Source organism: Dermacentor silvarum, chromosome 1 (genome assembly GCF_013339745.2).
Source record: "Dermacentor silvarum isolate Dsil-2018 chromosome 1, BIME_Dsil_1.4, whole genome shotgun sequence".
Taxonomy (NCBI): Eukaryota; Metazoa; Arthropoda; class Arachnida; order Ixodida; family Ixodidae; genus Dermacentor; species Dermacentor silvarum.
In genome coordinates, this window is record NC_051154.1 from 451231800 (window position 1) to 451303888 (window position 72089).

The following is a 72089-nucleotide window of genomic DNA, read 5'->3' on the forward strand; positions in this document are numbered from 1 at the left end:
AGCCTGCAACGCAAGTGCCAAATCGCTCGCGTTCCAACACAGTCGTGCTTAGTGGTCTGATTAGCTGCGCGAACAGAGTGCGACAGTGTTGGCCTTTCCAGACGTGCGCGCAACACAGGGTCTATAGCGGTACGCTTCGCATAACACGGGCTGGCACAGTAGCAACAGCGGGTAGCCGAGAAGCGCTCAGTGCACGTTACCGGCACGGTAACTCATCGCACGCCATTTGCCATTCGCGGGCCGCCGTTCGACAGCGGTTCTTGCTCGCGAAAGGCGAGATTTCCTTGCCGTACATAGAGAGGATGAGACCGGGACTCATTTGTGCGGCAGATTCACCGCCGCTGATCGCTCGACGGCGCCGATATCATCGCTAGGCCTTTTCTGATTCCCTTCAAAGCTAAAATGGACGGCGCTTTGAAATGAAATACCGACGCTCACAAGCCGCAATATTTTCTTATCGTTGTTATCGCTCTTCGCAATACTTGTACACAAAGAAGAAAAATACGCTGATTTTAGCGGCGCCGTCGGCTGCGATGCGAGCACAGCCGAGGCCGTCGTCTCCCGGCTGCAGCTGATGTTTTCGTTGCTGGTGGCGGAGGAGCGCAGGTTCGCGGTCGTCGTTTGGGCCATTGATGGTGCAGCGGGCGGGGCGCCGGCCGAACTGCCGTCTACTTTGGACACCTCTCGCGCGGCAGACGTTCTACGGCACTGGCGGTCGGTTAGCAGTCGGTATATGTGCCGCTAGCGTGGACGTGACCGGAAGTATGCAGTGTTTTGAGAAGCGCGTGGGCGATGACGTATGTCACGTGACCTTTCGAGAAGCACTCGGTAATCGAGACCACCCGATGAGGAGAGTAGCGAAGGAAAGAGCGAAACGAGCGAGGGCCGTTTTTCGATCATCAAACGCGTGTAACTCCGCTATTACGGCACCATTTCGAAACATTCTCGCGGCTACGTGTTCGTTAGTTAGTGGTAGATTTTTTATGGCGCAAGGGCAACTCTGGCCAAAGAAGAGCGCCAAACACAAGGTTGATGGTCGACTCAGGTTAGTAAGCAGTAAAAGAGAAGTATAAGAAACAGTGGTGTATAGGGCCCAATATAATTGTGTAATGATTACATTTAATGATTATGGGCAAAGCGTATGACACTTACAAGGTCACGCAGCCTCAGCAAGTCGTTGTCAGGACAAGGAGTGCAGAGCGCCTGACATGTGAGATGAAAAAAACTCAGCCATTTCCTCGGGAATGAGACAAGGCTGAGTTCAATGGTAATATGAAATTGCACGTAGGCAGCCCACACTCGCGAAAAACATAAAAACACTTTTTAGTGAAAACATTTGGTAGTCGCCGAGAAAGAAGGACGGGTGCGGAGGTATCTGATTTCTGTGTAGTTCTGGGAAGTGACGTCTCCTTTCGGGTTCTAGTCTCTTGCACATGATTAGAACATGAATGACGGACAGTCGATCACCACATTTTGGACAGTGCGGAGCTGGAGAACTGTTCAACAGATGTGAATGTGTTGCATGTGTGTGTCCTATTCTAAGCCTGCATAGTGCAACCTCTTTGTATCTGTCGCGTTTCTCGGTAGCATATCTTCCTATTATGGGCTTTATTGTGTGCAGTTTGTTTTCAATTGCTGCATCCCATTCTTCTTGCCATTGCCTACGGATTCTGTTTCTAATGAGTGGCCTAAGGTCCTCATAGGGTACATTATCTACGTCAATAGAATTACGGAGAGCAGCTGACTGCGCAAGTCTGTCAGCTACCTCATTGCCATTTATGTTGCAGTGCCCCGGTGCCCAGCATAGTGTGATTTTAAGTTTGGATTTGTGAGCCGACATGAGACATTTTAGAAGGAATTTAGTCACTGGATTTTTATGCTTTTTACCGGATGACAACGCAGTCACCGCACTGAGGGAGTCTGTATATATGATGGAGGCTGATTGTTTCTTCTGTAGGATGTGCTGTACGGCCAGGAGGATGCCACAGCATTCTGCAGTAAATATGCTTGTATTTTCGTTCATTGTTTTCGATTCGGAGAATTGAGGGCCATGTGCGGCACATGCGACAGCTGACAATTTAGAGGCATCAGTGTAATACTCGGCACACCTGTATTTTTCCTGCAAGTACATAAAGTGATAATTTATTGCGAGCGGATGCCCATGTTTGCCCACCTCAAGAAATGACATATCACAGTTAACGGCGTGTATTTCCCATGGTGCAATGGCGTCTTTATGGGACACCACCTGAAGGTTGGAGATTGGTATATGCAGGCTTTCAATGTGTGACGCGACTCTAAGGTGATATGGTGGCGTTGCTGATGGTCGCCTCAAGAACAACTGGGTGTTGGTTGTGTCCCGCAAGACTTCACCTTATGGATGCTCTTCATGAGAGAGCACCTTAGTGGCATACACTAAGCTTGTGCACTGCCTTCGCCGTTCCAGTGACCATATGTTAGCCTCAACATACAGGCTGGCTATTGGGCTAGTTCTGAAAGCACCAGTGACCAGACGGAGCCCAAGGTGGTTCACTGGGTCAAGCATCTTTAGCGCAGACTTTGACGCTGATTCGTACACTACCGAGTCATAGTCAATACGTGACAGGACAACGCTATTCAGAAGGTTCAGTAGACAGTCATGGTCTGTACCCCATGACTGATGGGAAAGGATCTTTAGTAAGTTCATTGCTTTCAAGCATTTCAATCGCAACTGCTTGATATGTGCAACAAAGGTGAGCTTTCTATCGACCACAACACCTAGGAATTTGTGATCTTGTTTAACGGCTATGGTCTGCCCATTCAATGTGATGTGGGGGTCCGGCCTAATGCCACGCTGTTGGGAAAAAGGTAAGCAGACGGTTTTTCCACAGTTGAATTGAAACCCATTTTCATCTGCCCAGCTTGAGAGTTTATTTACACCCAACTGAATTTGCCGTTCACAGATGGCCAAGTTGCAGGATTTGAAACTGATCTGGACATCGTCTACGTAAACTGAGTAATAGATGGTTTTGGGCAATACACTGCTTAGGGAGTTCATTTTAACTATGAAGAGCGTGCAGCTGAGAACACCACCTTGGGGAACGCCATTCTCCTGTATGAACCGCTTCGATAAAGCATTTCCAAGACGAACCACGAAGGTGCGTTCGGAAAGGTAGCTTTCTATATTATTAAGCATGTTTCCCGAGACTCTAAGAGAATGCAGATCACGGAGAATGCCATAACGCCAGGTCGTGTCATAAGCTTTTTCCAGGTCGAAGAATACAGAAAGGCAATGTTGTTTGTGGAGAAAGGCATCCCTTACATAAGATTCAAATGCTACAAGCTGGTCAGTTGTTGACCGACCAGACCTGAATCCAGCTTGACGTTGGTCAAGAAGGCCGTTATATTCAAGGAAATAAACGAGACGGCGATTTATAATTTTTTCAAACACCTTGCACGAGCAACTAGTCAAGGCAATGGGCCTGTAGCTATCTGTAAGTGTGGCTTCCTTTCCTTGTTTAAGAATGGGTATGATAACAGCCTCTTTCCAGGCTTTGGGTATGCGCCCAAAGGACCATATCTTGTTAAACAGAAAGAGGATGGTTATAAGGGTGTGTTCATGTATGTGCTTGAGCATGCCATATGTAATCCTGTCTGGGCCTGCTGCTCAGTTGCCACATGTTCCCAGAACCGCCTTCAGTTCCTCCATAGTGAAAGGGCTATTGTACCCTCCAGTGGATGGTCTTTTATCACGGATTGGTTTCCGTTCCACCGCTAGCTTGTGTCGCATGAAGGAGTCTGTATAATGTGCTGAGCTGAAAATATATTCAAAATGTGCACCTATTGCGTCTGCTTGCTGTTCCAGTGTATCACCAGCAGTGCTGACCAGAGGCACTGGGTGAGCACTGCGCCCTTGAAGTGCTCTAAGTCTGTTGCACACATTATGTGTATCTGTGTAGGAGTTTACAGATGAGAGGAATGACTGCCAGCTTTCCCGTTTGGAAGCACGTCGGATACGCCTGCCATTTGCTTTACCACGCTTGAAGTCTATTAAATTGTTAACTGTAGAATACCTGCGGAATTTCGACCATGCTTTGTTTTGGTTCTCACGGGCGTTCTTGCATTCCGCATTCCACCATGGCCTACGTTTGTTTTGTGTCTTATTCAATGTCTGTGGGATTGATTTCTGTGCCGCTTCTATAATATGCAGAGTGATCATGGATTGTAATTCATCTATACCTAGGTCTACGATTGGAAAACTGGGCAGTTTGGAGAGCTCTCGGAACTTCTCAATCAGCAGCCTGTTCTTTAAATTTCCTGTGATTATTTAAACCCACATTTATGTTTCCTGTGTGTTTTAAGCAAACAGGAAAGTGGTCGCTTCCATACAGATTATCGATAACAACCCACTCAGTGGTTGCCAAGAGCACCTGAGAGCCAATAGCAAGGTCTATTGCTGTGTATGAGTTGTGTGCTATATTAAAGTATGTTGGGTCTTTTTTATTAAATATACAGGAACCGGAGGACAATAGAAATTTTTCGATTAGCGCACCTCGGGAATCAACTCTTGAACATCCCCATAGTGGGTGGTGCGCATTGAGATCTCCAACCAACATGAATGGATCCGGAAGCTGGTCAATAAGTTTTTCAAATTCTTAGACGGAGAGGTGATGATCCGGAGGAATATATAGTGAACATACAGTTATTATTATCCCAACAGTTAGAGCCCGTATTGCCACTGCCTCTAAATCGGTAACTAGAGTGATACTCTGACAGGGAATAGTGTTCTGCACGACAATAGCGACGCCACCCGATGAGTGGGCAGTGCCTTGCCGGTCTTTTTGGTATACTGCATATTCTTTTAGAAAGTTTGTGCGTGTTGGGTTTAGGTGTGTTTCCTGTAGGCAAAGTATGTTTGGTTGGTATTGTGCAAGTATTTCATATATGTCATCCAGATTCCTGAGTAGCCCTCGGCAGTTCCGGTGTATAATGCTCTCAGCAGCCATTTTGATAGTATAAGGCGACGCGTTATTCAAATCTCACCGCCTTTATTAGGCGGCTTGACTGGCGCATGTTTTTTCTGTTTGAGGCGGTCTAGGAAACTCCGCCTCTCTTTGGGGGACTCTCTCGGCGTCAGAGACATCGAGGATCCCGGGGTCACTTCCATTGCTTCCTGCGGAGACTCGGAAGCAGATGAGGGTTTGTCAAGTGGAGTAGACGCCCTCTCAGTTGTCTGTGTTGTTCCAGAGGTGTGTGAGAAGTTGACCTCTGGAACTTGGAAGCTTGGTGCAGCCGATGGCTGCTTAGTGGGGGGACCGAGAAAGGCGCGCATCAGCAAAGCTGTACTGCGTGCCCACCGTAACTAGACGCCGCCCGGCCCCCCGGCGTGCAGCGTCAACGTAGGATCTTGCCGAGAGAAGCGAGAGCTTCTTCCGGGCTTCAGGGAATGTGATGTTTTCGGTTACCTTGATTTGAATGATTTTTTTTTTTCATTTTGAAACATTTCACAGGTTCGCGAGTACGCGGCGTGCGGCCCATGACAGTTGGGACATTCTGTTTGAGTGGCACTGCAGTTTTCGGTTGGGTGCTCGTGAGCACCACACTTTGCACAGGTGAGTTTTCTGCGACATGTGTTGGATCCGTGTCCGTACTTTTGACACTTAAAACATCTTCTCGGGTTTGGGACATATGGGCGGACTTTGCAGTGGATGAACTCTGCTTTCACAGCCTCTGGTAGACGGGAACGATTGAAAGTCAAGACGATATGGCGTGTCACTACATCTTCACCGTTTCGCCTTATGGTGATTTGGCGTAGGGCGATGACACCTTGATCTCTGAAGCCATTCAAGAGGTCAGAGTCTGTTTCGCGGATCAGATCACGTTCTGATATAACGCCTTGAACTATATATAGACTGCGGTGGGGGGTAACGGACACCTGTAAGTGGGCAAACTGCTTTTGCTTGAGGAGGATGTCGGAATGATCTTTCTGCGACACTTCAACAAGAAGATCACCGGATGACAGTTTCTTTGCTTCATCAGTTTCTAGAGGGTCCTAGGGATAACAAAAACGGACATTGCAGCAACTGTGTCGTTGTCTATAAGAGAGTGGATGACCAGGAAGCGTGGGAAGTGATCATATTCAGTTCGAGTTTTGTCTAAGATTTCTTCGTTGCGGCCCCTTTTCAGGGAACGATCGGGTTTTTGGAAGAAGTACTCATGCGATATGGGTATGCTGACGGTTCCCAGAATGTCACCTGTGTTTCACCGTCTCATTCACAGGAAGGTCCCGGGGCTCACCGCCTGGTAAACAGATGAAGAGCCCGTCGGCCGGAGCTTGACCATGGCCCCGACCGCCACCGTTCATGGTTTCTACCCTTCACCTCAAAACCTTTCGCCACGGTGCGGATGACAGCTTCGGTATGGGGGCTAAGTGTCCGTGGTGGCGCCAAGCACCATCACCTTGATACTCAAGGTGCCCTTGCGGGGCTACGTGTTCGTTGTAGACTCGTGCACAACTGCAACACCACAACTAAATTTCCACCTCTGGGTGGTTTAAGGGCCCTTTAACGACAAGAGGTGAACGTACAGTTTACGCCCTGGTCTTCATTTCTGCTAATTAGTGTAGACATGAAAATGTCGCCCATGACATCCACCTGCCGTGCATTTTCTGAGCGTGTATCGTTAGCACGTCAATAAAACGAGGCCAGTGATCTGTTGTGTTGTAATAGAACTTCATTTCTCTTTTTTTTTCATTTTTTGTCCTGGTGTATGATGCCATGATCGCCAGTATCGCGCGTGCACTCAAGAGAAAAAAAAAAACGAAAGGTACGCGCGGCAGTTTTGTGGATCTTTCGCATGATTTTTGTATTGTACTTCAAGAAATGATTTCTACATTCATTTTGCATGGTGTTACAGCTTACTCATAATTTAGTGAACGTACGTATGTGAATAAATGAATAAAGTTGACGCATAATGTACAATCATTTTGTGTTCTTAGTTTCACAAAAGGTGATTTTAAAGTACCACGAAAACGGACAAGCTTCTGTAATGACGATAAAGTTACATATATTTTTCTGAAAAAAGAACGTCGCATTCTGCCTGTCACAGTATCATAAGCATTTTCTCCCCAATATCAGAAAAGAAAGCTTCATTACAACTAAATATTCACGCTTTTAATATATGTAAAAATATTCTCTAAACATAGCAAAAATACCAATAACACGGTTATTAAATTATGCATATATCGTTTTTTTCAAAGCCACATAACTATAGAATATGCATAACACAGGTTACACGTTTAAGTGTACCGGTGAGCCGTTCAAATGAACCGGTTACTTTCAGTGAGCGGAGCCGTTCCGAGGCGCTCACTGAAGTGAGCCGTTTGGCCATCTCTACACGCAGCAATCGATGGTACAGATGAAGGGCAAGCCGGTAGCGCATGGGCTGGTAAATCCTCGTCGGCAAATATGTTGTATCGTGCATGATACTCAAAGGAGACATTGTTGTTGTTGTTGACCTGAGTGGTTGTGGCGCATACTGACAGTGGGGGATTGGCCATGAATCGGGTGGTTATATTCGGTGCATAAAAACAAGGGAATTGACGAATAGAATACTGGAGTTTAGAATAGAAGATTCCGTGAGAGTAGAAAAAAAACTTATTAATAATAAGTTAAAAAAAGAAATAAAGGAATAAAAAACTATGGTGGGAAAGGTGACAATAAGTTTAGCATGGTAATCGATTTGATTCAATGAGATAATTTTGGATTGCCAAGCAAGCATTTCTGTGGCTGAACCCAATAATAGAGGCTCCAAAAGATAGAATTACAGGTTCCGATAAATCTAGGCCAATATTGCGACGCGGGATTTCCAGTAGTCTTTTCTTTATTGCAGAAAAACGCCTACAAGACCACAAGAAATGGTCTATCGTCTCCGCTTCGCCACAGAATGAGCATAATGGTGAGGGGACCAGACCAGACCTGTGGAAGTAACGGTTTAACGTAGGGATACGGCAGCGCAGTCTCGTGATGGCCACTTCAATTTTCCGACTTTCGCAAAAGTCTCTGTGCCAAGGGTATAGAAGATGTCTGTATTCCTAAGAATTAGTTAAAGCAGAGCTTGACACTGCCTGCATAATGACACTCCTGCGAAATCTAGCAGCAGTGACATGAGCAGTCAAAGGACAATGCGAAAAAATTGGTCCGGTTATCGATGCCTTGGCTAGTGAATCTGCTATTTCATTTATAATAAGTCCTTTATGGCCAGGCACCGAAATTAAACGCAAACTTCTCAAATAACGAGGTATCAATGAATGAAACGTCCTCAATGTGCGAGAGTCACAAGAAGCAGTGAGGGATGATCACAATGATAATGAATCAGTGACTATTACGGCAGACGTAATTGATGGGTCTAATTTGCGTAGAGCCAGCACCACCGCCATGAGTACGGCTAAAAATATGGGTATAAAATCTAGCAGCCGAAGAGAAAATGTCCAATCGAGAATAGGGGAAAATATACCAACACCTGATTTTTTCTCACATTGTGAGGCATCTGTCGCAATAACAATGTTTGTTTGCAGGCTATGCAGATGATCTTGTAATAGATCATCTAGAATGCTATGTGGAAGTAATTTTGAATTATTAGGAAAGATGTAATCGAATTGAATATCAGTGGTCACAGATCTGTCGGGAATCGGGAGTACATCACAGATCATCATCATCATCATCATCATCATCAGCCTATATTTTATGTCCACTGCAGGACGAAGGCCTCTCCGTGTGATCTCCAATTACCCCTGTCTTGCGCTAGCTGAAACCAACTTGCGCCTGCAAATTACCTAACTTCATCCTACTTTTTTGCCGTCCTCGACTGCGCTTCCCTTCTCTTGGTATCCATTCTGTAACTATAATGATCCACCTATAATCCATCCTACCCATTACATGGCCTGCCCAGCTCCATTTTTTCCCGCTTAATATCAACTAGAATATCGGCTATCCCCGTTAGTTCTCTGATCCACACCGCTCTCTTCCTGTCTCTTAACGTTAGTCCTAAGATTTTTCATTCCATCGCTCTTTGTGCGGTCCTGAACTTGTTCTCGAGCTTCTTTGATAACCTCCAAGTTTGTGCCCCTTATGTTAGCACCGGTAGAATGCAATGATTGTACACTTTTCTTTTCAACGACAGTGGTAAGTTCCCAGTCAGGATTTGGTAATGCCTGCCGTATGCACTCCAACCCAATTTTATTCTACATCACAGATGTGCACGTCCAAAGGGTCAAGTAAATGTTGCGTGAATGTAATTTGGGGAGTATGTGAACGCGGCCAGTTTACACGAAAAAAATCAATCAGGTTGGGAAATGAATATTGTTTGAGGACATCGCACCGGTGATTCGTAAATTCTCAGAAACGTCTGTACTGTTAAAAGACAGAACCTACACGAAAGAGGAGGAACACGGGATTCGAGATAAAGAACCGAATTTGCGACAAATTTAGGAAGCCCTAGGCACAAACGTAATGCTTCTCTTTCTACGAGGATCAAAGGGCGGGAAGTGTAAGCTGGAGCTCCAGAGAAGAGTGCACAACCAAATTCTAATACAGGGCAAATGTACATGCGATATATCATTAGAAGTGTAGCTCTTCTCAATCCTATTCGACGATTGCTCAGCCTACGCAAATTGCCAATTGCACAGGTACCTTTTCCAGTCACATGGTCTATGTGTGGCCGCCAGTTGAGAGTGGAGTTATAAATTATTCCAAGGTACTTAACCGATTTTACCTGTGGTATGTCTTGTAGGTGGTAAGAGAGAGAGATATGCACTGGGTCATTTATCGGAAAAACGAGAATGACACGTTTGCTGGTATTGAGTAAAAACTGGTTAACATCTAACCAGCTCTCCAGGGCACAAAGGTAAGTTTGCAGTCGTTGATATAACGTATGAATGTCATTTGCAGATGCGAAAAACGCAATATCATCTGCATAAACATAAGTTGTGATTTCATGACGGGGAATTGCGCTCATGACAATATTAAAAAGCGCCGGGGAAAGGACTGAACTTTGCGGTATTCCTCTCGTTTGTTTGCACCTAGAAGACGAAAAGCCGCTTTAGTTGCAGTAGAATTCTCTTTCACTTAAAATTGAATGAATCCACGCTATTATAAAACCAGGAACATCACAAAATGTTAGCCGATTTATCAAAACTGTGTGTTCCACGGTATCATATGCTTTAGCGATATCAAGCGTCACTAAGGCAGCATATTGCTTATGACGTCGAGCAAGTTGTATCCGGCTTTCTAAGTCGACATGGGCATGTCAGATAGAACAGCCAGCCCTGAAAACCATCTGACTTGGACTAAGAATTGAATTATCTTTTACAAATTTCATGATACGAAGGTGAATAAGCCTCTCAATTAATTTTACTACATTTGACGTCAGTGCTGTAGGCCTGATGTTCTCCAATGTATACCCTCCCCCTTGTTTCTTAAGTATCATTATTACTTTGGCAAGCTTCCACTGCAAAGGAATGCAAGCATATTTAATCGAATAATTGACCACGTCTAAAAGAATGTTCGGCGATTCCTTTAACGATTCCTTTTTAGCATTGCATTTGTGTTTCCGTCAGGGCCAGGTGCTGTATTTGGCAAGCATGCCGCAGTCTTATTGAGCTCAGATAATGAAATTGAGGTGAAGCCATCCGAAAAGTCTAAAGCATAATGAATAGTTGGAAGCCGGGCTGCAAATCGATTTTCTAAACCTTTGGAAATTGCTTCTAAAGAGGAGCTCATTTCTTGCGCGGTCAAAGCGATGGAGTCTAATGTTAACGGCGTTGGTAGCCCCTTTCTAGCACGAAGAAATGCAAACAGAGCTCGCTTGTTTTTTGATTTTGATAGATATTCGTACTGCCTAATATCATATTCATCTTTTGCTCGGTTAACAGTCCGCTTAAATACACCAGCGTGAAACTTAAAATTTTTCCAATTTGTTGGGCATTGATTATGGAGAATTGTTTTCCAGGCCGCTTTTCTTTTCCTATAATCACGCCTACACTCATCATTCCACCAACGACAAGCGGTGCGTTTAGCCGAAGGGATGACAAATTCAGCTTGCTTCCGGGAACCCTCAAGAACCGAACAAATCGTTCAAGCGATTTCCTCGACATTGGAATTGGCAAGTTTCGAAAGGGATGCAAGCAAGACAGTCCTAAATTTATTGTGGCTGACAAATGTGCGCGCCTGGCATTCTAAAGGTGTTATTGGACACGTGATTTCAAATGACACAGGAAGAAGATCACTGTTGGTGGCTGAGTCAACCGTTAACCACGAAGAAACATTGAGGCCAGTACTACAAAATGTTAAGTCTAACACTGACTGAAAGTGGCCTCTAACAAATGTCACATGTTCTGTGTTCTGACATGAAAGGTTACAATGAATAACCCATTCCCATAGTCGCTTACCACACAAATCTGTTTTTAGACCCCACGACACATGATGCGAATTAAAATCTCCTGCGAACAAAATTTCTTTTCTACAAGCAGCTACAGCCCTATCAAGTTGACGCGTACTTTGCACACCGGTAGGGAAATAGGTATTAATAATTGAAAATGGTTGATACCCTGGGAGACATAAGTCTATCGCCAAAATTTCGCAGTCGGAGTCCATAAATTTAATAGAAAGGTTTGCCTTATGACAAATTTTATTTGAAACAAGTATCAATAGTCCTCCGCCTCACGAACGAACGAAAACCATTCAAAGGAAATTTTTTCTCTGGTGATAGCCAAGTTTCCTGAAGAAGTATAACATCTGGATTAAGCTGATGAGATAGGTAAAACAAATCTGTTAAAGCTGAGAAGATAGAGCGACAGTTCCACTGCAATAGTTTTAACTGTCCAATGGAGTTGATCGCACAGCAGCGGCAACTGCCGCCTTAAGAAAGCTTTCTTTATTCATAGGCGATGGTTGACTCTTTTTTGGTTTTGGTTTCATAATCTTAGAAATTGGAGATCCCATGCGTTTGGTAGCTCGAGAGTCAAGTTCCATATCTGTGACAGTAAGGGAGTCTGAGGAAGAAGACTCACCCTCGCCTGGTTGAATTGGCGGAGTAGTGTCCGTCGAGTGATCTTTAAATGTAGAAGGCGCTTCTACGTCGTTGTTAGGCATTCGAGGTGTGGCGTTAAGTACTGAGGACTGTAGCGGTGCCTTTGTGGCTTGCAACATTTGAATCATCTGACTGGAAATGATTTGGGCTAAGCATTCTGATAGGCTGGATACCAATTTATCCATAGCTTTAGTCATTGCCTTTTCCACAGCAGCGTCAATTGCTTCCGATAGATTAATATTCATACTTGGAGTGTTACGAGCTGTGACACCAGATTATCCGAAGGCCCTGCTTTTAACGACTGAAATTCCACCTCTTCGGGAGCAGCGACGGCGGTCGATTATTTCAAGAATTTGAGTTTCTTGGGCGCGAGCTGAGCAATTCGAATAGTCTGCTGGGTGTGTTCCCCCGCAGAGGTAGCAGTTTTCTGATTGCGCAGAGCATTCACTTGAGGAATGACCATCTCCACAGGTGCGGCAGCGTAGGCTCGACTTACAACCTCCTGCGCTGTCCCCGAATCTCCAACAATTCTGACATTGGATTGGACGTGACGCGAGTGGTTCTACACGGAACACAAGAGGCCACACTTTGATTGCAGATGAACATGATGTACCCACAAACGTGGCAATTACTGAGTCAGTCGGAATCCTTTCGTTATTTACAAGGCGATTGCAACGATAAATAACAATGACACCTGCAGCGGAGAGCTTGTATAGGGTTTCAGTAGGACTTAAGTGGGAGTCTAGGACCCGTACGAGTCCCTTGGTGCACGCAAGGTGAGGCGGGATAAAAGTTGTCACCGGGATGGAAGCGAATGAAGTGCATTTCAGTAGATCTTGAACACAGGTCTGGTCCGATGACCAACACAATATACCTCCGCGTCCAAACGCTCGCACGTCAGTGATGGTTTGGAAGTGATTGGACATTGTCTTAAGTTCCTTCTGGACAGCTTGTGGGTTGGTCAGCCTGATGGAACCTCTATTGGTAGGCACGAGCGCAACAAGAATGGTGCTTACGCCACTGCGAAAAAATAAATCTAAAGGTAAAAAGGTAAAGGTAAATCTGCAGTGGGAGACATTAGTCAGTCTCTGACCATTTATTCCATCTTGATTTTGCTTTTGCAGGCCGGCTCCAAGCACGCGCTTTCTAATGGCGCTGCAGTGGGCAGCGATGCCTTATGTAACAGTAACGGCAAGGTGAGGGAGGCGAATATGCTCTGTGGAACATAGCCGGATCGGAGCACTATCGGGGGACCAATAGCAACGGGTAGTGCTAGTTGCACAACACCAGGAGAACAGTCTATCAAGGCGGAATGGGCTGAGAGAAAGTCAAGTCCCAGGATTGGTCGTGAGGGCAGTGTTCTAGTACATAGAATAAAACAGAAGTATGATGACCGGCGACACTCACACGAGCTGGACACATGCCAATAACGACCGGCATCGAGGCAGGAGTGAGGACTTTCTTGAGACGATGGCGAAGCTGAGCATTCATCACAGATACGTGCGCGCCAGTGTCAATCGGAGCCGTAACAGGTACACCATCCACGTTCACTTTGATGAGGTTCCGATGTGTGGGCCGGATCAGAAGAGAATTTTTGAGTCGGGTCTGTATAGCAGCATCACCTCTAGGTGCTGCACCCGTTAGTTTTCCGAAAACGTGCACCGGAAGGACCTGGGGGACGGTGACCGACGCGATGGGGGCGATTGGGAGAAGCGGTGATGTGGCGAAGGAGAGCGGTTGGAACGAGGGAGACGAGGAGTGTGGCCAGGAGTTATGGGCTGCGTGTGCGGTGGGAAGCGAGAAGCAGCATGAGGAGGACGGTGGGATGGGAGATAGGAATAAGGGGTCGAATTCTACGAAGAGCCGCAGTGACGTGAAATATGGCCGATACGGCCACAAGTAAAGTATATTGGCCTGTCGTCTGGAGTGCGCCATTCAGGCGGGTTGCGATACCGCGGAGGGGTATTCACGTTGTGAGGGCGCATGGCAGAGGTGGACGAAGCGTAGTCAGGCCGATTAATGGAGCAGACGTTGGTCAAGCCCACGTTGGCCAATTCCTGGCGTACGACGGTCTGGATCAGCGAAATGGTGGCCTGTCAATTGTCGGTGCCAAGGGTTGAGGTTGGGATAGGAGATGCGGCTTCGATTTCACGCCGGATGATGTGGACGATGTCATCAGAGCGATTGGGCGTGGGCAGACTGGGGAGGTCTTCGCAGGTGGACGTAGCAACCACGTTGGGAGGCAGGAAAATGGGTGGACAATGCTGCGGCTCTTGGCTTCTTCAAACCGCCGGCATTCAGTAATGATGGCTTGTGCAGTAGAACAATTCTTAAACGCAAGGAGGTGAAAGGCATCACCTGCTATGCCCTTAATGACATGTGCGACTTTATCAGCTTCGGACATTCTCGGATCCAGTTTGCGGCACAGAGCGAGCACGTCTTCTATGTATGTGAGGTAGGACTCAGTGCACGTCTGGACATGCGAAGCGAGGTCTTTTAGAGCGGCGCGCTGACGTCCAACAGGCTTGCCAAACAAATCCTTGAGCTTCTGTTTACAAATGTCCTAGGTGCTAAGTGCCTCCTCGTGGGTCTGAAACCAGACGCGTGCCGTTCCCGCGAGATAGAATATCAAATTAGCCAGCATGATGGTCTGGTCCCAGTGGTTTCTCGCGCTCACCCGCTCATAAATTTGAAGCCAATCTTCAACATCAGTGCTGTCGGTGCCCGAAAAGGTGCCGGGGTCGCGCGGTTGTGCCAGAATGACGCTTGGCGTGGGGGTCGACGAGCCCGAAGCATCCTCGCCTTGAGCTGGCATGGTAGATGCCGCCAAGGAGCGCCCGCTGCTTAAAGCCGTGTTGCGCTTGAGCCTGTCAACTCCACCAAAAATGTTACGGGGAAAAGCAGGAAAAATATATTTGCACTGGATTTACAAAACTGGCAGCTCGCGAAGTTCAGAGCGTCGTCTTCTGCAGGTCATTTAAAAAGACTTCATCACTCTGTCACAATATATATATATATATATATATGTTAACACGCCAACATTTGTTTTGGACAGACAGTGAAGACTGTTTCTGCATAGTCGTATATGCTACTACAGGAGTGTTTATTAATACTGTATAGAGGAAGAAGACACAAATGTACTCGATCGTGCACATTAAAAAAATGTCGCAGTTTTGCCCGAAAGGCGAAGCATCAATTGCGATAGCAAATTAGAAGAGAGCTATATAGATGGCTTGCACTGACGTCATTGTAGCCGCCATGTTGGTGCACCAACACGATCATAAGCTGGGTCCGTAACGTCAGGTGAAAGCTTTCAATAAGATGGATTGAACTGAAGTGCTCATAGTCGCCATGTTGGTGCTCCGACACGGTAATAAGGGGAGTGCGTGACGTCACGTGGAAGCTATCAATACGGAGCAGAGATAGCAGTTTTATCGGTTGCATAAACTTGGTCACATTCGCTTACTAACTGAATTAACAAGCGTGCTGTCAGCGCGCACAAGCAAACATGTTTAGATCACACTCGATGACTGCAGACAACCACTGCCAATACGCTGGCGTGCACAAGCGCGGCCGCCGCTGCGAGCGAAGGTTGGTCTATCGCTTAAACGGAAACTGCGCGGCGAACGCACAGCGCATACAAAGGTCAGAGCCGTGTAGAGATCGCTTTCAAGATACGCTGCACACGACAGCCCACACCGACGCGAAGTAAAGTGCGCAGTTGTTGGCAGAGTAGAAGCTGCCCTACCCCTCCCTCCCGCGCTGCCTTCCTGCTTTCCTCCTTTCGCATGAGAGACTTAGTCGCCAGTTCCCCTTGCACCCGGTTGCAAGATACGCATTTAGTGCCGCAGCTAAACGTTGCCTCCCCCCTCCCTCCCTCCCTCCCATCCCCCCCCCCCGGCTTTCGCGCGACAGAAGAAGTGGCGTTTGCTCTCCGCCGTGGGTTCGCTTTCCGTGAAAACGCGCGTCCCCCACGCTCTTTCACTTGCACATACGGCGCGCAGCGACGATTTTATCGCCCTTGAACTTTATATGGAACCTCACGGCGGCGACGCCGACGGCAATAATCCGCTTGAAGTGTCCATAAAATTGTTATTGCAATAAAATATATTTGTTTCAAGTGTGATTGATTCGGCAATGACGCATTAGTCACTGTATAGTTCGCAGAACCAATCAGTATCCGGTAAAATAAAAAATAAAACAATCAAATAAACAAGCAATAAACGACGCATTTTGAGTCAAGATGCATGCATAAATACGCGCGAAAAATTCGTTTTAAGCGACGGTAACTATTAGGTGGTTTTGAAGACCTCCCTGGTGTATGGCTCTATGACGCGAAGCTCCTTCTCAAAAATGGGAGACGTAAAAATTCAGTATGAAAGTTCGCGACCTAAGCCGGCTACGTACTTTCAAGTACGGCGGAGCGGCGAAATTAGCCCACACTACCCCTGCTGCCACCTTACGCAATGCGGTGGCAACTCAAGAGCCGTTGCGTCATGCCCAGCGCATTGGCGGAGCGGCGCCGTTTGGCCACCTCTCCTATTCTACCACCGTGCCCTCGGCGCTTGCCAAGGCGTCAGCTAGACCTACTCCCCAATTCTAGCACAGTCTAGCCCAGCCATGGTGGCTAGATAGGTAGGTGTGCCAACCGAGTGTAGTTGCCGACCTCTCCACATCATGACGCAAAAGTGGCGCTGCGGACAGTATAACGGTTTATATAACGGTTCAGCTGCGCGCAACGTCGCCTGCGTTCTGTAGACGAGCGGCTTGTTTGACAGTATCACTACCTCTGGTTTTAGCTTTGATGTACGCGTTGTAAACCATTCTGAGCAGTGTAGGCAAAGCCAGAGTGAGGAATCTGTTATTGTCGTCTAGTCAGTAAACACGAAATTCTGAAGTCAATTTTCTAGCTTGGCGATTGGTCACATTTATTGGTATCAACGCGGCACTTGAGCCTATTGCACTGAAGACGTAGATACATATGTTTCATATATAAAACAATAGTGCAATGGTTTTATACGGTATATGGAAACGTGTTTACGCAATATTAGGCGAGTAATAATCTTTCAATTTCGAGAAATCTAGCTATCATGTTTATTGCTTGGCATGGTAGCATATATGCATGGCTTTACTGCCTTGGCGTGGCAGCATTTTCTCCACTTCCACAAGGAGGGAGCTGGCTTCATCTGCACGTATAATTAGCAGTCATTGCACCACCACAGAAACATTTGCTCGCAGATTTGATCATAAGCTTCAGGAGAATGACTTTAGTGAACATGATGTTGCCATTTTTCACGCAAACGAAACATGCGGGAGCCGTTGTACCTTCCACTGAATGCCGGGTCCAGCGGCCGTGACGCAGAACACGCGAGCTGACGATCTCAGCAAGCATAGGTGTAGAAAACTGAAAGTTTAGTATTGTCGTCGCAATTTGCGCCGGCTTCATTAACATCTTGTTCCTGGGATCTCTCCGCATTCTCAGAACAGCTTGCTGTCTTAATTACCTGTTGTGATCGCAGTCCCAAAGAATGCCTCCTTTTATTTTTATTTTGGCATCACCCTAGAGAGGTAGGCGGGAGTACCTGGCAGAATTGATGACACTGCATCATTGATAAGCCGTGGACGCTCCCTTGGAATCAGAACAACCTCTCCTTTCACCCCATGGGTCAAATCGCGCTGAATAAAATATTCTTGGAAGTGTGGATCGGACACAACTGAAGTCGGCTGCAGTTGCTTGTCGGCTCGATGAAGGGCCAGTTCCCATTTACTAAAAAAGTGAGGGTCTTTTGGGACCGAAAACAAGGCTATTTTAGGCCTCTTTCTCAGAGATTTAGAACCCGACTTGCAGTTCGGAGCGAAGCAGTAAGTGTCCTTGGCGATCATCTTTGGTGGAGCAATACCGCCGCTAATCTCGTCGGCCATTTTTCCAGCCAGGAGCATTCCACATCTATGAGGAACTTTCAAACAGTAAGAGACCCGGAGGGCTAATCACCTTTCAAGCTGACACGAACAGACGACATACAACTATTCCCATACGGTCTTTGTTTTTGGCGCGCAGTCTGTCACCTGTAGCAGACGACGTGCAGTGCGAAACCGTTATACCGTCCGCAGTGCCAATTTTCCATCATGACGAGGAGAAGCGGTGAACTAGGCTCCAGACGCGCGAGTCCCACCTTGAGTGTGCTAGACAACAGTCCCACCTGAAGCCCTTTCATCCACGCGCCACCACTACTGGTCGGCGGAAAGGTGTGTGGAGGGGCTTTAGTCCCACCTACCCATCTAGCCACCGTAACCCAGCTGTGGTGGTCAGACGGGTACGTGTGCCGACCATAGAGTTTCTCACTATAACACCTAGAGGGTAATCTGGCGCCACGGTCTATGGGAGTTTCCTAAAGGGCACTGTTCCGCCATGGGAATATGTGTCTGCGAGGCTTGTGTTGGCTGGTGTTGAACGAGGCTAAGTCTAAAACGTGGATATTGCTACGCAAATAATGCGTTCTTAAAATAAAATCTACATAAAAGGCATTCATTGACCCATATTACATCTCTCAATAATGTTTACTCGCCTACAATGCAGAATTAAGCGAAGAAAAGTAAGAAAAGACGACCAGCTGTTCCAAAGCGAGCGAGAAGCTTGTCGTCTGTTCTGCAACTTTAGCGGCCAGCTGATACTTTTTACGCTTCATTGTGAATCCAATAATCCAATAATGATTGTACATCCAATAATAGGTTTTTGTTTTTCATTTAAATGCGAGAAGCATACGGAACAAGTTTGATGAAATTAATATTTTGTTATCTCAATTCAAATATCTGTTTGATTTAGTTTGCTTTAGTGAAACATGGTTCTCATCAGATGATGGCAGTATCATGCTTGACGGTTACGACTCCGTCTCTGCATGCCGATTGGGAAAGCGTAGTGGTGGCGTCTGTATGTATATCCGCACAAACCTGCCATATAGAATAATTCCAGAATTTAGGATCGCAGATGGTAGCTATGAGTGTATAACGATAGAGTGTTTCGATATGTTATTTTCTGTTATTTATCGCCATCCCTCTGGATCAATAGAATGTTCTCTGAATTTCACTGAGAAACTGCTGGAAAGATCTCCTGAGTCTCGCTTGCAAACTGTCTTAGTTGGTGATTTCAATATGAATATGTCACTAGACAACCCCTGCAATGTACACCTAAATGAACTAATCGAAACATATGGCTGTACTAATGTAATTAACACACCAACAAGAATAACCGCTACATCTGAAACAACGTTAGATCTATGTATCACAAGATTCGATCCTGATGATGTGAAAGCAGGCGCCATTATGTCCGATACTAGTGACTATTTTCAATTATATTGCTTCTTACCAGGCAACTGTGTAATCCAAAATAATGATGAAGTATTATTTAAGAATTGCTCAGAGCATAATATAGACATTTTCAAGATCCTTGTCACTGGTGTTATTTGCAGCACTATTATACCCAGTAAAAAAATCCGTCAAAGTGTTCTTGTCGGAACGACAGCATTCTTGTCGGAAACGACAAGATTCTTGTTTGAAACGACAGAATTCCTGTTTGCTGCCTTCCGACACCGACAGCAATGGTGTTTGCAACGACAGCATGTCTGTTTGCAGCCTTCCGACACCGACAGCAACGCTGTCTGCAACGACAGGATTCCTGTTTGCTGACTTCCGACACCGACAGCAATGCTGTTTGCAACGACAGCATGCCTGTTTGCTGCCTTCCGACACCGACAGCAATGCTGTTTGCTACGACAGAAAATCTTTTTGCTGCCTTCCGACGCCGACAGCAATGCTTTTTGCAACGACAACATACGTGCTTGCCGCCTTACAACACCGACAGCAATGCTGTGTGCACGATTGACTAGCAGATCGACACTAACGACGGAGCGCCAATATGGCGCCCGCGATTAGATGGGCACTGCGACATGCGTCACCGTGGCGACGCATGTTAGCTAATGCACGCATTTACGAAGGCACGAGGTGACGCCAAACCACAGGTTTTCGATAAAGTGCATCTTCATGAAAGATCAATGCAAGTATATTGGTATGGTGAGCCATCAATGAAGAAGAGGTCGCGATGAGTTGCCAAGGAAGCCCTCTGTCTTCTGCCTGGCTCCGGCATTATTTGTAAATGCTGAAAACAGTCGTCCACGCGTGTCAACTACGTGGAGGCAAGAGCGAATCAACGGGTACATGCGCACATGACCAAAGTTGCCTTCTCAGTTGGCCTGCATGCCGGCGTATTTCAGAAGATTGAAGCTGCGCGCGCGGCAACTATATGCGAGCACCGGTAAGGAGCGCTGCTTACGCTCCGCGCCGCTAAGATTTCACGCTCTGAGATACTGCAGGGAACTGCGTAGATTTCGCATTTGATAAGCGCGTCTTGCCGAGACGCGACCGACGCGTTATCAATTCGGCTGCAAAACCACGAAGAGGCCAAGTAGACACGCTATCACGCACCGCTCAGTTGGCTTTGTAGCGGTGCGAGGGATGCGGTCTTCGTTCCGCTGCCGGTATGAGCGTCGTGCGCAAGCGCAATCATATCGTTCCTGCTAAGCGGTTGTGTGGCATTTGCTTGCATATGCCGGTCTGAGCGCGGCTGACAGCAAGCGCTCAGCTAAAACAGCTGATCGTACGCGCGCTCGATGTTATCGGAATCATATCAATGTTTCGTTCGGTGCAAGTCGATCACCGCAGGGAGATTGTATTATGCTTAACTTTGACTTCGTGCGTAGCTGTCGTGCTAAGTCTGCGTGTACGGTGGCAGCGCATTCAAGCTGTTTTACACATATCTTTTTGTGTATGGATATTCCCTCTCTTGAAAGAATGAATACAAATTTAATTTCATTTTTATCACATAATCAATCACTTTATTGTTGCATCATAGGTTAATTACACCAGGGTCTCAAAGTACAAGACAAACATGTAGAAGCAGCTGTAGAGAGCATCACAAAAGACTGCCTAAATGTTTGCTGCTGGAACAGCATAGATTTTGGTCATACATGTTCCTCGTTGATTAGAGACATGAAAAAGTTTGACCACATTGCAGTCCCCCTACCCCGCGGGGAACCATTGATGACGTATAATGAGATCACTAAGCATTATTATTATTATCTTTCAAGTCGGGTATTCCCCCTCCCGCACCCTGCCTTATGCAGGGCGCGGGCGGTGACCCTTCGACTTTTACAAGCTCGTGCGTATCCTAACCTTGCGGTTCTTCACGCTATATACCCTGAAAGGTATCCCAGTGCGGACTGCCCTACCTGTGGACTAACGGCAACATTTAACCATGTGTTGTGGGAGTGTCAAGCCATCGGCTCCGCCTTCAGCGAGGATAGGTGGGCTGCGCTTTTGGGCAGCCCCGAACCCAACGACCAAACCCTGGCCGTCCAGAGTGCCCGCGATCGGGCCGTCAAGCTCTGCTTGCCGGTCCCTACGTGGGACTAGCCGGGTGGCGCGTGGTGTCCCCTGTGTCTTCTCTGGACCTCAATAAAGTTATTTCACTCACTCACTCCCACTGCACAAAAGTGAATGCATAGGAAAAAAGCGCTTGTACAATGACAATGTCACTTCCTAGCACTGTGCACAATAGCCACCAAGGAAATCACAGTGCTAAGACTTGTATAACTTAGTGTTACAACCATACATACTTGCAGTAAAAGTTCCCTTTGTGCTAGTGTGCAAGACACAGTTGATGGCACCATGAAAAAACAAACCGAAAAAATGCGTGGTATACAGGAAGCGAACATTAAAATAATTGACTAACAGAAGTGAGTTTGGATCGCAGCTACAGTCCCCTTTCAAACACTACAAACGCTACTAACAGGAGTCAACCCTCTTGGTTTTCTGCCATGCATGCTCTAAGCAAGTCGAGGCTCACAAATGCATGTTACAAGAATGAAGCAGTACTATTTCCTTAATATTTATTTTTAATATTCTCCCTCACTGTAATTTACACAGCATCCAGTCATGGCCTATGGAACCTTCATACCACAACAGCAGCAAAACTGACAAAAGGCATCTTGAAGTTTGTTTCAAGCAACCGCTTTTGTCCACCAATGCAACAAAGCTATGCTGTCTTTGCCAAGGCTGAGAGCACAAGTGGCACGTGGTTAGCAACCAATGAGTAGAACAACCAGTAGACATAAAGCAAGAGCTAAGGCCACTTAACCCTTTCACACCGTTCCTTTCACGCCGCGCTCAAACGCCAGCTGCACATTCAGCCCAAAGTTTTGTGTTGCGTGGTTCATGCGAAGGAGCAGACAAGTTTCCAGGGGCGAAGCGACGTTTATTGCCACATGTTCATCGGTGCGTGGCTGGTCGAGATAAGCCCACGCGCAGGTTGCGGCGTTTGCCTTTTATACGTTTTGCGCGCCTGCGCATTAAGGACTGCGGCGATAGGCCGGACACTACAACCCTCCCCTTTTATATTGGCTAATTTACCAAGCTGAACTCCAGCTTGATATCTGTCCGGTGGTCGACGGTGTCTAGTCGGGTAGCGTCTTGCACCCGCCGTCAGGATGTCTTGCAAAGCGGCAGGACTACTGGTGGTAGGAGCGGAGGATGTCACTGGGTCGACGCTTGGTGGAAACGCCAGGAACTCGTATCCCTCCTGGTCAGACGCCTCGCGGTCCGGATCCGTGGTCCGCGCGAGCAGCTGGTCCTTGTGACGACGCCAGGTGAAACTGCCTCTGGATGTGGTAGCACGAACGATAAAAGACAAAGTGCCGGACTGCCCCACAACAACACCAGGGACCCAGTTTGGTCTGCCTCGATAATTGCGAGCCATCACTTGGTCACCGACTGCTATGTCACGATCACAACGTGGGCAAGCCACGGATTGCTTGAACTGGTTATATTCAACCCTTCCTCCCACCGCTGGCTTGACAACATCGAGTCGATTTCGCAGCCGTCGTCCTAGTAACAAGTTTGCTGGTGACTCATTTGTTGCCGCATGGGGCGAGTTGCGATAGTTAAGCAAAAACTTGTGAAGCCTCAGTTGTAATGTGTCCGCTCCGCTAGATTTACGAAGAGCGTTTTTAAGTGTCTGAATAAAACACTCTGGAAGCCCGTTTGAGCTGGGATGATACGGTGCTGTAAGCACGTGACGACAGCCCAATTCTTTTACAAAAAGCTTGAACTCTTCAGAAGTGAACTGCGAGCCGTTATCAGTGACAATGGTTTCTGGGAAACCAAACCGTGCAAACAGCTCTCTCAATCTTTCAACTGTAGCCTCCGACGTAGTCGAGCGCATAACAAACACTTCCGGCCACTTGGAGTGCGCGTCCACGACTACAAGAAACATTGCATGCAAAAAGGGGCCAGCAAAATCTATATGTACGCGCTGCCATGGTGCTGTCGGCAAGACCAAGGATGCAGGGGCGCTTTGCATGGCTCGCAACGTTGTTCTTGACAACTTACGCAGGCCTTGACACGATGCTCGAGGTCCGCCTCGATGGACGGCCACCACACGTAGCTGCGCGCCAGTTGCTTGCTGCGCACGATGCCTGGGTGCACTTCGTGGAGTTCGTCCAGCAGCAAGTCGCGCAACTTTGCCGGCACGATCACTCGCATCCCGAACATGATGCAGCCTTGTTGAACTGTGAGCTCGTTGCGTCTGTCAAAAAAAGGCTTCAAATCGTGTTCAGTCACATACGCCGCCCCCCCTCCCCACTTATGAAATCTATCACTTTACAAAGCAAGGGGTCCCGAGCTGTTGTTCGAGCAATGTCCGGGCTTGAAACAGGCATTGATTGCAACCGCAATGAATAAAAAGTTTCCCGTCTTTCTTGTGTTTCATTGTTCACAATTGATAGCGGCAGGCGCGAACAGAAATCGGCTTCAGCATTCTCGCTCGATTTTCTGAAGCGAATACCGGTAAGCGGACAATGTGACAGCCCATCGCTGCCAATGCGCTTCTGCGATTGTCGGAATGCCGGTTGTTGGGCCCAAGATGGTTTGAAGCGGTTTATGGTCGGTGACTAATGTGAACGACCGACCGTAAACGTAGAAATGAAACTTCTTAACACCAAATATTATTGCAAGGGCCTCTTTCTCAAGCTGGCTGTATTTCTTTTCGGCATCGGTCAAGGTACGCGATGCGAAAGCGATTGGCTTCGTGCTACCATCATCCAAAAAATGAGGAAGAACAGCGCCTAAACCATAGTGCGATGCGTCGCATGATAGCTGCAATGGTTTGCATGGGTCGTAGGGCGCCAAAGTCGGTGGAGAGGCTAGCAAGTTCTTTATCTTGGTGAACGCTTCCTGGCAACACTCATCCCAGCACCACGGGGCGTTTTTACGTAGCAACCTGAAAAATGGTTGCGCCACCGTTGCTAGGTTAGGAAGGAACTTGCCGTAGAAATTGACGACTCTCAGGAACGACTGCAGCTGCTTCCTGTCTTTAGGGGCTGGAGCCTTGAGGAGTGCGTCAACCTTCTCCGTCGTTGCCGAGATGCCTTGTGTGCTGATTCTGTGTCCGAGGTAGCGAAGGTCCTGTTGGAAAAACGAACAGTTCTCTTTCTTGACACGAACGCCTCTTTCAAGAAGTCGTTTTAACACAGCCTCCAGATTGATGAAATGCTCTTCATCATTTTTACCAGTCACCAGAATGTCTAGGTAGCAGCAAACCCCTTGTAAGCCCTTCAGCATGGTGTCAATTATTCTTTGGAAAATCCCGGGAGCGGACGAAATTCCAAACGCGAGTCGATTAACAGCAAACAATCCTTTCTGCGTATTCATCGTGAGGTATTGTTTTGACGACTCTGACATCACTTGCTGATAGGCCCGGTTGAGATCAATCTTCGAGAAGTGCTTACCGCCCGACAAGGCTGTGAACAGGTCGTCTACCTTCGGTAATGGGTAGCGGTCGACCTCAAGGCACGGGTTAACGGTCGTCTTGTAGTCGCCGCAAATCCGTATGCTACCATCTTGCTTGATTACGGGTACCGCAGGCGTAGCGTATTCTGACGTCGTAACCGGCGATATAATTCCCAGCTGTTCCATTTTAGCCAATTCAGCGTCAAAAGCTTTTTGCAACACGAACGGAACATTCCTGGCTTTTAGGAATCTCGGTTTCGTATCAGGTTTAAGAAAAAGTTCGGCGCGCTCTTCCGTTATCGTGCCTAACTCGTCTTTGAAAAGGGGTTGGTACTTCGCCAGCAATGCGTCTAGCCTCTTTTTTACGCTATCAGTAGGAGTGTCTGACCTTGTAATGTTGTTCAGGTTCCAGATTTTCGCCCACTCCAGCCGGACGGCGTGGAGCCACTCCCAGCCTAGTAGAGGTGGTCCCTTGTGGTCTACGACGTAGAGTGGGAGAATTGCAGAATGGTCGCCTTGCTGCATGTTGACCGAAGAGACTCCCTGGGGTCGTACCAGTGCTCCTGTGTAGGTACGAAGTTTAACTTTCGTAGGCTCCAGTACAGCCGAAGGAAAGAGCTGACGGAACTGCGTCTTTGACATGACGGAAACAGCCGCTCCCGTGTCTAGCTCCATGTTCACCAAGACGCCGTCGATGGTCATCTGCACGGTGACAGGGTCGCTCTGAGCTGCCGACACGCCGTTTAGACTGAGGGTGGAAGCTTTCCGCGACACAACCGTCAGCATCTTCACATTCTTTTTCGTCTGCTTTTTCTTAGAAAAAGTTTTACCACTGCTTCGGCAGGCTCTCTGGATATGCCCTTTTTTGTTGCAACTGAAACAAGTGGCGTCCAAGTGAGGGCATGCTTCACTCGTGTGTTTTGGCGAACCACAGCGAAAGCAGCTTTTGCATGTTTTCTGCGTCTCTGCTTGCACCTTGTGCACATCGCAGACTGCGGCGTCGGTGCCGCGTGCCTCAGCAGCACTCTTCTTAGCCGCTTCCATTGCCAGAGCCTGCTCCACCGCTTTCTGGAACGTAAGCTTGCTATCTTCCGTGAAAAGCACTCGCTGAACGTCTTCTCGTAGCAGGCCGCACACGAAGCGGTCCCGAAAGGACTCGTCAAGGGCGCTTCCAAACTCGCACGTTTGCGACAGTTCACGAAGCTCGGCAACATAACTAGATAAGGACTCGCCTTCTAGTTGACACCTCCGGTGAAACTTGGCCCGTTCTCCAATGACGGACGGCTTCGGGGACAGGTGGTCGCTTAAAACTTTCTTGAGGTCTTTGAAACTCTTCGTAGAAGGCAGTTCTGGAGCTGTTAATGACTTCAACAACCCGTAGGTCTTCGGACCGATAATGCTCAAAAAGGCGTGTACCTTGTCGCCGCCGGGTACTCGGTTGACAATCAGGAACGACGTAAGCCGCTCTTCGTACGGAGCCCAATCGCCGGCGGACTCGTCAAAGGGTTCCAGCTGGCCCAGTCGCCCAGAGAAGTGCGTCACTGCTGCCTCCGCCCCAGTCATGGCGACAGTCACAGGCTCCGTAAACTGCAAAAAGACAGTCTTCTTCACCGAGTGAATTTCGGAAACACTTGCCTTCCCAACTGAAGAACGACGCCTTCAAATCCCATCCTCGTCGCCAGTTGTTGTGTTGCGTGGTTCATGCGAAGGAGCAGACAAGTTTCCAGGGGCGAAGCGACGTTTATTGCCACATGTTCATCGGTGCGTGCCTGGTCGAGATAAGCCCACGCGCAGGTTGCGGCGTTTGCCTTTTATTCGTTTTGCGCCGGCGCATTAAGGACTGCGGCGATAGGCCCGACACCACACAAAGCAAGAACAAAAAATATACAAAGTGTCACAGGGACACCATGTATAGAGTACTCACAGTCGGACAAGCTGTTTTCTTTTGAAACTTCGGAGGGAACTCTATCTGGACGGAGGGAACAGTTTTGAGAAAGCTAGGGCACAGATTGCCGCTCATTAAAGGTCCTAACAGATTGGTATGACAACATTGCGATCTCATCAAGCTCAGCACTTTGAGACAGAACATAAAGATTCAGCGATATAGGATAACAGCTGTACGCTAACTATGAGTAGCGTGCCACTCCCATGTACATTTGGGATACGAGCAGATAACCCCACGTCATTGGAAGCCACTCAGGAACACTGGAGCCTCTCAGGAAGCTGGAACACTAGTGACCAAGCTAGACATCGGTACTGTCCCTTATCCTTCAATTGTGGATACAGAGCGGAACACGACTACAGCGTCATGACCAAAGCGGGAATGACGCCTTCGAAATCACTACGGCGACTCGATCCGAGAAGGGAGGGAAGTGCGTAGAAGCAACGCATCACTGCTCCTCAGCTGGAGGAAGCTTCACCAGTGCAGAAGAAACGGGAAGCGACCCCAGCCCGAGTCAAGTTCCAGGAATCCTGTGAGGATGTGTGAATTGAAGTGACAAATCCTTGAAAACCGCCAACTGATGCTTCAACTGTGGAACATATGTATCTCTCTTAAGGGATACTGAATACTATCATTCACAAAAACCTGATGTTCCGCAACGTCAGTGCACACTGGATTTCAAGACAACTGGCACTCTTTGATTGGCAAAGTAGACTGCAAACTAGCATAAAGCTTGAAGAATGTTGTGACAGGAAAGGTTTTCTGACAGGTTTATTTGCCAGGTCTTCCCCTATGACAAGATGTGGGTGAATGATTTATAAAAGTTGCACTTGGCTAAATAATGAACACATATGGAAGCTTCCCAACACAAGAAGTTTCGAGCAACTCAGTCGGCAGGTGAACTCATGGTCATGGGTTTTTGCGCGGATAGATGCAGCATCATTTTGATTTTCTCCCTATAGTTAGACTAGCTGAGCAAGTACACTAGTAGTCAGCAAGTACAGCTGTGAGGTTCTCTAACGTGTACACAGTGCACTTAGGAAGAAACGGCCCTGCTTAAATACCATGGGGGTTCTCTTCATCCAAGAAAATATGAGTGCACATACAGTGCACCACACAATAGGCACTTTACAAATAATCTTGGATGAGAGGTGCTGCCGCATCTGCTATAAAAGCCCAACTTCACTCCAAGACTCTTTTCTTTGGGGCACTAGGATAACGAAATACAGTAGGCTGTCCATGCATGGCTGCAACATAAAAGAAATCTTTCTACGCTGCTGGCATCTTTGTACTGCCAAAATGAAAAAGGATACCTCGAAAAATGAGATCACTTCCACGCACGTAAACATGTTTCCTAATCATAAAAAATAAAAAGTCCAAGCTTGACTTGAGCACCTCTCATGCGCTCGACAACAGAATTAGATTAACTTATGCATTAGTCTTTGTGACTTGATGAATGAGTTTGAGCTTCAGTCCACTGCAACACTTTTGGTGATAGCCATGCACTTCGCTCAGTCATAAAGCAGTTGCCCCGGAAAGATGGATCATAATTTTTCAATTACAAGCCTATATTTTGAAGAAAGTACATACGGTTAAATTGTAGCAGCCTGCTACAGTTCGACGGATGACACAATTCGAAAGTCATAAATACAACTACTCTACCTTAATATTGACTCTATAACTCACTTCCCAGAGTTAATTGTACCTGCAATCTTGAAATAAACATTCAAATTCTGATTAGCTCTTTTCCACCTTATTAGGTAACTCACACAAGTACGATACGTTACCAACATTTAAGAAAACGCACTGCCATGTTATGTCGCCAACACAATACTACAAGACGTGGTTCTCAGACGGAGGCGGATGACGGCGGCACATCAAATGCACTGGGTGCAGTGAGTAGCTGCTGGCAGTGAAAGTACATAGTGCCCGAAACAACATAAATGTCTAAAATATAACAGTGCATGCCATCGGACATTTTTACATAGGAAGAACAGGTTTTTCTTGGAACAGAGTACTCAGAACTGTGAAGACAATCGGGCCAACCTGGCACCTCAAATACTTGCACATTTGTGGCAGGGTACCAAATTGTGATACGAAAAGCCTTTTCACATTTTGTGGAATATTATGAATTGGTCGTGCTTGTCCAAGAGCACATGTTTGAAAGCACCTCTCATGCGCGTGCTCCAGCTCTTTCTTTGCAGACAACAGACAAGAAGAAAGTTTCATTTGTGCTGAAGCAGTCCGGTAGGCCTGGTGCATGATGCGACGTTCAGCATTTTGAACAGGCACTTGCTTGGCAGCTGTTACAAGCTGGAGTGCCAATGCCATCTTCGAATGGTAATGTTGAGGTACCCCAAAGAGGGATAAAACATCTGTGCTGACTTTGAAAGATGCAACAACTGATGCACGTTAAATGTCATTGCACTTTCTTCGTACAGCTGTGCAGTCTGCTGAACAACTGCTAAGAGCAACTTTTCAGCGGCACAGATTTGAGCTTCTGTGACAATATCTTTCAACAAAAAAAGACTGCTTTTGTAAGTAGCACAAAATGGGCCACGTGTGCTCGAGGAAGTATGCATCATGGCAGACAATAAAATAAAAGCCGAGAGCACCATTCAGCAGCCTTCCAATATGACCGATGTGACAAGAGCCGTCCCGACCTTGACAAAATTATGGGTCGCCTTACTGAACGTAAGCTTCAAGTGCCTGCCTATGTACCACGAAGAACCAGTACATGATAGCCGCAATTCAGTCACTTTCCTTGTAATGCCTTCCCAAACACAATGCATATAGTCAGGTGGCAGCCCCCAACCAAGGTCAAGACCTTGCAACTTGATAAGCATTGATGGTCCCTTGATGCCACAAACAGGTTCCTTAAACTGAGCTGTTTGAACCATTCCTTTGAGCCCACCACTGTGAGTCCTGTCAGGTGCATTCTGGCTGTTGAAAGGGTACTTCATTGTGCCTGCAGGCAAAGCATCAATTGTAATAAACATCAGAATGATGTTTTTGATCTGCCTTTAGAATGTTCAGATGGACACTGCAGTGAAAATATACAACATTTTAAAACAGTTCCAGTAGTCAAACATTTCACAGATGACCCTTATGCAAAATTGATGGCATCTCTTGACGGCACAGCGCAAGTGGGGAAAAGGCGCCATGTTGCAAGACAGCACCCACCGCAAAGAGAAAGAACCTGCCTAGGACCGTGCAAGGCCTTCAGTTTGCATGAGCCATGCAAAATATTCCTAGCATTCCCCGGGTTCATCTTTTACCGCGACAAAAAGGGCAACGAAAGAGAAATTGCAGATGCCAGCTAGAAACGAAGGACAAGTATTTTTCCTTGCGCATACAGGGTGTTTCATTTTAGCTGCACCAAATTTTTAAAAATTGCCTGCGGCAGATAGCACGATTATAATCGTTGATATAAACTACTCGATGAGGCGGCCATTACTTTCACGAGAAATCAAAACGCCTATTTGAATAATTAACATAATTACGGTAATTAACTTTTTAGCTAATTATTTTACGGCACATCTTTCAATCTACGAATTATAGCCGCTGAGTTCGCAAGGCGTATCCACTTAGAGCGAATTCTCAGGACTGAATAAGTTTCGAGATATTAATTTTCAAGGTGTCCGACGAAATGCATGGGCCTTACAGTTAACTTTGTGATTGAATGCATAAAACAGCGTTTTCCTCGAAAAGTTAACTGGAACGCCTATGCATTTCGTCGGACACTTTGAAAATTATTATCTCGAAACTGTTCTAGTCCTGAGAATTCGTTCCAAGTGGATACGCCTGGCGAACTAAGCGGCTATAATTCGTAGATTGAAAGATGTGTCGTGAAATAATTAATTTAGAAATTAATCAGCGTAATTATGTTCATTATTCAATTAGGCGTTTTGATTTCTCGTGGAAGTAAAAGCCGCCTCATCGAGTAGTTTAGATCAACGATTAAAATTGTGCTATCTGCCACAGGCAATCTTTCAAAATTTGGTCCAGCTAAAACGAAACAGCCTGTATATGCCACAAAAGAACCAGCATGAGCAGCGTTTTATCAAAGTCTATTTTGCGAGATTTTCTAGAAGTATAGTTACTGCTGAAGTAAAATATGATTGATTTAACTACATTATGCATTTTTATGCAAGGAAGTGAACGCTTGCTATTTTTCCCATTTGTTATTCTGACAAGTTTCTTTGAAACTTACAGTTGCACGACATCCTGAACTACACTTAATTGAGATGTGAATTACAATGTCCACATCAGTGCACTGTAATGTCTCGAGTGGCCCGTGAGCATTGGTTAAAGCAATTTCAATTTTCAACAAACACAATCACTCCAGTGCAAGTGGTGTTGTTAAGGCTATTTCGCATGGCTCACGAATACCGCACGTCTTGGACGGTCCTAGTCAGGTTCTTTCAGCTTTGTGACGGGTACAGTCCTATAATATGGTGCACGCATTTTACGTAAGGTCTATAGCGGCATTGCCATGCAGTTTCTGTTAGACGAGCAACTAAGAGGTCAGCTTCTGTGCCTTGGGACAAATGCTACTTAGAAACCACACGTCTGAATGGTAAAAAAATGCAAACTGTCAAATTCCAAGAAGAATGGAAAGCAAGTTAGTGCAATGCAGCTCCTGTGTGTACTGTATCCTGAATTCATACGTCTTTATGCTACTGGCCCTGGATGAGAAACAACACTCACCTCATGGCGACACTAAAATCAGTTTCCATTTTTTCCCTCCCACAATACAGCAGAAACTTTTCTTGCAAGTTTTTCAGCGATAGAATAAATTACACTAAAAAGTGATGCGTGTGAGCTAAACTGCCATACTAATAGTGCTTCGAATAGTTTTGCTGGTTTTCAGCTTTGTATTGCTGTTTCCTAGATTCGGAAATACAGCAGTCGGCGAAACTGGAAAGTGCAAAAGCTAATTCTACGCTTCTTCTACAGTATCAGCTACTAGCTAGGGGCACTTTCTGCAAAAATCTATGTCGTTACATCCAGGCACACGACTTAACTACGATCATAGACTGCTGACTGCCAATGCCAAACACGATATTATTAAGGTATTACATGTTTTGTCAGATTTGCAAGAAATGTTAAAACAATTAATCAGCAGGCCACTGAAAGTGATGGCATAATTGCATCATGAAATAGTGTGGAAAGTATGCAGTCAATAAAAATACATCAGGCATGGTCAACCAAGGCTGCTGATGCACAAAACAATTAAAACAAAAAGCAGTAAGTGGATAGCTTTAATTGTTAATCACTAAAAGCTTTCCTGTGTATGTAAAATCCACTAAATATGTTTGACAAGTTATTTGGTATTCTTCAAATCTGCAGCGCATACATTACAACACGGATCATAGAAACATGAGACATAAAGCTTTTTTGAACGCCTGTGCTTTAGTGTGTGCATACCACATTCAAAGAATACCAGGATGCATAAGCAAAGAGCCCACGTTTTTTCTATCATAGACTTGACATTAGCCATTACAATTAATGGCAAAATGCTGTTTCTCCTCATCTCCTGCTGTTGTCCTGCGTATTTTTGTAACTTAGAATTATGTTTTATTTTAGGTATTCAAGAAGCGGCAACAGCCACGGCAAGTAGCCATCTTATCCAGCCCATCATGTGTGAGACACATCATAGCAGGCACTTTGGCGTATCTCCGTAGCAGTATGACGCTACGTGTTGTCATTTGTGTGTCCTTATGCCTGCCTTTATTCATTTTGGTATTGTGCACAGGGCAATATGTTTATGTAGCAACAGAGAAATACCAACAAAGCCACACTTCTTGTCAGCTACGTTTACAAATTCTCAGTTCTTCCAATTTCATTGACACAACAATAAAAGGACAAATGTACACGTAAGACGGAGACTTAAAATAATGAAGAGTGGTAGAACAAGGAATATCGTTGGAGCCAACCTTCGACATGAAAAATTAGGCAAGTCCTCCTGTCGAAACGTTGGCTCTAGTAGCAATCCTTACTCCGCAACTATTTCCCAATAAAAGGAAGCATTTTTGCCCTTGCTTAAGTGTTACACATTATGGAATAAAAATTAGCAAGTTGAAGTGTCAAGAGTCTGAACATTCTTATGTATTCTAATGCTAGAGTAAAAACTAGGCAGCAAAACAGTAAGATGTAGAGGAGCACATTGTTATTTTTCACTACCCATTTGGCCAACTTCACTCTGAGCTTGTACTTTGTTGCATTTACGACAATAATGACATACTGGCCATGCATTAAATGAATTAGCTTGTGATTTACTTTTGTGAAGAGATATTGCACTTGTATTAATGTACCTTAAAAATAATGCAGGTTAAGAAAATATACAGTGACGTGTCAAGATGCAGGCTTGCAGTTGACTAGCAGATCACTTGATAGCATGAGCTCAGGTTCCGACCGAGCTTCCATTCATTTGGATTGGTAGCCATGTTGCACAGGCAACTGCTGCATTTTTCTTGTAAATTAAGACATGATAGGACATTTGTGCAACTTTTTGCAGTTGCAGCGTGGCGGCTCCTGCCCCTGTCCTCTCAGCCACCACCTGGTCCCGACTTGTACACTGGAGAGTTGGGAGCCTTCGGGATTATGCCAAGCAGCCTGACAGCAGACAGCAACGTACAGGTAAATACAGGTAATGTAGCGGCGTGTTCTTCACTGAAGCCGCTTGTAGCCACTCAGCAATGAACGAATTAACTTGGAAGCAGTTTAGACTCCCCTCTATTGGTGCAGGAATGCTCAAGTGCATGATTTTGTCTTAGCCGCTAAGAAGCTATGCGGTTTCGACGAATCACGATGGAGATTTCTAGACTGGTGGGAGACCACTTGCTATACAATGTTTTTCTTGCTTAACACAAAAACCTCTTGGATGAAGTTTTGCCACTTTCAAACCAATACTGTCCACCAGTGTAGACATTTGGGCTTGTTGATGTAACATGTTTGCATATTTTCTTGTAGCACAAAAACACGGACGTAGAAGCAGAAGGAAGACACACACACATGCTAACGTCCAACAAGGATTTCTTTTCGAGACGGACGCCACTTTTATACCCTCATTTTTTCCGCTCGCTTCACAAGCACGTGTCTACTGACACGGTACATGATAGTCTAATATACTTGCAGACTAAGGCAAGGCAACAAAGCACATGGTAAAATGACACATTGCACACTAGGCAAAGAAAACCATTATGTTTACCGCATACGCCGGAATTCCAACTCCTTCTTGGATAGTGACAGGGACGATTTGCTAACACAAGCATCGCCGAACTTTTCAATGTGAGCACTTTCATTGATTAGACGAGTTAATTCGCATTTGCTTCTCTCTATAATAACGGTTTCTTCTAAGCGATGATCGCTTGATCCGCACTTGCGACATTGAATTGCCAGAAAGCCATCTGGTGCAAGCTTGTTAATTTATTGGCATTTTCCCTAAGCCTGTGATTGATGCACCTGCCGATTTGTCTGATATAGTTCTTCCACATTGCAAAGGTATTCTGTAAATAACATAGCTCCCTCAGTTAACGTATCCTTTTCTGTGCTGCTTCTCGCACGCGTCCTTTATTGAACCATATGGTCTTGTTTTTTCACACAAGCTGATAAGCTTATTTGGAGCCGAGACCTTTCCAAGAAGTCCTATCTTCTTCGGGTTATGCGATAGGCGGTGAATGTATTGAATTACGGCGAAATTTTTCTTTTTACCTGACTGTGCTAGCTGTCGTCGAGGGACCATCCTTTCCTGACCGCGTTTGTTCTGAGCGAGGCTTCGGAAATTGACACAATCACATGGTTTGGAAACCGAGCCTCATTGAGAAAATCATTGAGAAGACTAAAGGCAAGTGTTTAGACGTATTTTGTAGCGTAATGAGGCACAAAAATAACGTTCCCTTTAGGATAATCGTGTATGAGAAAGGGACCTGGCAGAAGAAAATAGCTCCTTACCTGCTAAAAAGACTAGCTCTTCTGGACATTATGACCCCTTCCTTGTGTAGAGTTCACATCAAGTTTTAGACTTGGTAAAATTACATTCTGACAAGAGGCTTAATCCATTCTTCACTCACATAAGAGATCTTTATTATTGTATTCCTCAGTCTGATCTGTTAACCTGCGTTGACGAAAGCATAGATGAATTTGGTGCAGTGCGGTTTCGCAATGAAGCGGCAACTTCAGTTCAAAGGTTTTCAGCATTACGAAAGCAATACGTGACTTCAACGTTTATCCTGTAGGATAATGTTCTGTTTTTACGGAAGCAAGGCGTGTGTATCGGGTCTTGTTTGGCACCTGTTCTTAGTAACCTGTATCTTGCAATATTAGACAAGTCTTGGCAGAGAGACTCAAGGGGAACCTCAGTCTGCAGAGCGTTCAGTTATATTGATGGTTTTCATTTGTTTCTCGACTGCGGCACTCAGTGTTTTCAAAAAGAATGTGAGGGTGTTACAAGCATAATCTGTGAATGTCTTAGTCCTCTTGATGTGACCTTTGAAATGCCAATAGATAGGAATATCCGCTTTCTTGATCTAAATATTGTGATGACTGACGATCACATCTGCTGGTGTTATCAACCTAGAGCTAACAAGGCTCTTTATTGGACAGTTCTGCTCATTCTAAGTTTAATTAAAGGGGCATAGCGAAAATGTGTTTGAGCAATGATCTAAAGAAGTTGTGCCCTCATATGATGTCCTCCAGTTTTCAACAACTGTTAGTGCATATGAGTCAGGCTGGGTTTCCAAACAATGTGATTATGTCAATTTCTGAAGCCTTGCTCAGAGCAACGCAGTCAGGAGAGGATGGTTCCTCAACGACAGCTAGCACAGAGTCAGGTAAAAAGAAAAAATTTGCCTTAATTCCATACATTCACTGTCTATCGCATAACCTGAAGAAGATTAGACTTCGTGGAAAGGTCGACATAGTGTTCTCGGCTCCAAATAAGCTTATCAGCTTGTATGCAAAAACAAGACCATACGGTACAATAAGGGACGCGCGCGAGAAGCAGCACAGAAAGGGTACGTTAACTGCAGGAACTGTGTTAACAGAATACCTCAGCAATGTGGAAGAAGTTATATCGGAAAAACCGGCAAATGCATCAATGATGAGCTTAGGGAACATGCCAATAAAGTTAACGAGTTTGCGGCAGATGGCTTCCTCGCAAATAAATGTCGCAAGTGCGGATGCAGCGATCCCCGTTTTGAAGATACAGTTATTATAGGGAGAAGAAAGTACTAATTAACTTGTCTAATCATTGGAAGTGCTTACATTGAAAAGTTTGGCGATGCTTGTGTTACCAAATCATCCCTGTCACTATCCAAGAAGGAGTTGGAAGTCCTGCACATGCGTTAAACATAACGGTTTTCTTTGCCTAGTGTGCAGTGTGTCATTTTACCATGTGCCTTGTTGCCTTGCCTTGGTCTGCAAGTACATGAGGCTATCATGTACAGTGTCAGTAGACAGGCGCTTATGAAGCGAGAGGAAAAAGTGAGGATGTAAAAGTGGCGTCCGTCCCGGAAATAAATCCTTGTCGGAAGTTAGCGCCTGTGTGTCTTCGTTCTGCTTCTACGTCCCTGTTTTTTGCGCTAGAAGAAGAAATCTGCAAACATCAAAACAATGCACTGTGCTCTCAGACGTGGTAGTTGTCATATTTTTACTAAGACCACCTCAATGTTAAATATGCGAATAAACATACGCAAGAACTGAGTTTTTGGAAGTTCATCCTCATATCTGTGCACTGCTACATAGTATACCTTTCTGAAAGCATTTTTTGCGCTGACAAGTCCAAAGCACTTGTACTAAGCAAAATTTTCACCTTCGGTTGGAAGCTAGTTCTCTCAAATTTTTTAATAGGCCATTTTGCGCATTTTTAACTGCCCGTAATAAATTGAACAATATTTTATAATCAAGGAATGCAATTCTTATGTGAGGCCTCGCTTCATTCTCCTGAGAAAAAAATTGCTTTCCTCTCATAATGAAGGAACTCTCTTTTCGGCTATGCCTTTTATGACGCATAGTTTGGTTTCTTACAACAAAATTCACATAGTGTTTAAGCCAGTAAAAGAATGTTTCACCAAAAATATTTCGTGAAATGAACATTTCGCTTATATTGAAGGACCTCCAATTTTTGAAGAAAAAATCCCAAGTGGTCGAGTGCCAGGTTGGCACACTTTGCATGGTACAGCGTACTTCCACAAATGGGGCATATGGAGGGCCAAGTAATGTACACTGGACATTGCGTTAAGGTGCAATTATGGATGCACACAAGACAAAATGACAAGCATTCCACCCTATAAGCAGTTCCTCACATTTATTTACACCTCCCTAATCACAAGACACGTGGCATTTCCACAATGCGTCTGCTTGGAGACTCCTAGAACACTCGCTTGTTGCCAATAAGAGTAGAAAGATTGCTAGCAACAATAAATTTCCCACAAAGTAATCTATGCCTCTCAACAATAATAATGAAACAGTGCAAACCTTGTAAACAAACAGCAGTTTAGGTAACCAAAGAATATAGATATTAGCATAAAATGGTGAATGATATGACATCATTATCCTTTGAGCAAATATGATGAGACGGCAGCATTTCGGCAATGTTTGTTTGGAGCCAAGTTCACTCACGTAATGCAGTGAATGCAGCACGAAAACTTCACTAAGCATTCAACTGGCAAGAAACAAATTTTTAAACATTTCACAATGATGATGAAACGATGCAAGGAGAAATCTGTAAGTAAACAAACATAATATGCATTAAAATTTCAATTGTATCAAGTTTCCAAGCTTCACAGCAGAGACATCATTCAAAAAACAAGGTACTCAATGGCTTTCAGGCAGTGCAGTAAGTGCAGCACCCGTTTTTTCTAAAGCTACAGGTACTCTGCCAATAGGGGTGGCTGCAGGTTAAAATAAGTTCGCACATTGCTGTCATACAGACGAGTGTGGCAGTTGCTTAAAATCATGGCCAATTTATACATTTGAGAAGCCTGCTGCTGCAGCAGCTTCCGATTTTTTTTTTTTTGACATCCGGAAAGGCAAACACGGACACAACTTTGTGGAAACCCCATTCAACCACTCGCCATACCTTCCACATTGATGAATTGAAGGCCTGCCGAGCTGGTGCTATGCTGGCTCCCCCATTTGGCTTCGTGAGGAGTGGCCGGAAGGGGTAGGCGGGGTTTCCATAAATCACATAATTCTTTCTTTTTTTCCCAAACCTTGAGTTTTTCTAGATTTGCATAGGGGCCACTGTGTTGCAGTGTGCCTGAAAAAAAGAGAAAACATCTCATTGACAAACTACAGTTGATCGCAATGGAACAATTGTAATAAAACTTGTTGCTGGGCTAGTGGGTTCATGTTATGCCTTAGACCATATGGTCGCTTAGCGCAAATAAAGGAGGGACGGGGTCAAGGGGAGCGCTCCCCTTGACCCCGTCCTTCTTTCATTATTTCCGCTAAGTGACCTTATGGTCTGAGGCAAAGCAATGGAACAATATGTAGTGCTCATAACATGTAGGAATAACGGTTGAGGTATTTTACTTGTCTAGTAGTGCATTTGTGCATTTTCTTTCGAAGTACCTTCACACAACGGCAAGTGTCACCAACAAATGGGTGTTGCCTCAGATATTGAGATTGTTTAGAATCGGCTGCAGGAATGAGGACGGTAGCATGTGGTGATTATAGTTTAACATTCAGAATCTCCACATGGAATACGAGTGACATCATTAAGAAGGGCTGAAGATTATTATCGGCCACCTGTAATTCTTTAACATGCAGCTAAATCTAACTACACAAGCATATTCGCATTTTGCCTCCACTAAAGTGCAACCGCTACAGCATGGTATGAATACTCGACGTCGTGTCTATAAGCATAACTTGTTAGCCGCTGTACCAGGTGCTGGCGGCATGTGCTGTTTCAGGCCTCGTAAGTGATGTGGTTCAGGCATGTGGCGCTAACCTAAATCGTATCATTTTCCGGGGTATGGCCCGTGAAGTTGACAAACAATCCCATTCGGGCACATAATTTACTGATATTGCACCACGTGCATGCACTTGTGGCCTGAAAAGTATGCTTTCTGGTTGCGCTTGGGTCGGCCTACAGGACGCGTTGTTCCATCAATAAATGCCCAGCAGTTGTCCAGTACAGCCCCCCCCCCGTTTTCTTACTGCCTGAAATAACAAGTACAGATTACGGTCATCATGAACAGTATCATTCATGTTTATGATAGCGCAACACACTACATCATCATCATCAGCCTATTTATGTCCACTGCAGGACGAAGGCCTGTGATCCCCAATTACCCCTGTCTTGAGCTACGTATTAAGCAAATAAAGTTTATAAAGAGGATATAAAATGCAAAGCCAACGAACTCGATGTGCTGTCTTGCTTGTAAACACCAATGCATTTTATCTCGTACAAAAGGGAGAGTGAATTTCTTCCATCATGTATTTAGGCATTTTAAAGGAACTTCTCTGTGGGTAGGGTAAAGTTTGGGTTTACTATGCATTATCCTTCCTGGTGCGAAAAGTCAAATGGGAAAGAGAGCAGTACACAGGCATGCGCTTGTATGTGTGCCTGTCTTGCCTGTGTCACGACATACACACAAGGTGCATGTTTGAGCAGTTCACAACTTTTTTTCATGTTTGGCTTTTCGCACCAGAAATAATAATGCTGAACAAAAGAATTTAACTGGCCTTGCACAGATCACATTAGCGCTAAATGACACTTTTTCCGTGGACAGTGCAAAATTCAAGTAGTTAACGTTTCAAAAGTTTGTGCGCTGTCTTTCGATATCATGTTAAACGTAACACCATCATAGCCACCTCAATTTCTCCGCAGCTTAAGACAGACAACTCTACATACCGATTTTACAAAGCAAGGTCGTTAGACGTTTTATGCTGGCTAGAGGAATGTACCTCAGGCCAACCTCTCTGCATTTCCAATCATTAAACTTCTCTCTCTCTCTCTCTACAGCAAGCCCAAACTATAATACTGCTGAGAAATCCTCCAACGTTTCTTCTGAAAGGCACTCGTTGTTGTTGAGATCTTTCAACTGATGCTCAATGTGGTGAACGATGTGAGTGATGACCTGTGCTTTGACACCTGACATCACCGAAGTGTGTATGCCAAACACGGGCTCTAAATCACAGCACCTCTGGGGATATGCCAGCCTTTGCAATGTCAGACACATAGCTTAACAACCAGCCACTTTCACACCTTGGGCACTCGCAACAGTTTCTGGCACATTCAGCGAACGGCACAAACTGTCGAAATCTTCCTTTCCAGAACCGAAAGTGCAGCCTGGGGACTTCAGGATCCACAGCAATAATTTTCAACAGTCCTGTCCTCGAGCGATATTTCACCACGTCCAGCTCACTTTTGTGTTGCATGAACAACCCAAAGTTCTTGCTAGCGAAGAAATCGGGCTGGGCCAACAAAGGCCCGAGCCTGCCAAGGTACAAATCTTCTATCTCTGACTTTCAATGCTGACAGGTACTGCCAATACTGCAGAATGCCCCGCGGCATCGTTGCTATCGTACTTCTTTCTTTTAACTCACAACGAGTAGCGCAGCGCAGTCCCAAATTCCTTGCACCGGGGCACTAACACGGCGGAAAATGCAGAAATACGCCCAGCGACTTGGCTCTGGCTCAGCTTGCTGTGGCTAGACGCAACACTGAGAAGCCCAGTTTTCTTTTTTTCTTGGCACGAGATGGCACTGACGAAAACCTTGAATAATGAATGCACTTCTATGATACGTATCATCGGCATACGTAACATTGCTTACCGGGAGGTAAATTCTATCACGCTAAACTAAAGCTCGCTTTCCGCAACAGACGTTTGTGGCTTCACCCCCGCTATCGCACTAATGATTCTTTCTGGGGTTTAACGTGCCAAAACCAGTCGTGATTATGACGCACGCCGTAGTGGAGGGCTCCGGAATAATTTTGACCACCTGGGTTTTTTTAACGCGCACTACAACGCAAGCACGCGGCCGGTTTTGCATTTCGCCTCCATCGAAATGCGGCCGCCGGGGCCGGGATACGATCCCGCGACCTCGTGCTCAGCAGCGCAACGCCTTACCTGACTGAGCCACCCCGGCGGGTTATCGCACTAATTCTAAGCTAAAACTGTCCATTGATCCACGCGACAAAATGACAAGCATTCCATCCTATAAGGAGTGCTTTACATTTATTTACACTTTTGGACATTTATTTACCTTGAGTCTTGTGACTTGTGTCTGTCTTCATTATCTGTTATGCGTAAATGGTGAGCTTCAGATTTATACCATGGCGAAGAATATTTTGGTGCCTATAGATATACACTTGTGTTTTTCAGGTTGCCTCGAAATTTTACTCAAACCGTGTCACACACTCGGGGCAGGACTCTTGGAAACGGCGCACAACCAGGCTCCACGCATCGATGTTGGATGAGTCTAGGGTACAAGGCAACCTGCTGCGCCTGGAGCCTGCAACCTTTGGTGAGTAGTCTACATGTTTCACTATTTTGCAGCTGTACCTCCTCGGTTGCCATCTAACCAAACCGCATCACCAGCTGTGACCACTTATCGAACCATGTACGAATACTGAGATGGAAGATCCTCTGGGCTTGACATTCTATTTGTCTCTTAGAATTCTTAGCAAATGCTCCTGTTATTATCATTTGTATGTGTCTTTACGGCCTAGTTTTTATTAGTTTAGTTGTCTTAGAATTCTTAGCATGATCTCTTACCATTATTATATGCGTCTTTACGCCTAGTTTTTCGTAGTTACTTTGTACTTGCGTATGTAAATTGATAGGCTCTACTTGTAATACATAAGGCTAAAATGCTGACCTAATTTTTGGTGCTGTAATAATCTACGGCACTGCAAAATATTCAAGAAATGTAACTTAACAAGAGCTCTGGGGCAGGACAAATGTATGAGCAAACTGTATAGACCACTTATTTCAAGCAACCATTATTTTTGAAAAAAAGGTAAGTATATAGGAGCACACAAAAGAACACAATACAGTAGAACCTCGTTCATGCGTTTTCAAAAAATGCGCGAAAAATCAACGTAGGATTCGGGAAAACGTACAATCCGAATCCAGTAAATATTTTCAGGTGCAAGGGCAGAAAACGTTTATTTTTTGCAAAACATAGTTACAGTCGAATCTTGTTAATTCGAACTGACGCTGTGGTGCCGTCAAAGTTATGTGTATCCAATGGGCGAGAATGCTCGGTAATTCGAATGCGAAAGCATTTGCGACGGTTAATTCGAACATAACCGCGCACCTACAATGCTCTCAGCAGCACGCCAAATCACGTCGCGGCGTATCCGACCGGCATTGCTCCGTCACCGCCATAAAGCAAAAGCTTAGGAGAGACCCCTCAACGCCGCACGGAGAAATAAAAAAAGAAAGAAAAAATACCGCGGCGAAAATTTCCTGTCTAAAATGGTAAGGTCGCCGTTTCTGCGTCGCGCCGGAATACGCGTGTACGTGTCAACGTGTCAGCCAACGCTGCGGCTGCGGCGCAGAGGGAAGCAACGCGGAGGCCCAGTCCGGTCAACGAAACTGCCCACGCCGGCCAACGCTCACTTCATCGGCAGAAAACGAAACTGTGGGGAGCGGGCTAAGCTGGCGCCGGGCCAGCGGGCGCGCACGGAGACAGTCGAAGTAGGGAGCTACGAGGGAGTTGAGAGGGAGGGCGAGGGGAGCCACCGAAGCGACGGGGTTGCCGAGGCCCAACCCCAGCAATTCCGGACATCGCCTTTAGTTCACAGCTTTTACACCACGTGGCGTACGGACCTTTAAGATTCGAAATTCGCGCGATGACGCACGAAGTGTACTGGACGATAACAGAATACACGTTGTAACAATAAAATAAAAATAAAAATAAGGACCACGCCAACAGCTTTCACCGTCGAGCATGGACGAGCGCGAATCAGGAATAACTGATCTGATAACCGCCGCGCGTATAAGACGAGCGGCCAGCTAGTCTACTGTGAATCAGCAGTTTTGCTGCTATTGATAGTCGTTTAGAGGCTCAGCCCCGCTTCGAGAAAGCGGGTGCAGAATCTTGAAAGAGCGGCCTCCGCCCCCCCCCCCCCTTCCGTCCATCTTTTCCTCGTCCATCTTTTTGTCCGATCGAATAAAAAAAAGCAAAAATGCCCTTTTGTCGCTTCATTTCTCGAAAGCTGATTCTGAAATAATAATGTAAGCTTGCTAAATGGTCGCGATGGGCGCATGTTTCAGGATATGCATTCGCATGATTGACACCCTTAATCTCGGTTGGCCTCAGTTTACGAGTCCATTTGCGCATTTGCGTGCAGGTGCCTTATCGAGCTATGTTCACTGCCACGGAATTTCTGTTTTTCGAAGGCGAAAGCCTTAGGTGCATGGCTATATTTTCGGTGCCATTGGCAGTGACCTTGGCGAAACCGCGCCATAACGAAAATGGCCGACACCGCAAAGAGTAAAATCACGTCAACAAAAGCTCGGATTGACGTCAGTTTTCTCAGGGAGGTTCCTGTGAACAAAGTAAATTAGTAGCTCTGTAAAGAAGATTTGCTACATTTCAGCCGAACACGTTTTCTAAGTTCTTGGTAAGCGACGGGTGTAAATGCAGAAAATCATCTGTAACTGGTCAGTGTTCGAAGACCTGCTTCACTGCACAGTGGCATAGCCAGAAATTTTGTTCGGAGAGGGGGGCTCACGTTGCAGCCGATAGAATAGCCTCCTCCCGATAGAATTTGTCGAGGGATCAAATACATGAATAATAACTGCATTTCCATTGCCAATGTCATTGTATATTAGAGGCTGCAAAGAAACTACCGAACGCTACCCACTGTTAAGTAAACTATGTATTTTTTCATAAAAGAATATATTCGTATGTCCCAAAAATTGTGGCAGAAATAACTGATATCAATGCTTCCGCGTTTTTTTTTTTGTCTATTTAATAAGTAATGAAATTGCGGTGACAGGAAAGAAGGTTGCCAAACAAGCCAAGATAGCCGCTTCATGGGGTGTGCGACAGGAGTGGCATACTCCGTCCCCTTGTTGTGCGGGAAGGTGTGCATCGGCCAAACCGAACGGTGCATAAACGACCGGCTCGGGAGCATGCGCTAAAACTTAAGAAAAAAAGGACAAGTATGCACATTTCGTTGCCCACATCATTACGTGTGGTTTTACGTGTGGTTAGGCACGATTTTATGAGACCACTATCTTAGGCAAATCAACAAACTACACGGCTCGAGTGGCTCTAGAAGCATTCTACACCCACAAGAACTCAGATATTTGTATAAGCGAAGCGTCAATTCTTTTGCACAGTGCCGAACTGAACTATTTGAACTCTGTTACCTGAGGGACATAGTACTGTTAACTTTTTTAGATTTCTTTTTATCACCTCGCATGGGAAAGGGGCGTGACACTGGTGTACGTGGTTCACCTTATAAATCGGAGGGTTTGTTGACTGAAATAAACGGTTGGTAGTAGCGCTCCTCCGCGTCTGTCGTGTCTTCGTGTGTGTTGTGCGTACTTTTTTGCGCTATGTCTGAAAGGAACTCGTGATATGTACTTGGGCCATGCGGCGGTCGCGACAGCACCATATGGGCAGATAATAGAGGAATAATGCAAAAATCAGTACGAAAGTGTGTAATTTAACTGCCTGCAGAGCGGCGACAAATTTTCTGCACCCAAAATTAAGGAAGGGTATTGCTTCGGCTCAAAACAGAAGTAAAAGCTGGTAGCTAAAAAGGAAAGAAAAGACCAAACGAAAGCCACAGATGATGCGGCAAGTTAAAAAAACCAATATCAGAGTGTGTTTGTTGGGAAGCGCCGCGAGGGCCGGCATTCAATAAACAAGGTCGGTAAAAATTGGTTACTGATGTCCTCGTAATTTTCGTTTTCACACGATAGATTTGATCATGATGCTACCTGTTTGAATAAACGGCGATAATTTCTGCGGTTTTACAAACTAATGAACAGTCATACGTTTTCATAATTACGCGTTTATGTAACTGAAGGAACAGAACCTTTACTTGCGTTGATTTTTGCCGCTTCCCTATCTAAAGGACAAACTTCACTCGGCGGGAAAGTTTAGTGAAGCGGTCAATGACTTCGGACACGTTGATGACGACGTCTCTGTGGACGTCGGCATCCTTGTTGAGCCAGACCTTGTCGTCCGCAAAAAAGAACCGCCTCAAAAATAGGCCGTTAACTTTCTTCTGTTTTCTCGTATTTTACTTTGCCTGCCTAACCATGTGTTCCTCAGACATTGTAGAGCGCAAGTAGTTTTTCTAATCTCATGTTAAAAATATACTATCTGCGCTTGAAGTGGTCACTGGAACGGTGGCTAGAATCTGAAGCCGTTTCTACACATTTACATAGAACCTGCAGTCGCAATGAGAGAGGGCATCTTTTCCGGTGCTAAAACCTAAAAGTACTCCTTGGATGTCGTTGGCATCCTTGTTTAGGTACCTTGTAAAGAACCGCCTCAAAAATAGGCCGTTAACTTTCTTCTGATTTCTCTTATTTCACTTTGCCTGCCCTGGTCCAGCTTATCGATCACATCGGGCGCCCTTCCTGAAAATGTTTGGAGAAACTTATCAGCTGCCAGCTGGCAGTCACGGTCATATTTAGTATTTTCGTGTGTGTGGAAGATTGCCAGCGCGGCCTTCCATTTCTGAAACGGCTTGGACACGAGGGCTCCAGTGCGCGCATTTTAGCTCAAGTTTATAAGAACATTAAACACATAAAGTTCCAGAATTGAAAATCTAAAGCACGCCTTTGGAAATTTCAGTGCACCTTTCGCGTCATAAGTTTATGAGAACTTTATACCCATAAAGTTTCGGAATTGAATTCCATGCGCTCCGCAGATTCCGCGGCCGCTGCGAAATGCCACAACGCGCCCGCTCGCTATCGAAAAACCCTTGAAAGTTTGTGCTCGGATGGGGCTCCTTGGGTTATGCGAGTCCAGGGGCGCGATCTTGTACGCGTTCCAAAATGGAGCGGAGGCGTTCCGTTCCATCGAACCGCACACGATTGGTCCATTTGAACCGCGACGTTCAAATTGACCAACCGTGTGCGGCTCGATAGAACGGAACGCCTCCGTTCCATTTTGGAACGCGTACAAAATCGCGCCCCAGGTGCCAAGGGCGTTGCGACGAAATCCAGCCCGAGTTCGCAAAAGTGCGTGCCGAAATCTGTTTTCGAGCGTGAAAAGGACATTGTGGACAAAATCCAGAATTATTCCCGGCGCCGGTGGTTGTTCTGGTCGGCGGTTCATGCCAGCATGAAATAATTTCGGGGGGGGGGGGGGGCGGGGGTCTGAAGTCCCATCAGTGCTGCTACTGCTACTACTACCCCTACTGCTACTACTATTACATTATTAATAAATAATTATTATAGAGGAAGTACAACAACAATGACAGCTTTACATGAGATCCAACGAAGTGTTTTAGCATAAGTGATGCGAATGTTCCATTGCAATTATAGAAAAGTTTTCATGTGTTAAATTTGTCGATTTGATGCAGATTGACAGTGGAATGAACATTCTTTGGCTTACTTATCGTGATTATTTTTTTGTTCATTTACCATAAACCACATCTCCACTATTAAATCTCTTAAGCAAACTTTAGTGGACTCTGGGCTTGGGCTCCCGTGTACTGGTGATGGATAGTGCCCCTGAATACGCAGGGCCTCTCTTTTCCTCGCGCCGCCATCACCGCCGTTGGCCGAGCGTCGTCACGCCGTGACAAGTAATATAAGTCGTTCTACTAGGCACAGAAAAGAGAAAATGGCGGAAACAACGCCGGTATACCACTTGCTTTAGCTCTTGTGCCATCCGTATCGGCAAAGGCGCGTTCCCACCACGGCGTCAGGAAGCACATCTGGCCGCTTAAGCCGGAGCAGCGGTCTCACTCCTATCGCGTGCACTCGAGCAGTATACACGCTCCCCCTCGTCGCCGCGCAAGAACTATCTGCAGCAACTCTGAGTATGACGGGACGCTGCGCACCGGGGCTGCGCAAATCGCAATGAAAGTGGGAAAGCTGTTTACTCTGCGCCGTACAGACGGACCGTTGTCGTCTACAGTAGTCATTAATGCGAAAGCATTACATGAGCCATGAGGCAGAAAAGCCGGCGTCATCCACAACGAGTGGTATCAAAAGTCAATGTGACTTCGTCAGCGTCTTGAATGAAATCAGTAGTAATAGAGAAGATAGTAAATGGTATGACGACGTTAATTAGTAGTAATTATGGGTAGTTATTGTGAATTAAGGTGAGTTACAGTGAAGTGAAATAAAGTTACAAGTTAGAGAAGGGTGACTTAAGGTGGAGTCAAGTGAATTAAGGTGAAGTAAACTAAATTACAATGAATTAAATTTGGTTAAGGTGGATTAAAGTGGATCACCATATCAACTCGTAGCTACTTGGCGAAGAGTTTTGAATGGTTGTGGTCTGGTGATTAATGAACGCAGAGAAAAGAAAGTGAAGGAAGGATCGCAAACAGGTTGTAATACTTAAGAAGTCTTTATTGGTAATGACTAAGAGGAGTCATAATGCTTTCGCATTCAAATCACGTAAGGATACTTAAGGTACAATATTTTTTGCGCATGGGCCGCCACAGGGCTATCGCTTTAAACCCCACCGCGCCTCTGCCCGCCATATAACGCTTTGCAGTAAACCTTCTCTGTGATAGCGTTCATGATCCACCAATAAAACCCGCCATGTTTGGCTACGTCACAGTGCACAGCTGTCGCTTTAATATCAACAATCTTTTTAATCTTCGGCGCGAACGTCCGTCACATCCAATTATCCTTGCGTTGCAACGGCAGCCCCTGCCACATCCGAGTTTCACCCCACCGCCCGTATATTTCGGCCGGCAGCATGCTGCACTGTCAATGCTTGAAGGGGTCTGCTGCGTCACGGCGGGAAGCTCCCCTCGCTAGAAACCGGCGAAGTTTCTGCGCGCGCTAAGAGTGCATGTTTATTTCCCCTTAAACACTACAATTAGCAACATCTAGGTTTCAAAATTTTAATTAAATTATCGGCTTTTACGTGCCAAAACCACGATCTCATTATCAGGCACGCTGTAGTTAGGGACTCCGGAATAATTTGGACCACCTGGGGTTCTATACCGTGCACCTAAATCTAAGTACACGGGTGTTTTCACATTTCGCCCCCATCGAAATGCGGCCGCCGTGGCCGGGATTCGATCCCGCGACCTCGTGCTCAGCAACCCAACACCATAGCCACTCAGAAACCACGGCCGGTCGGAACAGATAGGAAATTGAAATGAATCACATGCGTCAAAGTTTGCATTGCGAGTATTATGAAGTACATTTTTAGTTTTTTTTCTTGCAATTTATGATATATGGCAGTCTTTGTGATGACTTCAATTTCCTGTTTTACGTTTAGGCTACTGACACTGCAGAAACTATATTTTTTTGTCATAATACAGAATACAGGCACCAGAGTGCGGCTCATAAACACATCGGTATAATGAGGTGTAATTTGTGGATACATTTCTCGCTATGGGTAATAATGGAGCTCCTTTCTCGCAAATATGTGTCTTGGGTCAGAGCACTTATGCTGAAAGTGGACTGATTTTCCGCGTTTTCCGTGGAGCTACCGAAGTGACTGTGAAAGCCTTTCGCTGTTTAAAGGTGTAAGCCTTTCGATGCCAGGCGCCTGAATTATACACAAAGAACGCGCTCGTCCGGAACCAGAAAAGTCGCAAGCATCATGCCAAAGTCGGGATTACCCTTCTAAGGGTTAGTCGCGTCCTTGACAAAAAAAAAAAGAAAAACCGGGGAGTGACAAGTCATTTTTAACGACGGGTGGTCGTTCTTATCGTGATCACACTTGCGCCAACGTACCGCGCTTTGTCGGGAAGCTGTGATGGTTCATTCTTTAGAAAGGGTATTTATTTTTTCCGCAACGTAACTAACGTCATCGGGGCAGATTTAAATATATAAAGGTCACGAGTCGGGCAGTGGTACCCTAGGTGAAATGAACGCCCGAGAAAGTTGGACTTGTAGTCGCTTTCTTTTGGAAACGCTGATAACGTTGCAGTTTAAACCACAATTGAACTTCGTACAGAGCATTTTTACCAACAGCTTAACAGAAGGCTATTCAGTCGTGATATTAAACTTATAACTTTTTAGCAGAGACACTCTCCCATGACTTCAACATATATACAATAAAGGGCTCTGTAATTTCCACCGTGACTTAACCTAGGTACGTTGGCGTACTTGATGTAATCCCGTCAGCCTACTCACATATACCGCATTACTAATCACATCTACCATGGCCTCGGCTACATCCCAAGAAGCAATTGCCTACCTCTTCTCATTGCTAAAGATTCTGTAGGCGTAAGACAGGCCAAAATTAGAATATGAATGCCCTGTATGGAATTAGCATGGAACCTTCAGTGATATAGAACGTATGCATTACACTCGAGTCTGTCCAGAAACGGGCAGTAACATTAATTTACTCTGACTATTCATTTATCATCAGTGTTAATAAACAAAAATCATGCTAAGCTTCTATCGCTAGGTTTGCGTCGTGAAGTCAGCTGACCTTGCACAAGTTCTACAATTCTACGCTCTAATATTCCATCATCAAGAGCTCGGCGCTTGTCATCACGTATAATCTAAAAAGCAGCCTGGCCTTCAGGACGTATAGTCAGCGTCCAAAGCTTTCGCATGCCTCAAGCTGAAAAAATATTATATTTCCACGCCTGAGGCACGGATCGGGGCATTCGGATTTACAGCGTATACTAGTCTAGAGTAAACAAAAGTTTTGCATACTTTTACTGGCTGTGGGCGTGGCTGCGTTGAAAATGAACTTATTCGCAGAATCTCGGCCGCGTAAACTTTTGACGGTGACTGTGCCATTGAACACCTGTATTTTCTTTATTCTGCACATGTTTTTTAATGAATGGCCTTCCAGGCAACGTCATGCAATGCTTACACCTGGTTAATTTTCAGGACAGCCATCTCAGACATGATGTATTAAGTATAAGAACTGAACTACTATGTAGTGTCATTATTATCACCAATAAGGTGTAATAAATTTGTGAACAAATAAAGGATAATAACATTGCCTATGAAATTTTACTCAAATCTCAGGACTACTTCAAAATTTCGCCTGTTCGTCTTGTGTACCTCCCTATGCTTTCTAGGAAACTGAAAGGGCGAAAATCAAGTGTGAAATTGACATGTCCTGTGGCACCATGGCAGAAAATGGAAGGTTTGGCTTAGTAGGACCATGTGAAAGGTTCAGCTGCCATTGTGCTACTCACACACATGGAACGACACTTTTGTATTTTATTTATAAGCAGTAGACAAAATGATAAATGATGCTCAGTGCACGCTGGCGTGATCATGACAAAACGACCGTACCGATATGGGTCATAAACGATTATAATAAAGGAACATTTCTGCAAACCGTCACGGTCCTTTCTGATGTTTCTTCAATTATTCAAACACGTTAAATTTAGGGTAGAAGAATATTCGCACATAATTACTAAAGAATTGCACCAGTAATCACATCATGGTGCTTTGACCTGATTCAGCAATAGAGTTAGTCAAGAACAGAACAGCAGAATGCTATATGGCAACTTCGGTAATTGTAGCCGAAAACAGTGTCTTCTTGCACAACTTTGTGGGCATAATTCAAAAAGGGTGTGGTCTGTGATTGGAGTCGTTCTCTATTTTTACACGAAGGCTACATTAACACGTCCCAGAGTCTTTTCGCATAACTTCCAATACTCTTCTGCGTAAGTTGTGGTAAAAGGGTAAAAGGATATGAAGAGTTTTAGTATTTCTGGAATTTTGTGAAGGTATATGGGAATGGTTCAAATGATAGGACACGTGCGCTGCATATTGAGGGTAGAATGTTTATGTTTCGAGGTACTGGTTTGTACTAAGCAAACACGCTTGTGCAATATTTCGGACAGCCTTCATTTGCACTGAAGGTCAGGTATACGCAAAAATTCTGCTTTGATATAATGCAAATACACTCAGTCAAATAGCTTCAACTGTATTCCTTTGTAAAAATACTACGTCTGGGGCTGCAGTGAACTTTTCTACTTCTGCGTCTTTTAATTGCACACACTGGGCGCTATTTATTTTTGTGGCACGTTTCAAGCCGCACAAGAGTTGCACAAAACACGCCTTTCCCAATACGTAGCTGAAAAGGCAAAATATTTCTTAGTAATGTCTTCATAAATATTCACCTTAAGAAAGAAATGTACTTTCAAAACACGTTACCTGAGTTTATTTTCCAAAATACAATATACCTAAAGTGCAAAAGATGATTGGAAACACGTTCGCATGTTCTCTAAACCAGCCAGCTATTTTTTTAGGAAGACGTTGGTACAGTAGAAAGAAACTAAACAAGAACCGTAACCAAATGTCCTGCATTTCGGAATATGCCATCGGGTGGAAAACTGCCAAACTAAACAGCGACAAAGTGATAAGAAGCAGCGCGGCACAGCTGGCTTCGAACCTGCGAACTCACGATCGTGGTTATCAGCGATCTTGATCTGTGGTCGCTCAACACGCTCGGCTACCGCTTCGAAGCGCTGCTGTTGGCGAAAACTTAAAGCCCCTATATTTATAAAAGTAGCGCCATTCTTAGATCTTGCCGCCACCGCGCTCACCCCGGCGCTTCCTCCTCGCCCTCTCTTAGCCGCCTCCTGTCGCCCCAGCCTCCTCCGCTCCCCCATTGGCCAATCCGTGTCACGTGGAAGTTCGCGTCGCGCTTTTGTATATTTTTTTCTTTCCAGCGCGCTGCGACTGCCATTCTCGGGCCTGTGCGACGAAAGTGCTGTACGCACAAACGGATCAAACGTGTTAGGGACAAGAACTTCGTTGTGATGGCATGCTGCTGCGCCTTAAGTTGCCGCAACCGACAAGGCGAGGGCAAAAGGCTTTTTTTTTGTTTACCATCCGGCGTGCGCAAACGCTTGCTGTACACTTGATATTTGCGCCGTCTCGCATCGTCGCGTTGCTACTTCCAAAACGGCATTATTAAGACCAGTTACTGACTGACGAAGCAAAATCGCGCCTCAAGAACGTCTCCGCAGGGCGCGATCGAAGTTTTCCTCGGATTTCCTGTGGTAGCGCGTTAGCTGTCGTCTGCCACGGCAGGCCCGACGCAGGCGGCGCCACTGTCGATATCGCGCCTCGATCGCGCTGGTCGCGCCGAGCGCGATAGTGGAACGGAGGAGGAGGGAAGTGGATGGCGCTACTTTTATAAATATAGGGGCTTTACGAAAACTAGGTTTATATATGTACCACAATAAATTCCACGACCTTTTTATGAAAACTGCGATTTTGGAACGACTTCTTTGCCATTTCAAGAACTGCTGCTGCAACTAGCTGAAAGCTGATTCATTGAAGTTGATAAATAATTGAAGTTGATAAATCCCCAGGAATGCGTCAGTCAATGCAATAGGCTCATCGCAAATTGCTTTTTACTGGCCAAAAAAGCCTCAAAAATTTTGGCTTTTCAATAGACTCCCATAACTGAAACTTCACCCGCAATATTGAACGAGTTTTCTGCCGTAAGTAATGGTACCACTTGCATGTTATTTCAGGCTAAGCGCCAAGAGCCTATTTCCACGGGAATATTTTAAACACGGCTTCTATGATTAGTTATTTGAAAAAAAAAACGACGCTCTCCCGTAGAAAACGCGTATGTTTTCAGAGGCGGCCGCTAGAGGCGCTGTTCGGCGATGTCCCAAATTCCTGGTAATGTATAACAATTTTACACGCCTTTAATTTCAAAATCTTTTTCTTTTAGGCTCATGGTAACTACGAGGCTATTCTTTTATTTTGTTTTTAATGCCTCACCATAATTTTTTTGTATGCTACATACTGGGGCCGGATTCACAAAAACGTACTCACGCTAAAACTGTTCGCAGAAGCAGGTGTCAGCCAATCGTGGTGCAGCACTTACGATCGAAAAGCTTTGTGAATTCGGCCCCTGGTGCTTTGTTACTCTGTTTTAGATCTTGTTTGGTTTGGGTATCACTTCTTATAATGTTACCTTGAAAAAAGTTTTAATGCGTGTATACATGCTCCCCGCTATAATCCTCCTCGAGCGAATATGGGACTGTGGGATAAATAAATGAAAGGCTGTTCCAGTGACTGAATCGTCCTGGTTCTGTTTTCAAGAAGGCTTAAATGTGCGTGCGATGAGGCGAAATTTAGTCACGGTGTTACGCAGGCTAATAACCAAAGTGGGCCATGCAGCAATAAAACATATACGTACCACCGCAAATATACACAGGCTTCAAGCGTTGAGTTGTACGAACAATGCTGAAAATGTGTTCCTATATTAAAGTTTTACCGCATGGCCTGCATATTGGTTCTTGGTTCACTAAAGTCATGTTATTCTATTGATGGTCTAGTCGCATGCACGCCGTCATATGCAACAGTTGTCGTCTTGCGTCACCCTTGAATCACCTGTTAACAATAAGATTGTCGAACTTAGTGTGTCCTAGTGGTTTTTCCCACATTCCTTTGGTGCGAGATATCATTTTGTAGTTGGATTCATGAACTGTCTCGTTAGCGAATTTCTTGTAAGGATAAGACTATGCCGCGTGCAGTTGGGCCTTTTCTCTGTGCTCTATTGTGTCTGACTAGCGGCATTTTCAAGCTTAGTACATTAAATAAAAGAAACAAAACAATGCAGCACTTACACCACAGAAGATTCATTTGAAGAGCACAAATTTTTCATGTGCCAAGAAAATGACAACGTAAGGGTGTGTAAATGGTGTCATGCCACCCAAAACGCGTTTAGCATTTAACGAGAGTGCAGCAATCAGCTGCTCAATATCGTATTTGACCGTTTTTCCCCCCAAATCTCTACACAACGCCGCCTCACACGTCGAACTGCGGTAGAAGACGAACACTATCGAAAATGTTAACTTCCTATTGAGAATGCTTATTTTAACCGGAAAAAAAATTCTGCCGACTTTTTTCTAGGGCAGTATGGGCTTGAAAGAAAGCAAGTGCTAAGATCCAAAGACAAAGAGTTGATAGACTGTCACTATCCGCTTTCAAAAGCACAAAGCCAATTTGTCTTGTTTGTGGTAAGGTTATGACTGTTATTTGACCGACTAGGGGGGTTGGACGTTTTTTTGGCGAGAAAACAAAAGTAGTAGCCCTGGCATTGTCCGATAAATGACCATACTCTGACAGTCCACGTCTCGGCCGCACGAGAGTGGAGCCACGTGTGCAACTTTCAATAAAAAACGACTACAGCGCAAAAGCTTGTAATACTCGCCTTCGCGCACTACCGTTAAATGTCGCACGTTTAATAAAAGGAAAATAAAGATGAAGTAGCACTGTGCTTTTTGATCGCCTCCGAAGGAGACTACTTCCAAGAACGCCGAACGCAAATGACTCTACCTACTGCAAAAATGTTTAGGTGTTTCCGTCGAACGAGACAGTGACCTTATGTTAATGTATTGAGACGCTGCCCAAAACAAACAGGAAGAAAACAACAAGAGACGGGAAAGAGCGCACACTACCTAATACCACCATTTTTGGGCACTTGTACTTTGGATTCACTTTTAAAGCAACGGCTTGCGCGAGAGAATATATCCATTTTTCCAACAAGGAATCGACCCACCACCCGAAATTCTCTTTCTGCGTGCTGATATGCGCCATCCAATAGAAAACCGGATTTACAACATGTCTATGCCACCGTATCCGCAGTGGCAGACACCAAGCTGCTTTTTGTAAACGACACGCTGTGCCCCATTTGCTCGAAAAAAATTATCGGCACTCAGTCGCAAGAAGACAGAACTGCGCCTGTATTCGAAACTTGTATGTGTATTGCGCCTGGCTTGAGCGTAATAAGTAATAATAATATTAACTACAATAATATTAACAATAAGGTCAATTTCGCCCGACAGGCGAATCACTGATTGCGACAGAAATTTATTAGACAGCTGTGCAAACTAAGGTTAGTCGTTTTATCAGCTGCATAAACGGCTGTAAACATTCGCTTACTAACTAAATTAACCTGCACGTTGTCACGCGCGCACAATCACAAACGAGCACATCTCTCTCGATAAGCGCGGACACTCGCTGTCAAAACGATGGCGTGGGGGAGAGTGGCAGCAACAGCGAGCGAATTGTCCATCGTGCTACTTCTAGCTTCAACGCTAACTAATTGCGCCGAGAATACACCACACACGAAGGCATCAGGGGCACCTTAACGAAAAGCTATTCCAAACTGATTCTATTCTATTTTTGCAATCAGGCCTCCTTGATTGCCCAACTTCACTTGTATTTCACGCAACGTAAAGGAAAAATATTAGCGTAGCTTGCAAGGGAGGCGCAATGCTACAGAGAAAGAGGAGCTGATGGGCACCTAGCTTGGCATGGCTTTTGGACTAGGCTAAGCACTACCAAGTCATTCCCAGCATTTTCCGGAATTTATTGATCATTTATCGATTATCGATTAGTTGCTGGTTGACTATCGATTGTCTATCGATGAGAGACTAAGCTTAAGTAGTCCCAACCATGCTTAGCTAGACTTATCCAGGCTCAGCTTCGCCAGTTCACAGAGGTATGTGTCATTGCGCATGGACGCTTTCTGCACTACCGCCAGGATCGGCCCACAATTTCTGTCCGCAGGTTACGGACTAACGCTCGGCTTAAACAGCTCCGCTGTTAAAAAACCGCGAGAGCTACTCACTCTTATATGACGTGTGCACACTAATTATGCATGTGAGACCGAACAACAGAAAAATATTATTTTTCGATTCTATGCCTTTTTACCATCAGCCATCCGCAATTGGCCAAAAGTTTTCGGGCTGCGTCCACTTCGCCTGTCTGTCACCTGACGTCCAAAAACCGTGAAAAATCACTGCGTCAAGGTGGCTTGTACGCATTAAAGATGCATTATTACGCCGATCAAAACTTAATTTTCTTTTTAATAGCCGGACACTGCCCCGTTCCGACATCAATAGAAGGTGGGTACCCGCCGATCGCTCTGGCACTGGCTAGTCGGAGCTGCCATGGAGAATGGATTTATTTGCCTATATTAAAAATTTTGCGTGACATTATATGGTTGTCGAGTCCTTTCAGCACGAAAACGACATCGCTATGTCAAATTTTCTTCACTGAAGATTCGTTTTAGCTGCATTGTTACGTTTCCGTTGCACGCCGACGTGATTTTATAGCAGACACCGAAAGCTAAGTAAGAAGAAGCAGGGCAAACGCAGGCGCCGGCAACACCCTGCTCATCAGGTTATCTACTTTCACTGCGCTAGCCCGGCCCCACGTTACCCCCTCCACTTCTGCGTGCTCATCGCCCTTGGTCAGCCAATCAGGTAAGATATATATGTTAAGTTAGGCAATGCTATTCCTTTTGAAAGCAAACAACATGTGACCTCCTATAAAATAGAAGAGCGTTTCAATAGCCTTCTCAAACAATGCTGCGAGTCACCGCCCGATGCTTGCGTTGGCGGTTACGTAAATTGGACATCAGGTGATTAGAAGGAAAACAGATTGGAATAGTTTTACGTTATAGGGTCCCAGCCATCGGCCCGCCTAGACTTTGTACCCAGCGCAGATCACTTTCTAGATCGGGGACGCGCGGCCGCGCTCAGCCGCGCCATACGTAGCCGCCATGGGAGTAAAACGTCCCCCACTTTCACTGCGGCCTTGTGCGCGATGGAAGACGGAGCGCTTTTTCCCCGCCTTCCTCCCTTGCGCACGCGAGACTGAGCAACCATTCTTTGCTCACCCTCTCACCCTTTCACTTTACCCATACCATACGGCGCGCAGCCACGATGTTATCGCACTTGGACATTATACGAAACATCACGTTGACGACGACGGCGGAAATGTGCCTGGAGTGTCCATATATTTGCAATCGCAATAAAATTATGTGGATCTGACTCAGTGTGGTAAGCAGAGTAAGCTAAGCTTTCTCTGGTGTTTGCTTTGACTGACGATAGTACACGGTGATCTTAACAGTGAATGTTTAATTTCTTCAGCCATTAGTGCAACCCGAGAGTGGTGAGTTGATGTTCTGCGTGCACCTGTTTGTCCGTGTAATACACACAATATACAGCGAGACGTGCTTGCTTGAGGCATTGTTGTGCGCCGTTTTTCATAACCTTCGAGATTGAGCCACCAGGCTTCTAAGATGAATCTGGCACGCTTCCACTCGCACCGTCAACATACGGCATCCGGCCGCGATGTTATCGCAGTCGGACTTCACACGGAACATCGCGGCGACAGCGAAGGCGACGCGGATGACGTCGGCGTAAATGCGCCTGGAGTGTACATATAACTGCTTTCACAATAATAAAAAAAAAGTTGCAGTGGCTCAGCTCGGCTATGCCAGGATATACGTAGCGTTAGCAAAGGTTCAGCTGATTATTCTTAGCTTTCCTGGTTGTCTAGATTGTCAAGGATTAGCTTGATTGTCATGCTTACTGCTGCTCCAATGACACACACGCGGTATACGTATTATGTGGCACAGGTATATTTATTTTTGCGCTTTGCTAGACGTTCTTCCCTTTGCTCCAGTGTCTCCGCAGCACGTTTAGCCTTCTTCTGTTCATTCCTCCTACGCTCAACCGCTAATTGCCAGGCAACTACTTCGGGATCCGATGAGTCAAGCTTCTCCGTTCTTCAGCGCTGTTGAGCAGCATTTGCGCTCTCCTTCTCCATGGCTATACCACACTGGCAAACGCCAGTCAGAAGCGCAGCGGCTCCAGCGCAGTGTCAGACGGCGACTGCACAGCGAGCGCGCGCCGGCGCAAGTGCGTCTACCACGGCTACGACGTCACTCCTCTGGAATGCGCAGACCGGCGGTGGTGAGTCGCGCGCGGCGGCGGCGGAGTGCGCGAGAGGTGCCGGCTCCGGTGGCTCCGGTGCGCAAGCCGTGTGACATCACTGATCCTTGCGCATGCGCAGCACGGCTCTTGATGTGCCGCGCGAAACGGGCTTGGCTAGGCCAGTGTAGCTAACGCTACAAAAAGTTGTGTACGGGAAATACCGCTGCCATCAACTAGAAGCTTGTTTCCCCACAGTACTACTGAGTCTGTGGAGAAACAAACGCATTGTATGTTTCCTTCGTATTTCCAAGCGATTTGGTGCGACTGCATTTAAAAGCCCGGAATCAGGTTAGTCATGTCCTAACGATCGTCAGACCAGTGTTTTGCTGCGCTACGAGGACATTGTGAGAGTCACCTTACGAGAGGAAATATTCCCGACAAAGCGGGGCTCCGAGAAGTATTCTCAAGATTACCAATTTGCTCAGCTAAGCAATCGTGTGGCTCACAGCAGGCCCTACAACAATTGACCCGGTGTAGTTCAGTGGTTGCGGCTCCACTTTCTCAAACCTTCACAACCTTACCTTCGCGTATAACGTGCGAGATTTGCGTACACTTAACAGGCACGCATGATTTTAGTTATACTTCCGAACTGAAAAACAAAATCCCGCAGAACCTCCTCTGGGAGTTGCCTAAGTATGCACAAGCATTGTGCCGCTTGCTAATCCCCACGCTGCCCGGTGTCATCATCAATGTTATGAAACTTGATTGGACCAGCATAAACCCTTATAAACCCTCATCGGTCGTTATCAACCTTATCGAACACGATCCGACCCTTACGAACTATTATCGGTCCTTATCAACCTGTATGTCCAGCTAAGCTGTTACAAAACCACCACTACAATTGCTGAGGGAGCATGCAATGTTTATTCATGGTTCGGATGCTTGTTTTGCACTTGTTCTTTATTGAAACGTGTGCTGTTCTGTGTATTGTATGGGTGATCTGAAAGAATGTATGCGCTGTTCGCTTCACTTCGCTGAGCGCTTGTAGCCTCTGCTTTACGTGGTTATGAGCCATTGCATTCGTCTTACGTGACGGACGGACAAATTTCTCATTTGGTAGGCATAGAAATGCTTATGCATTTAAAACTAAAACGGGATGGTTTATTAAACGAGACGAAGCTGCTGATTTTCGCTGTAACACGGGGACTATCTTTTCCTCTTTATTTCGTTCCCTCGCGCGCTATAGATCATGAGTTTTTCCTTTCAATTTGTTTTTACACTGATAATATTCAAACCTTCACATTGTCGGCACATTGCACTAAACACACGTAACACACGTAACAAATTAAGTAAACACCTAACAAGTAACACGTAAACACACGTAACAAGTGCTCTATTTGGCGATGTCCTTTTGCGTCAAAAATTTGCCTAATACTAAATCTGTCTAAGCACCTTATCTTTCTAAATACCAAATGAAACACTTTACCATGCACCGAAACTTGAGAAAAAGGGGGGCGCGCAACTAGGCTTCGCGCTTCGATGGCACTCCATAAAGCCATTTGGCCCGCTCCTTCTTGCAGAATCTAATACCATCATCTTTTCTTATACGTCATGGCGCTAATATGCATCACAGCTGCACACTCGTGTCCATTTTTGACATGGTCCGCAAGCTCTTTCCCATCAATTTCACGGCAAACGAATCTTTTGCCCCTGTAGAGATGCTTTGCCGCATAGTAGCCAAACAAAAGCGCCCCAGGAAAAAAATTCAGCCTGCGGATTAAAACCAAACTGAACCTACACATATAGAGAGACCTACAGTATGTGCCACTAGAGTGCAATTAGCGGATGAGTTTTTACTGTGCTGCAAATTACATTTTAAAAATTACCCCATGCATTTTCAATGGATCTACAAAAGTGCCCCAGGAAAAAAATCCAACAGGTGGAATTAGACTACACTCGACATATACCGTGAGAAAGTTGTCGGGAATTAGTGCCTAAAGTGCAAATCGCGAAAAACGAGCCATTGCTCAGTAATCGATTTTTAAAAAATGCTTCCCATAGAGTTACGCCAACCGCATCGCCCCAGGGTCGGCTTCGCCGCAGTAGTCGATGTCCCAGATTGCTGGACTTGAAATACGCTTCCCTGCCGCCTCCTCCCTCACCTTCGACGGTATCCGCCCGCTCTCTGAAGTTTCGTTCACTGCCGTTATCGGGATGCGAGAGAGAGAGATTGTGGTTGTGAACAGGAAGAGGCGCTATCGGGATGCGAGCGCGTGGGTAGTTTCGTGGCTCTCGCTCGCTATGTGCTTGCGCGCCGCGATATTTCACGACTCGCACCTTTCGTACGTAGCGCTATGGTGCACAAATACGTCAAAAATAAGTCCTTAATTCGAACAAATTTGCGGGCCCCTTCGAGTTGGAATTATCGAGATTCGGCTGTATATTCTGCTGGTGCGTCACACCCTTGGACAGGAACAACTCCTTTTGCACACATTGCAGACCCTTGTCCGCATTTTCGCTGTCTTTCGTGCGAAAGAAGCTTTGTAAGGCTTACAGGCGAGCAAGGGTTTCGGCGAAGGTAGCCGGTGGGAGCAAGCCGTCGTTCTCGCCGCCGTCATCTCCGCTACGTCGTCCGCCACCACCTCCGCTACTATCTCGGCGAGTCGTAGCGCCGCGCGCCACGTGCGCGGCGTCCGCCTCTTTTCGCCGCTAGTAGTTCGCGTTGAAGCGAGGGGCGAGGCAGCGCAAAGGTCAATTCGCTCGCCGCTGCTGCCGCGCTTCGTCGCTTCGGGCGAACGAGCAATGCAGAGAAGTCGCGGAGGGGAGGGGGGGAATCGAGCACTGCAGAGAAGCCGCGTGGCGGCCGTCTGCCACTTAGCGCTTCACAAGCGCACGAGAGCGGCCTTTTTGCACGCCTGAATGATAATTTTTCGCTGCAGAACGTATCATACGACCGCAGTTTGCCGCAATGCAGAATGTTGCTGCCGAATTATCGTATTTTCCGGGAACCTATTACCGAAACGTATTAACACATTGCTCTATGGGGCTATGTTGATGTTTCGTGATTGTGAACGTAGGAGCCGGGTAATCGTATTAAGCGGGAACATATCAGCGAGGTTCTATTGTAGAAAAGTAGACAAACCAGGGTTCCCATCGTAAGTGTGCTAAAAATGTCACTTTACAGTATACCAGTGGCACTGGCACAAAAGGTTTGAAAGATGATACTTTTGATACCCTTGGCAATTGTCAGCATGACAAAAATGTTTGCCACACCGATTAATGCCAGACTGCCAAAGGCATCATAGATTTCTTGCACACATTGGTTGTGTTACGCTTTACGAGTGTATTCTTCACATGAAAGCACGGACAGCTGGTGGCAGTAAGAACGTCTTTATTTCAGATTTAATTATTTGTTTTCAGCTTTGGGTTAGTCTCCTCCTGCATCGAGGATTCTAGGCCAGAGTCCATGTACAAGATGGAAGTGAATTAAAATAGGGAACGTAAGCATCAGAAGATTTTGTTTGTGACGCTGATGTGACAATCAACAATGCATTCATTTTCAAATTTGTGATGCTATATTATTGTATATGACTGGTTTCATTCATATGAGAACATATATTTGTTTATTGTCAAACTACGGTTGATAGCGCCCTCTTGCATTGAGTTCCTTTACAAGCTGTCAATTTCGTGTATCAATAGGGTGTTTTAGATTTTGCACACTCAATCTTAGGGGACGCTAACGGTGGCATACAACAGGATGCAAGCAGGCCATGGGGCTGTGTAAGCTAACGCTTGGGTGGGTTATTTCTAAAACTCCCTATGGTCTACCTCAAGGCATTTTCTAACGCTTTGGCAGAATACAATGGTAGCCACTTAGTAACTGAGGACTTATTAAACAGAAGGTGCCCCTTGCTATAATGACCTCCACCATAGCAACGCAATGCTGAAGGCAAGTCCTCATGTCGAATCGATTCTGAGCTGTCTTCCCTTGGGTTACTGTTAAACACTGAATTTCCCTGCAGTCAACAGAAGTACAATACAAAAACTTTTATTATTGGTATTGTCACTCAAACATGAAAGAAAAAACATTTCTCGTAATTATAAAATTGACTATCACTTTCACATTTTCATTTAGCCTCCATATGTTTGTTTTGCCTTTTGTACGGAGTGTTTCAGCGGGGACTGCCTCTAATTGTTGAACATAACTGCTTCAAGACATCGCGACAGACAATTTCCGCTAACGTAAAATTTACAGCTGCGGCAGGCATTAGAATGACATTGCTCAAGAATTTCTGCTTTGCAAGAACTCGTAGACTAGCACCAGTTCTGAGATACACATCCCCAAAATTAGTGATGAAATAGATTTCTGTTCCACAGAGAATTGTCCTACAGGGCTCACAAAAGGCTTTGTGGCTAAGTAATATCTGAAACAGCAACGCATGCTTCACCAAGTTTGTGCCCAAATATTTTAGCGCTGCCAGTCGGAGGACTCCTACAAACTAACCCTATGTTCAGCACTGTCTAGCTTCAATAACACAATGCCAGCGTTCTGCTGAAATTATTAGAACTTTGATTGTTGTGATCTTGTTTAAGAAGACGTCGACGGTGATCACGCAGTTCTAATCTCTGTCACTTTTATAAATATTGGCCAGTGCTTTACGATTCTTGCTATAGTCGGATACAACTGAAAAAAAGAGCAGTTGGCAGCAAAGGCACACGGACCGCGGGGTGCTGTGTTACTCCGCCAGCCAATCACAGAAGCCAACAAGATTGTCGCCATGCTACCTTTTAAAAATGGCATGGTCCTTGAAATCTCCGGATCGTCTGCTGTTCTTGAAGGGTCTTTTTATCGGCGGAAGTGATCATGTGTGCAACATACATCGACAAAGTATATGGAGTCTGAGCATTTCACTCTTAAAAAGTCCGTGGTAGAGTTCATTTCACTTCAGAGTTCGTTTTACTCATGAAACTCGACAATAAATAGTTGCAGCGAACTATTGTTGTCCCTGTTTTCTTGCGCTTCAGGTCAAGTATAAAGCAAGAGGGAATTTTCGACGTCTTTACATTGCTTACTTCCCACCCTAAAGCCAGGTAGGTCTCTTTGTATTGATCGTGCGTGGTGATCAACTGTTCAGGGATGCTTTTTTTCGGAGAAGTGCTATTGATCGAGGTCTGAACCTAAATTCATTGTACCCACGCGTTCGTCGCATCAAAAATCCATACCGTTAAGGTCTCATAAGAAGCCAACAAAGAATGACACCAAGGACAACATAGCGCAAAATTACTTGTACTGCCTAATTGAAATAAAGAAATGATAAAAAATAATGGAAATTAAAACGGATGAAAAAACAAATGTCCGCAGGTGGGGAACGAACCCACGTCTTCGCATTACACGTGCGATGCTCTCACCATTGCGCTACAGTGGAGCCGTTTTCCCGTCCACTTTCTGGGGTATTTATGTTTTACAACTAGAACTAACCCTGGCAGTGTTAGCCAGCGCCATCACTCACAAACCTATGGGCGGATGTGGAACATCCTTTCTGCCGCAGGCGTCACGAGCACCTGATCTTTTTGGGTGATGGCAACTGGTCAATAAACCATATATGCTACCTGAAGGCCTCAATGTTGACAAATTCGAGCCATAGTTATGTAATGAACGAGAAGAAAGGGAACCGAGGGGCCAGAGTTTTATTAATCATATGATAAGAAGCCAACAAACAATGACACCAAGGACAACATAGGGGAAATTACTTGTACTTACTACCGTGAAGGTCAGTACACAGGGTGTTTCATTTTAGCTGCACCAAATTTTTAATAATTGCCTGTGGCAGATAGCACAATTAAAATCCTTGATCTAAACTACCATGAGGCGGCCATTACTTCCACGAGAAATCAAAACGCCTAATTGATTAATTAGCATAATTAGGCTAGTTAACTTTTTAATTAATGATTTTACGGCACATCATTCAATCTACGAATTATAGCCGCTGAGTTCGCAAGGCGTATCCACTTGGAACGAATTCTCAGGACTGAACCAGTTTCGAGATATTAGTTTTTAACGTGTCCGACGAAATGTATGGGCGTTCCAGTTAACTTTTTGAGGAAAACGCTGTTTTATGCATTCAATCACAAAGTTAACTGGAACGCCCATGCATTTTGTCGGACACTTTGAAAATTATTATCTCGAAACTGGTTCAGTCCTGAGAATTCGTTCCAAGTGGATACGCCTTGCGATCTCAGCGGCTATAATTCCCAGATTGAAAGATGTGCCGTAAGATCATTAATTAAAAAGTTAACTAGCGTAACTATGCTAATTACTCAATTAGGCGTTTTGATTTCTCGTGGAACTAATGGCCGCCTCATCGCGTAGTTTAGATCAAGGATCATAATTGTGCTATCTGCCACAGGCTATTTTTAAAAATTTGGTGCGGCTCAAATGAAACACCCTGTATATGTTCCATTGTAATTTTTTGTGGTTGGACAGGGCCACTGAAGAACCGCTGTCAGCTTGGTGGCCTGCTTTCTGAACTGGCCACAGGCATTGCGGGCGTCCTTTTGAGATAGCACAATTGTCAAGCATTATCCAAAGGCACATAATGTTCAGCTCGGTTTCATGATATCCAGGCGCTGTGCAACAGTGAACGCTGTCGTTGCGGGCTGACTCGGCTGCGAAGCCCGAGGATGGGTACAAGCCCTGTAGGCAGACACTTGAACCCATCCGGCGTCCGCGCTTCAATGGAAGCAAAACGCAAGGCGCCCGTATATTGTGCGACGTGAGTACACGTTAAAGAAGCCCAGGGGTAGAAATTATTCCAGAGCCCTCCACTAAGCCGTCCCTCGTTACCAATGTGTCGCTTTTGCCACTTATCCAGTGTCACCAAAGAGCCACGAGCTGTGTTTGAGGATTTGAGGGCTCTCTGCATTTATTATTGCGATAGCAATTATATGGACACTTAAACCGGATTTCTGCCGTCGCCGTCGTCGTCGCCGTCGCCGTGAGGTTCCCTATAGATAAAATCTTCGCCGCGCGCCGTATGCCCGAGCGGAAGCGTGCGGGGACGCGCGCTATCACGGAGAGCGAACGCACTCAATCACCCACGCGCAAGCAAGGAAGCGGGAAGCCAGCACCGGAGGGAGCGCGGGGGGGGGGCGCACTTCTACTCTGCCAACAACCGCGCTCGTCGCTCGCTCGCCCGCACAGTCTCTTATCTCCACACGGCTCTGACCTTTATGCGCCGTGCATTCGCCGCTCAGTTTTCCGTTGAAGCGATAGACCCGCACGTACCTTCGCCCGCTGCGCGGCGTATGCGCTCGCTGCCAGCGTTTTGGCAGTCGTTGGCTGCAGTCATTCAGTGTGATCTATTCATGTTTGTTTGTGCGCGCTCACACCACGCTTGTTCATTCAGTTAGTAATAGTCGGGCCACATTTTCCAACGCACGCTACACATGCAATGCTGCCCAGATCGGCAGTGCAGCACTACAGCTGTGTCCCTTCGCACGCGCTGCCCACGGTAAGCGCTTCTCATCAACACCACCGTTTCACACGTGCCTTCTTGTGGTCATCGAGTCTCTCTTCATGTCGGTCTACTTACGCCGCAGCACACCTGCTTACTTAATCAGCTCATGTTTACTACAATTCATATTGCTACCAAAGCCGCTCACCTTACTTCGTATGACATTGCTGCGTTGCTATCGCATTCATTGCTTCGCCCTTAGGGCGAAACTGTGACATTTTTTATGCCTATATAAACTGTCTTCGCACAGCCTTGAGCAGAATCGCCCTAATACCATTATAATCATCTTAATTGCGCAGTGTGATGCACTCTTGTAGTACAGAGCAGGCAATTGGTTTCGGTAACCATGAACAATAAATGGTGGATAATTCGTTTCAAATGTCTTGGGTGCATGCCTGATTGATGCACTGGCCAAAAATTGCCTTATATTAAGATGATATATGACTTTACTGCAACTGGTAATGCAGCGAAGAGGCTGTGCACTGCGTGTCTCATAGCCCATACGCAGCTTTGGGAGGTTTAATGCCACAGACTATACCATACGTAACAGATGTCAAAGGCCCTTGATTAACAAATGCCACCCTTGATTAGCAAATGTCATGAACAGAGTACTGCAAATCTAATTTTTGTCGGTATTTTGGCAAACCTAAAATTGAGCTGCATGTGATAAGACATTTGCGAAGATCTTGTGCCTAAGATAGGTGCTTGGTTGAGGTGCATTGGGCACTTTGATGGTATAAACAGGCAATATTTAATTCATCAGATACTGTAACAAAAGTAATTTATGCAGAGTACCATTATATAGCAGTCCAAGAGGTAATGTTGCTGAGTCAACTTTTCACTGTTGATTGTGTTAACTTAGTGTTGTGGCAAGACATCTTTGAGACACAGACTAGTAACGGACCTTGTGTTTGTTTTTCCCTTCAAACAATATGTGGTGTTGGGGCCGAGTGAAGAGACCCAAGACTCAGTGAGGGTTCAGTGTGACAAAAGAGCATGCATTAGACTAGGACAACATGCACCCTTGAACAGATGTACACACATACATAGCACTGACACGAAGACTTACATAGATAGCACTGACATGTTAACTTGATCATCGTTGGAGCCAATTGCGAGGGTTCATGAGGAGATGCAGAACGTGACTGAGAACTATGGCTGACTATTGCCCAAGGGACAGACTGCGGAGAGACAATTGTGGATGCACTTATCCACACTAAATGCAAGTTCATGTCGAGACAACACATGAACTTAGAGCTTTTCTTGCCTTGCCATGAAAGGGGAAATCCTGACTCAATGAAATCAACTTGCTGCCCACTGTCAATGTCCACTGTTCAGAGAAGAGGAAACATAAGTGTAAAAAATATCATTTCTCAGTGTACTTTAATCCACTGTAATGTAACAAACTGAACCTGGCAGCATTCAACACGCGCACCCTATCGAGTGAGGCTAGCTTAGCAGGGCTCTTTGAAGAATTATCAGGTATTGCCTGGGATATTATTGACCTTAGTGAGGCTAAAAGACCTGGTGAGCCTTATACAGTGCTGACTAGCGGCCACGTCCTCTGCTACAGAGGTCTTCCATATAAGAGAGAATTCGGAGTAGGAATTTCTAGTCCATAAGGATGTAGCGGGCAACATTGATGAATTCTACAGCATTAATGAGAGGTACCAGTCATCGTAATAAAGCTGAATAGGAGGTATATAATGAAGGTAGTAAAAGCAGATGCCCCAACCTCCAGCCGCGATGATGAAGAAATAGAACAGTTTTATGAAGATATTGAATTAGCAAGGAGAAAGGTGCAAACTCAGTATACTGTAGTCATGGGTGACTTCAATGCAAAGTGGGAAAAAAGCAGGCTGGTGTGCAAGCAGTTTGGCAACTACGACATCGGTTCTAAGAACACTAGAGGAGAGACGTTGGTAGAATTCGCGGATATGAATAGGCTCCGAATAATGAATACCTTCTTCAGGAAGCGCAGCAACAGGAAGTGGACCTGGAAAAGCCCTACTGGAGAAACAAGGAATGAAATAGATTTCATACTCTCTGCTGATCTCAGCGTAGTGCAATATGTGGAATTGTGAGGTCGGGTAAAGCGCAGTGACCACAGGTTTCTCGGATTTCTCTCAATTTGAAGAGAGAAAAAATAAAATTTGTCGACAAGAAACAGGCCAACCTGGACGCGGTAAGGGTAAAAGCAAACCAATTCAGGCTGGTACTCGCTAACAAATATGCAGCTTTAGAACACGAAGATCAAGACATCATAGAGGTAATGAATGAAACCGTAACTAGGCTGATCTCAGAAGCAGCAATTAAAGTAAGAGGTAAGGCATCAAGGCAACCAGTAGGTAAGCTCTCCTAAGTAACAAAGGACCTAATAAAGAAACGGCAAGACATGAAAGTGTTGAACTCGAGAGATCAGATAGAATCCGCTGAACTGTTGAAAGTGATATCAACAAGAAGAAAGTCAGGGATATTCGAAATTACATCATGGAAAAGATTGAGGAAGCAGCAAAATATGAACGCAGCATGAAATCAGTGAGAAGAAATCTTGGCATAGGAACAGGCAAAATATACGCGTTGAAAGATTAGCAAGGTAATATCATGAGCAATTTTGATGACACAGTAAGACCAGCGGAAGAATTTTTAGCGAGTTTCATTCGAAGTAGGGATGAACAGGATACAGACTCCTTCTATTTGCGGTGAAGCTAGAAGTGCCTTGCAAGACATAACCTGGGGAAAACCTGCTTGAGAAGATGGATAACAGTAAATTTAATCAAAGATGAAGGAGATATCACGCTTGCAAAGCTTGTGGCCCTTTATACGCAATGCCTCACGACTTCAAGTGAACCGGAAAGCTGGAAGAACCCCAACATTATACTCATCCATAAGAAGGGAGATGTTAAAGAATTGAAGAATTATATACCCATTAGCTTAATTTCACTATTGTATAAAATACTCACCAAGATAAATTCCAATAGAATCAGGGCAACACTTGACTTCGCCAACCAAGACAACAGGCTGGCTTCAGGAAGGATATTCTACGATGGATCATATTCATGTCATCAATCAGGTAATCGAGAAATCTGCGGAATACAATCAAGCTCTATATTTGGCTTTCACAGATTATGAAAAGGCATTTGATTCCGTAGAGATACCAGCAGTCATAGAGGCATTGCGTAACCAAGGGGTACAGGAGGCATACGTGAATATCTTAGCAAACATCTACAAGGATTCCACAACTACCTTGGTTCTCCACAAGAAAAGTAGAAAGTTACCTATCAAGAAAGGGGTCAGGCAAGGATATACAATATCTCCAACTCTATTCACTGCATGCTTAGTATTCAAGTTCTTAGACTGAGAAGGATTAAGAGTGAGAATCAACGGTGAATATCTCAGCAACCTTCGGTTTGCAGATGACATTGTCCTATTCAGCAACAATGGGGACGAATTACAACAAATAATCGAGGACCTTAACCGAGAAAGTGTAAGAGTAGGGTTGAAGATTAGTATGCAGTAGAAACATAATGCTTAATAGCCTGCAAGGGAACAAGAATTCAGGATCACCAGTCAGCCTCTAGAGTCTCTAAAGGAGTACATTATCTAGGTCAATTACTCACAGGGGAACCTGCTCATGAGAAAGAAATTGCAGAAGAATAAAATTGAGTTGGAGTGCACACGGCAGGCATTGTAAAATCCTAACTGGGATCTTACCACGGTCATTGAAAAGAAAAGTGAACAATCATTGCATTCTACCGGCGCTAACATATGGGACAGAGACTTGGAGGCTGATGATGATGAGTGGGGATAGAACACATTAGATACCGGTCCTATGACGACTTCACTGATATTTACTCTGCGCTTGAGCCGAGAAAATACATTTGTTGACGTTGACCCACTTCTACCTATTGACTATATTGAATAATGTATTGACTTCAGTGCATCACAGAATGGCTGGAGACAGATGCCGCACACGCACTGCTTTTGGCTGTCCTGCTGAATTGCACAATTATAGTTATCACCAATTATAATGGTACAATTTTGATACCTCCGTAGCCGTCAATTATGGTACAACCGTAACCCTTGGAAAACAATCATCAGGTGAAAATACTTGAGCAACCTTGTAGCGAGACAAACATCCCGAGCAGCGTCATGTCACACACTGGCAAAGTCAGCATTCATTATATGCTACTGAAAAGAACCTGAGAAAGGGGTGCCTTAGCACTTGCGTATCTGGACAAACAGTCGACCCACTGGGCATCCTCAGAGACTCTGTAACTGGACGTCCCGAGCGGCAACAGTTTCCACTAGTCCAGGACCAATGAAACCATGGAGTTAGCTACTGAAAATTATACCCGCTAGAAAATATTTACAAGTAGCTGCGTGAGAACAGAAGCAAGTTTGCCTAAGCATCGCTGCGGTATACTGCAAGTGGTTTGGTCATCATGCGTCGAGCAGAAATGAAAGCGCGGGAAACAGTCTCAGCATGACGTCATGAATGGGAACAGCCTTCGGCCACCGTGTTTGAAACGGTCGACCATGGTGACTATTTAGCGCTAACCTTGAGACACAGCGAGAGGGCCCACAATGTCGAGTTGAACATGGTCGAAACAGCGCTTGGGTGGAAGGAAGGCATGGGAAGGCATCTTGGTATGACGGGAGACCTTTGTCGTCTAGCAGGGCAGACACATGCGCGTCCAAGCACGCGCATCACTGTTAATTCCGGGCCAGACATAGGGCTTGGTGAGAAGGCGCTGTGTAGCCCGAATGCCTGGGTGATATATGTCGTGCAGAGAGTGGAAAACGGTGCGACGTAATGAAGCCAGAACAAAAGGGCTGGGAAGGTCTGCTCAAGCATTCCACCACAAGGGCTCAGGTGAGCATTGATGTAGCCATCCTATAGTCGAGGTGAGACGTGGCAGCGGGCACAGCCAAGCAGCATTAGTGAGGGCGCCTGGTGAGCGTGCGTCAGCCATCGTGTAGCGGAGGTGAGACGTGGCAGTGGGTACATCAAACCCTCCATTAGGTGTTCCTTATAGCCCATATGTTGCTTCGGTACATCAAGTGCCACAATTTACAAAAAGGCCTACTTGCACATGGCTTCACCCAGTGCAGCATGTGATGCACTGCAATTTGTTTTTAAGGGCAATAGGCTTGAGGAGGCGTTCAGACGGCTGCCCAACCTTGACTTAGCTGCTTTAAGCTGGTACGGTTCAGTTCGTTACCCTGGCAAAGGCTCAATGCTTGAAAGCTCCGATTCCGGCGTGCAGATATCATTTCCGAGGTGATGATTGGCTCCATCTTGTCCCTTCAGCAGTCACATCAACCCGGTACTTGATAAGTTTGGTCTTGACGATGGTTACAATGTTAAGCAGCTGCCTCTTTGTCATGACGGAATGGCACGGGATCACCTTTGAGGCTACCCAGTCGTGCATCTCTGCCTTCCGCCATGACTGCGAAGGCATTTCCTCGAGGCGCCCGGGGTGGTAGGACACATTGTCCATGGCAATGACACTTCGCTGTGGCAGCTTATCGACGACCGAGCTAAACCGCTGCTCGAAATGGTTGCTGTCCATTTCCTCATGGTAGTCGCTGTCATGACCGAATAAAGAAGAAAGAAGAAGAAGAAAAAGCAGAAGATAAGAAGAGGACAAGAAAGCACGAAGAGTCGGTGAAAAAAATAAAGAAAAAAGAAGTTAGAAAATAAGAGCGTCCAAATAAAAACAATACAATATATGAAAGAAGTGCAAAAGTGCACGCGGAGCTACGTGGCCAACAATGCGAAAGGACACGTAGCCGAAGAGAGTGGCCCAGCTACGCTCTGGCACGACAAGGGATGAAGGAGCTGGAGGCCGGACAGGACGGGTGGATAGCGGAGAAGGCGGCAACCCAGGAAGCTTTTCAGCTGCCGCGGCCACGACCCGCGAGCTGAGCGGACGCCCCACCGGAAGCCGCAGCTACAGGCTGACGGCGCCGTTTCCCAGCTTCCCTGCGGCTACGATTCGCAGGCTAGCGGAGTTGACCGGACGATCCAGGCGCCTCGGTCACCCACCGTCCTGACCCTCTGACCAGGCCGACCATGGGCCGAACGTCGGACACAGTGACGTCGAGTCTACGACACATCGGCAGGCGCAATGACGTGTCGCCGGAAGCAGCGACAACGACGGGACGTGGCCACGACCTAATGTAAATATTTTATATATTATACAATTATATGGACTCCAAAGCGGATTTCTGCTATCGGCGTCGCCGTCGTCGTCGCCGTGAGGTCCCGTATGACGTCAACGGTGGTGAAATCGTCGCCGCGCTCTGAACGCTGTATGTGCGAGTGAGAGGACGCGACGGACGCGCGCTTTCACAGGGAGCGAACGCATGTCGGAGAGCAAACGCGCGTTCTGCGCCGTGCTCCCTGAAGGGCTGCAGAATTAAGCGTCTTTTTCCTCCTTTACAATCACCATATATGGAGAGCAACGCGATTTCTTCCGTCGCGTGAAAGGCCGTAGGGGGGGACGGGAGGGAGGGAGGGGAGGCGACGCTTAGCTGCGGCACCAAATGCATATATATATATAGAAACGTTGCGAGGCCAGAAGGTGGGTAAGATTTCCGACGCTGCTCGGCGAGTGTCCCATGCATTCTGATCTCATCGAAAACCTCCGAGCCGCCCCAGAGGCACCGCAACAGTCACCAACGCCGAGATTTCCGACGCTGCTCGACGAGTGTCCCATTCTGATCTCGTCGAAAACCTCGGAGCCGCCCCCAGAGGCACCGGCAACAGTCGCCAACGCCGCGTGCGTTCGGTGCGAATGGCAGCAAAAGGCCGGCGGAGTCGACAACAGTTCGGCGCGTTGCTGGTGCTGCTGCATGTCCAAGTTTATACAGCTCATAAAACTACTATCCTTACTCCGTATAGCTCTCTACTAATTCGCTATCGCAA

General features: G+C 45.8%; 1 protein-coding gene across 1 annotated transcript; it reads right to left on the reverse strand.

Moving 5' to 3' along the window:
* Nucleotides 1–21589: 21589 nt before the first annotated feature.
* Nucleotides 21590–25630, reverse strand: LOC125944192 (uncharacterized protein K02A2.6-like). Its single transcript, XM_049664515.1, has 4 exons — nucleotides 24856–25630; nucleotides 24392–24576; nucleotides 23503–23698; nucleotides 21590–21598 (listed from the first exon to the last, which is right to left on the reverse strand). Exons 1-4 carry the CDS (start codon nucleotides 25600–25602, stop codon nucleotides 21590–21592), a joined length of 1137 nt encoding a protein of 378 aa, XP_049520472.1. The 5' UTR covers nucleotides 25603–25630.
* Between the last annotated feature and the right edge of the window lie 46459 nt (nucleotides 25631–72089).

Bases quoted from the DNA above. Each gene is read 5' to 3' on its own strand.
- LOC125944192 (XM_049664515.1), bottom strand. From the start codon at position 25,602: ATGACCATCGACGGCGTCTTGGTGAACATGGAGCTAGACACGGGAGCG. The intron at 24,577-24,855 runs GTGATGTCAGAG...TTTTTCCAACAG, and splicing joins TCAACCGGGCCTATCAGCAA to GACCTTCGCTACCTCGGACA. The intron at 23,699-24,391 runs GTTGCTACGTAA...TTTTTTTGACAG, and splicing joins GTGGCGCAACCATTTTTCAG to ACGCAACGAGCTCACAGTTC.